The 72,089-nt window shown below is 36.4% G+C and overlaps 2 protein-coding genes across 2 annotated transcripts; both read right to left on the minus strand.

Moving 5' to 3' along the window:
* Window positions 1-12,585: 12,585 nt before the first annotated feature.
* LOC135214671 (uncharacterized) lies at window positions 12,586-39,792 on the minus strand. The gene is made up of 2 exons (XM_064249009.1): window positions 39,169-39,792; window positions 12,586-13,987 (listed from the first exon to the last, which is right to left on the minus strand). Exons 1-2 carry the CDS (start codon window positions 39,260-39,262, stop codon window positions 12,984-12,986), a joined length of 1,098 nt encoding a protein of 365 aa, XP_064105079.1. The 5' UTR covers window positions 39,263-39,792; the 3' UTR covers window positions 12,586-12,983.
* Window positions 39,793-45,151: 5,359 nt separating this feature from the next.
* Window positions 45,152-57,779, minus strand: LOC135212734 (carbohydrate sulfotransferase 3-like). The gene is made up of 2 exons (XM_064246450.1): window positions 57,404-57,779; window positions 45,152-46,382 (listed from the first exon to the last, which is right to left on the minus strand). Exons 1-2 carry the CDS (start codon window positions 57,516-57,518, stop codon window positions 45,388-45,390), a joined length of 1,110 nt encoding a protein of 369 aa, XP_064102520.1. The 5' UTR covers window positions 57,519-57,779; the 3' UTR covers window positions 45,152-45,387.
* Window positions 57,780-72,089: the final 14,310 nt, after the last annotated feature.

A 72,089-nucleotide genomic window follows, 5' to 3' on the forward strand; every position in this document is an offset into this window, starting at 1 on the left:
GCCTAAGGGGATATTGCAAGGGGACTACTGGCCTGCCTCGGGGGATAGTGCAAGGGGAGGGAACTGGTATATACCTCAGGGGGTTACTCAGACACTTCAGGGGGGTGTTCTGTTGCTTGACTGAGGGATGTTTCAATGCTCAGTGGGGGGGAGAAACTTTTTTTTCTCTGTGTGGGTGAACTCCTTCCTTTTTTTTGTTTCTTTGTCAGGCTGTTAGAAGACGAGTCTGGCCTTGACAATGAATGCTAGGACATCAGCTGATTGATTAGTTGATGAAGTGAAATGCCCGTAGAGTCCTTTTTTTTTTTTAGAAAAGAGATTTTCTTTATCTTGGATGAAGAGAAAAGGAAATAGAAAGAGAATTTTCTTTCTCGTGAATGAAGAGAAAAGAGAATTGAAATGCATTGTGTGGGTGTATATTTTCCTTATGCCTTGGAAGACACAAATATAATGGGGATACACAGATTATTATTTTTTTTATTGTGTTGGAGGGATTACTTTGAAATGCCGATGATTGTTGTTTCACCTTCTGTTGATTGTGTGGGTGTGGCAATGGTGGTATATCATGGGGGTCAGCATTACTGGTGTATGCTATTTGAATTTCACCCTTACTTGAGATCTTTGCAAGAGAATTATTGCTATGGAGAGTTATTATTATTATTAATAATTATCATTGTATGAGATGTGTCATGGGAGGGTTGCTTAAGTATAATTATCATTACTTGGGATTTGTTTTACGAGAGATTTGAGATATTTCATGGGAGATTATTTTGTAATTATTACAGATGATTATTCATGGAGAATTATTACAATGAATTAATGGGAAAAATCTTGTGTTAATTATTTGTTGAGTTTTTGTAACTGTGGAAACTATTTCAGTAATTCATGAGGGATGAGTTTTGCTGAATCTTGATGAATCTGGCTGAATTTTGGTGAATTGTGTTGAATCTTGCTGAATTTTGTGGTGAATTTTTTTGGAGAATGGACAAGCATTAACGTTAAGTGATGTTTTTTTTATACTAATACTGGTGATTTTGATGATAGCAATTTTTGGTGATTTTGCTGATAATGATATTTCTGATACTGATTTTTTGTTATACTAATACGTGGGTGCTGTAATGCTATCAAGGGTGGTGAAATCTTTTTTGAAGTTGGGAGGAACTAACAACACATTATTTTTGTTTTTTCCTTTTTTTTATGAGTTCAGCAGATAATTGCTTGACATCTAGTGAGTCAATGGAGATAGTTAACAATGCCGTTGATTTTTCTTTTCTCCTTTTTAGGAAGTTAGCCATCGCTGACACAAGTTTTTTATATCATGGGTGAATTTGAATTTATTTTTTCTCTCCAGTTGGTGTGAATATTTTTTAATATCTCAGTTCGTGACTTAGAGTCATTATTCGGGAACGTGTTTGTGTTTCAGCTATTTGATGCTGTAGAGAAATATATGGGAGAATTCTTGCACTGTTTTGAATGCATACGTAGTGGCACTACATTTTTTTTTTCTCTGGATATTTTGTGTTCCAGAAATTGTGAGTTTTCTTGCACAATACCTTTGTTGTATTTGTGACAACTTTGTGAGAGATAGGAAACTTGGTTAAGTTTTCTAGTGGCCTATGTCGTAGTGGATATGGAGAAGTCTTTGCTTAGACATAGTGAATTTGGAGATTTGTTATAATGAGCTGTGGCACATTGGTGATTTTTTCTAGAATTTTCTAGACAGTTTTTATTTGCCGAGTTTTTGCCCTTTTTTCAGCAGTTATGCTAAATGGAGAGAGTTTTATAGTTTTTTACTATAACATTGAGTTATTCCCTGGAGAATTGAGATATATTATTTGGAGTTATAATTGGAGGTATATTATTTTGGAGTTATAATTTGAGATATAATATATTGGAGGTATATTTTTGGCCATTTTGATATTTGCCACTGGTGATGAGAGCTATGTTTAGTTCAATTATTTTGCAGCCATCGTTGTTGCAAATGGAGACACATTTTTGAGGAGATTATGGGGCAATATTTGTGAGTGTGTGAGTTAAATGCTTTGAGTGCACATTTTTTTTTTGGAGATAGGATTTCATTTTTTTATATTCCTTTTTGGAGATATATTTTTTTGGAGCCTTGTTTTATTCCACATGGAGTATTGGGGAAATATAGGTAAATATTTTTTATTTGCCGAAATAGAGGTGATTATTCTTTATTCCTGAAGTGGTGTTTTTTTTTATTAACATGTGGCTATCAGAGAAATAAGAGAGAATATGGTGGTGTGGTTACTAATTAAATGGAGGAAATATTTTTATATCTGGAGTGCTCTTATTATTAATATGGTGTCACATATTTATGTATGGAGGTGGAATTAATCTTTGGCGGGTGACCCTTTTTTGGTGGTTATGGAGTTTTGTTTTCTCGAGCAAAGAGAAGATTTCTGTGGTTCTTTCTTTTTGGTTTCGTGACTATTTGGAGGCGAGTGGCATTACTGCATTGTGGTCCTATGGAGATGTGTGCATTTTTTATGTTCACAAGTATATTATTTTGGAGGCATATAATTGGGCAGTGTCATGTTGAGAGAATACGTCTTCGAGACAAACTTTTGAACACATTAGTCATATCCTGGAGTTAATTTTGTGAAATGTGCCTACTTCGTGTCAGTTAGACATTTTTCTATAGAATCATGAGTTTCCAAACTTGTGTGTCTGACTAGACATTTTTTGTGCTGCTGTTTGAGCACACGTCCGCAGGTGGATTTTTCTGCTGACAAGCGCTGTGCTGTTCCTTTTCCTCTGGTGGTGATTGATCAGAGTTTTTGCAATATCTGGAAATGTTGACAATAGCATTTCACGAAAGCGCTTGTGTGAGAGTTTGCTTTATGGCAAATTCCGTAGCTATTCATGGGGCATTTCTTGGGGAAAACGTGGGGATTATGTATGTTATGCATATGTTATGTATTTTGTGATTGGGGAAATTTACTTGTGATTATCTTCTTTATTATTTTTTTTTCTTCCTTTTCCTATGAGAGATGTAATTTATCGGGAGATGTGATTTATCAGGAGTTGTTATTTACGTAAATGGGAGTTTGACGTTAAGTCTCATTGTAATTAATTGTATGAGCAGTAAAGGGGTTTTTGCTGTTAAACATTGGAGATTTTTACTGATTTTGTGGGTTGTTCAGATATCAGAGCTTGAGAGAACATTTTTTGGGTTTGGGCTTGTTACGTGACCTTTTTTTTTTCTTGGGCTCATTATTTTTTTTTCTTTTTTTTTTTTTTTTTTTTACTTATGAGAACATTCGAGTTTGAAATGTGAGTGCAGAAGTCCGTGGATTTGCTGTGAGTTTTGGGTTGTGTGTGTGCTGATGTGTGATTTTGGAGAATTGAGTTGGAGAACTTGATATTTTTTTTTTTCCTTTGAGAGTTATGATAATGACTTATGATTTAGTAGTCATGTTAAATGGAGTTAATTGGGAGACATTCAGTTAGTATTTCTGACCTTTTTGAGATCATTGTTTGATAGAAGTAGTATGTCTGGGGTTAATTCTTTTTCGATTGACCAATGACTTGACTGACATACTAACGCACCAAAAAAGTCGTTTCCCAACGCTAGCAAGACGTCCACCAGCCGTGCAGAGAAGTTGCTGTCGTTTTGTCCGAGAATTCTACAGCGTGTCTTTTGGGGATCTGCAGAAGTCGTTAGAAGTCTTCTACAATGAGGGAGGCTTTCCGTCTTCCTACAGCCTGCTACAGAGGTGCCTCACACTGAGGGACCTGGGGCAACCCGAACGAATTGTAAGGTAAGGTAAGGTCAGTTAGCTACAGTCTGTTTTGAAAGTTGCAGACAAGCAAAGAGGGATATTCAAGAATCCTAGATGAGAGAAAATTCTAGTGTTATTTGGAGAAATGAAGCATGATAAGACTTTATTTTATAATGCCAGAGACGTGCAGTTATTACTTATATTTTATTTTAAGCCGGCCAATGTGTTTTATATTATATAAGCTGTTTTGTTTGACCATTTTGCTAGGCAGGAGCTAGCATTTATTGGGGGCCGAGACATATTACTCCTAGGGTTATAATTAATGATATATTGCCAATATGTTCGCTGTGACCTATTGGAATGTGAAGAAGCAACGACCTGAGAAAAGCTGATGAATGGTTTCTGTGGGTGGCGTGATATGAAAACTGCATAGAAAGACAAGTCAATGTACGACAGTTCATGAACTCTTTTCAAAGTACCTTTGGAAAACTGGTTGCAGCCAGTAATGTGAGGCGTTGTTGAAATGTGCATTCGTATGTGCGTGTGCACCTCTTCCTTTTAAAATGTATCATACACAAGTCTATGGGGGATTTGGCATAGAGGCGGCTTTGAGAGAAAGGCAGGATGCCGTGGAAGCTCAGCGAAAGTTTCTTTATAATTTGTGCTTGAAATATTCTGGCTGCTTGGGTGAGTCCTATAATATTTTAGCCAAAGAGCGGCTTGTTGTCTGTTTAACATTTCATCAGAATATCCAATCTTTTCCAATCTTTAATCTCTGTTGTTAAACTTATGTGTGTACTTACGAGGTGTTCTCGTGTCTTTGAAACAGACGGTTCTAGCGGAACTATGTGGGGACCGAGGGAGACATTTGGTGTGACCATTACTTTTTAGACATTTTAATGTTGGGGTTTTATCGGAATTAAGTTAGTCTGTGAGACCTGTTTGATCATTATCTTTTGTTGCCAAATAAATGTATTTTTTATAATGCAACTTTCTCATTTTGATTACCTGTTAGAGTGGAGAGAAAGAGATGGAAAGAGAGAGAGAGAGAGAGAGAGAGCGGTCGCTTGGCGAGAGAGAGAGAGAGAGAGAGCTCGTGGCGAGAGAGAGAGAGAGAAGAGTCGCGAGCCGCTGGTTGCTTGGGAGAGAGAGAGAGATTTGTGTGTTTGCCTGACGCTCGGAGTTACACGTTTACCAAATGAATAATGAGGTTCATATCCTCATTACATATATATATATATATATATATATATATATATATATATATATATATATATACATATATATATATATATATATATATATATATATATATATATATATATTATATATATATTAATTTTGACTTTTTAGCATATAAGCCAGAGGTGGTTGAGAGTCTGTGTTAATCCACCCTCCCCCTCCAGCTGAAAAGTTCACAGAAAATCAAGAAGGTAACTCATTTTTCTCGCTTTTTTTATTTCTTTATTTATTCATCTATTTTGGACAACTATGAAAAAGGGTTCATTTCAAACTTTTTCATAAGATAATTTTGAAGTGCAGCTACTAAAAGAGATATTGTTGCGTTATTGTTTAGAATACGCCCTCGACAACGTCCCCTGCCGTACCACTACCCCATCTTGCACTACCCTACCCGTATCCCACTCCTTGTGTGATCGCTCACCTCACGTCGTCGGTAATTTGTTATACCAGTCTCATCTCGCTTCCTATCTATAACACTTGTCCGTTTGGCTTTATTATTGGCTATTGACAGAATAGATTTGTACATGAATAATTGTGTTTGTACTTGTTGTACAACTACAAATGTATATGTAATGATATATGTTCTTCACTATTAATGGGTGTCTTTGTAATTTCAGTTTTATACAAGTATAATATATATATATATATATATATATATATATATATATATATATATGTATATATATACTATATATATATATATATATATATATATATATATATATATACTATATATATATATATATATATATATATATATATATATATATATATATACTATATATATATAGATATAATGAGATATATACATATATATAAAGGGTGTGTGTGTGCATTCAATCATCCATACATATATACTTACAAACTTATATATAACTGAGCATACAAATAGACAGTAATAGTGAAGAACCTTTATACACTTGTACTTACACATGTCTAGAAGCTCACACACACACATGGCGTATTAATGTGCTTGTACATGTAGTAAACAATTACAAATACATTTAATTGTAACGTGCAAAGCTGTTCTGTCAATGTCCAATAATGAAACCAAACAGAAAATTGGGATAGAAAGGAAACGAGATGAGACTAGTATCACAAATGACTGACATGAGGTGAGCAATCACGCAAGGAGTGGGAGAAGGGTAGGGTAGTACGGGCGGGGGGATGTTGTCGCGGGCGTATTCTAAACAATAATGCAACTATATCTCTTTCAGCGGTTGCAGTTCACAATTATCTTATGAAAAAATATATAAAGTAAACCCTTTTTCATTTTTATCAATAAAGAGCGAGAAACTCCACCTAATTCCTCGATATATATATATATATATATATATATATATATATATATATATATATATATATATATAATCTGTTCACCTCTTGTATTTTTCATTCCAATTCTCTGTAGATGACCGTCTGTGTGCACGTTAAAACGTAAGATATTGTGCATAAACTTATGTTCATCCACACACACACACACACACACACACACACACACACACATATATATATATATATATATATATATATATATATATATATATATTATATATATATATATATATATATATATATATATATATATATATATATATATATATAATGCAAGCGGGTTTAAAGTTAGCGGAATTGCTGGCGGGTCAAATTGTCACTGGTCACTTGTGATGTTGGGTGTTTTTGCAGTAAAGCAACATTTGCGTTAAAGGAGTATAATTGAGAGTTGATTTACCTATCCATTCACGTTTTTAGCTTTTGGTTACCTAAGACATCTTTCACTGAAATCCTGTGCTCTCTTGTACCTCACTTAAGATGAGTCACCTCTGAAACTGAACTTCCAAGTAAAAAATCTCATCATTCCTCCATCCACAGTAACCTTCATCACTTCTTGTATCTGGTTCGTAATAGAATTGATTCTTTTTTTCCAAGGACGTCGTACAATGGTCGTGGAAAATCCATGGCAGGTATCAGATAATACAAGATGTGTAATACGAATCTAATTAACCAACGGCTCCACCGCTGATTGTTATTTTTTTCATCACACTGATACTGTTGAAGGGAAGATAACAACCGAATGGTGTTCTTCCAACAAGTGTAGAAGAATTGCTAAAAACACTATACCCACATCTTGAGGTCTCCTGTTAAGTGCGAACGTAAAAAGTATAGAAGCAGCTGTTCCGGTTAGTCACGGAATCCTAAAAGAACCTGTTTGGGAATGAATTTGATGTTTAATCTAGCAGCACACTTGTTTAGGCGTGTAAAAGCCAGAATGAGTTCCCTGCGTCAAGTGAGTCATGACGGATCCCACTGCTGTTCGAGTCCCAAGTGGGTAGGAAGACTTGGGCCTTAATTCTAATGGGAAAACAAGAGGCAATAGAACAGAATAGAATGTCAAAGACCAAGTGCTGGGAGCTATGAGGTCATTCAGCACTGAAACAAAATTTTGACGGTAAAATGGTTTGAAAGGTGTAATAGAAGGAAAACCTGGCAATTGCGCTATGAGTCGATTGTTAGGAGAGGGTGGAAGGTAAGATGTTAGAAAGGGAATATGAATGGAGGTACAGTAAAAGGAGTGAAAGGGGTCGTAGGTAGCGGCCGAAGGGACGCTTCAAGTGACCTTGAGTATATTTTAGTCTTCTACTTACACAACAGTAATAAAAACAAAGCCATCAAATGTACATTCCAGAAACTACCGAATTATTCCAAAGGCTACCGAATTATTCCAGAAGCTGTCAAATTATTCCAGAAGCTACCGAATTATTCCAGAAGCTGTCGAATTATTCCAGAAGCTGTCGAATTATTCCAGAAGCTACCGAATTATTCCAGAAGCTACCGAATTATTCCAGAAGCTGTTAAAGTACTCCAGAAACTACCGAATTATTCCAGAAGTTATCGATTTATTCCAGAAGCTACCGAATTATTCTAGAAGCTTTCGAATTATTTCAGAAGCTACCGAATTATTCCAGCTGTTGAATTATTCCAGAAGCTGTCGAATTATTCCAGAAGCTACCGAATTATTCCAGAAACTATCGAATTATTCCAGAAACTATCGAATTATTCCAGAGGCTGTTGATTTATTCAAGAAGCTGTTGAATTATTCCAGGAGCTACTGAATTATTCCAGAAGCTGTTGAATTATTTTAGAAGCTGTTAAATCGTTCCAGAAGCTGTCGAATTATTTCAGAAGATACCGAATTATTCCAGCTGTTGAATTATTCCAGAAGCTGTTGAATTATTCCAGGAGCTACTGAATTATTCCAGAAGCTGCAGAATTATTTCAGTAGATACTGAATTATTCCAGAAGCTGTTGAATTATTCAAGAAGCTGTTGAATTATTCCAGAAGCTACAGAATTATTCCAGAAGCTGTTGAATTATTCAAGAAGCTGTTGAATTATTCCAGGAGCTACTGAATTATTCCAGAAGCTGTAGAATTATTTCAGTATATACTGAATTATTGCAGAAGCTGTTGAATTATTCTAGAAGCTGTTAAATCGTTCCAGAATCTGTCGAATTATTCCAGAGGCTACTGAATTATTTCAAGAAGCTGTTGAATTATTCCAGAAGGTACCGAAATATTCCAGAAATTCGTCGATTTATTCCAGAATCTGTCGAATTGTCCCAAAAGCCACATAATTATTCCAGAAGTCACCAAATTATCCCAAAGGCCACCAAATTATTCGCGATTATTTTGTCGAGCCAAGAGCCGTGTAGATGGCGGTTAAATGGAATGAATTAAGTAGAAAGAGAGGGAAGAGGGATGGTATGGACAAGGAAGAATGAAGAGAGGAAAGAACGAAATACGAAGAAAGGAAGTGAAAAGAGAGAAGGGGACGGGGGTTTGGGGGTTTACGAAAGAGGAAAGTGTCAATTGGAAGAAATAAGGGAACAAAAAGCAATGAGGAAAGGAATTCTATTTATTCATCTGCCTTTTTTTTAATCTCTTGCACGTTATATTTTTCTTTATGTGCTCCACATTTACACGCATTTTGTGGATAAGTTTATATTCTGTATCTAGCCTACGACAGACTTTTGATGGAAGAGGATTCTAGTGTATGGTCTTTTAAATTAAAATCACATTCGGAAGTAATTGCAGATAGGCTATAGGTTCCAGGAACTCACTCATTATCTGTCTCATTAAATGTGATTAATCGGGATTTGATGTACGTCAATTTGAGACCTTAACAGGAAGCGACGAATTCCTTACATTTCTGGCTAATATTGAGTTGAGTAAATGTATCAATAATGAAGTTTTGAAACAATGTAGTCATTGCTCAGGCGTCCAAAATGAATATATTACGAGTTGTAATGATCTTCAGCAACGCGTAACTCTCTCACGAAGCAAGAACTGCCATTATTTCTTAACATAACTTCTTCTTCCTCTGCATCCTTTTCCATGCTATGTGGGGGGGAGGCGGAATGTTTCTGACAACTGTTCTCCACCTGGCTCTGTCAAACACATCGTCCCCTGACAATTGTTTATCTCTCAGTTCATCTATAACTACATCCATCCACCTTCGCTTCTTCGGTTACTCTTGCTCTCCTACCACGCAGTTTCCCAACATAACGTCATCATCATGATCATCATCATTATCAGCCGTTGCTAGTCCACTGCAGGACAAAGGCCTCAGACATGTCCTTCCACTCCCCTCTGTTTATGGTCTTTCTACGCCATTGCCATTCCATGCCCGCAAATTTTCTTAGCTCGTCAGTCCACCGTCTTCCTTTCCCTGCTTCGTTTTCAATCTCTTGTTATAATTATCTGTTCAATATATTTGGTAAGGCGAGTCGAATCTATTATCAAAATGGCATGACAGGTGTAGTCGGACTCAAGGTTATGATGAAGAAAAGACTTTCTGTTTACCCTCAGTCCTGTCGCCATGCATTTTCAAAGACACGAGGAGGTAATGATTTATCTGGACATATTTATTCACAGACAAGTAAGAAATTACAAGGAATGCAGACTGTCGTGTCGACCTAAAAGAACTGACACTTTCGAAGAATATTAGAGAAGGTTCGATAAGACTCCCTTCAATTTCTAATGTTTTTAACTCACTTTTGCAATGGAAAAAAAAATGTCCTCGGTCTTTTAAGAATTTGGAAGGATAATTTGCAAAATCATGTGGTTTCGCAAAAGTTCCTGATAGATCAGAATTAACAAAGACAAGGAGATCAAGAGGATTTATTGAGGTTTAATATTATAATTATATTATATATACTATATATATATATATATAATATATATATATATATGTGTGTGTGTGTGTGTGTGTGTGTTATCCCCCTTAGAGAGGATGCAATATGTAAACTTACCTTTTCCTTGCGCTTTGGTAGCGATGGCACTATCTCTTTCTTTCTCTCTCTCTCTCAACAAACCAACCTCTCTCTCTCTCTCTCTCTCTCTCTCTCCTCTCTCTCTCTCTCTTCTCTCTCGTAAGTCACAAACCAAAACTACTAGGTGGTCAAATTAGATTCACGATTATAAAAATACATTTATTTAAGAACAAAAGGACCAACTATATCAATCAAATTCTCAGTCAAAATGATTGACTGAACAAGTCAAATTCTCGAAGAACAAAATGATTGGCTGAACAAGTCGAATCTGAAACTTTAGTTTCTAAACACAACTCAATGAAAACTCCAAACAATGCACCATTATTAAGGAGTGTTGTAATTCAAACAGGAAACCCAAGTAACCCTGGGGATCGGACCAAACCCGTCCACTCCTTTCTCTGCTGTAACTAGACATCAGTCATAAGATAGGTAATCAAAAGTCATAATGTTTCTCCCATAACACTATTACCAGTACCAGATAAGTTCCAGAGAATCTACCAGATCCGTCTGGAGAGAAAAGAGAGAGAAAAAAAATTAAATCCCAAATAAATAAATTGCAAATAAATCAAAATTACATAAATCAGTTCTCCTGGAATAAAGTCATATAAAAAAAGATAGATACAAAAAGACAAAACCACACTTGGGCTTTAAGTATGCTTACCCATTTCAGTAATAATCACACACGACAGGATAATACATTGTCGTTCCAAGATAATGGTGCCTCTAAATCCCAGTTATCTTATTCTCCCATTATTAAGGGGAACAGCCCGTATGTACTCAAGTACGAACTTTCTCACAAGACACTCCCCTTGATATGACGTCACTACTCATGACGTCATATACAGCTCATAGTCACACCCATGAATCTAACTAAATCCAGATTCGGAAGTATACCTACTTTTGCTCTCACATGAACATAGGCGCGACCTGTCTTCACCCTTGGTCAAGGCTGAGACAGCAATCCTCAACAACGCGCCACCCTAAACTGACGTGTCTGTATTTCCGGAGCCCGCTTGTCTCCGTGGGAGTCAAAATGGTGACAATAAAAAAATAAAGTCCAAAGCTACTTTAAGCATTAAATTCTGCTTCCGTCTGACACGCTCCTTAACTGACATTTTGCCATCTCTCCACAATGCAGCATAATCAAAATATGCATATGCCACATTAATGAATTATATATTCATGATGGAGCTCATGTTATGTTCTCAATACTCAATATATATATATATATATATATATATTATATATATATATATAATATATACAATATATATATATAATGTAATATATAATATATATATTATATTATTCATTATATATATATATATATATATATATATATATATATATATATATATATATATATATTTATCATATATATATATATATATATATATATATATATACATATATATTATTAAATTGGAAATTGAAGCCTTCCTTCTTTAATACACCAAACTACTGTGTGTCTGTTATTTTACTTATTGTTTTTATTAATTATCATTATTATTATTATTACTCCCTTTCTTTTTTAGTTTGGAGTTTTAAAATTCCCTTCTTTTATGTGTAATTTGTGTATAATTTTTTTTAAAGTTTTAAGTATAATTCAGTGATTTATATATGTTTGTGTGTGTCTGTTCGCGCGCTTGTATAAGTATTTATGTTTCAATTTTTGTAAGCCTGAAGTTTTTGGAATTAAAAGATGTTTATAAGAGAGAAAATTCCACAGCAGCAGTTCCAGAAAAAGAAAAAAAATAACAAATGAAACAACAAGTTACCGGTTTGGCTTCAGTTTTATTGCTGACACAGAAATTTTGAACATGGCAACAGAACATCGAAAGTTAGTTTGATCCTGGCCTAAGTAGATTTATGGAAAAGAAATGACTGAGCAAACTGCATGCATAACAATTTTATTCACTCAGCTGTTTCATCACAGAAATGGTGCAATTGTTATAGAATATATACAAATGTATAGAAAAATACATATAGAATATATAGAAAAATACACAAACAATATTCTCTCCTAAAGTATTTGCTATTATTATGGCACAGTGAACTGCACAGTAATATAACTGCGTTCAGTAACAAGTTTAAGTCTTCATCATTCATCAGTATATAAAAATATGATTTACTCAGTACATCATGACCTTCTGGCGTTTGGTACAATTAACCAAGAACTTCAAGTCGATATAAACAAAGGAATTAACTTCATATATAATATATATATATATATATATACTATATATATAGATATATATAGTATATTTATATATATATATATGTGTGTGTGTGTGTGTGTGTGTGTGTGTGTGTAAGTATATAATATATTTAGTGTATGTATACCTACTATGAAACTTACCATTTCTTTGTTAAGTAGCAAAGGTAAGACAGTCTTACAATTTCCCCTGTTATTGGCCAGGCAACGGCAGAAAAACGAAGAGAAATTGAAAAATAACTATTGCCTTCATAAGTGGAGTGGGTAATATAGTAAGAATAAAAAGAACATTTGACAAACAGGGAGAGACTCTAACAATACTAACTCAAAGTTTTTCAAGCTCCAAGATGGTAAAATGATGTCCCAAGTTTTCAATAACCTATTTATAATTATCATATTTTTTTTATCTTTTCAATGACACGAGTAACAGAAGGGAAGGAAATTTATTTTCATTTGGCGTGATTGAATAAAGGAACACCTTTGTCTCTGGCTCTTTTGAGGGAGCCGAAGACCTCGTGTCTCAGCATCTTCAGAACAGAATTACAAACCGGTTCCTTTTCCGTTTCGTTCAGCAGCTGTTCCGTGATCTCCCACCTCCATGCTTGGTACTCCTCGGAGCTGTACGCAGCCGTGTTCAAACCGAAAGAGGTGGAAACGTTGTTGAACATGTGCGTCATAACGAAGGCCATGGTTTCATCATGTATCTCAGGACTGCCGAAAAGGAAATCGAACAATTTCGGAATGGCCGTCGTCGGGTCGGCGCTCAGCTTCTCGACCTCCAATTGGTAGGCTTTGTTTGGGTAGAGTTTCGCGAGCCTTTCGAAGTCTACCAGATCTTGGTGCAATGTGGAACACTGTGCCGAGGGCGTGTTCTTCCATCCCATGTGGACGTAAGAAGCCAAGGTCGCTCTGGGGTCACGGGTCAGGTAAATGAATTTAAAGTTCAGAGAGTCATCCTTCAAGAGGCCTTCTACCCAGGCCACCCGCGACCTGATCACTTTGATAACTCTCAACACCGAGTTTCGACACTTGCCGCGTACGTCGATCATCTTGCACTTCTTTTTATTGTCCGCGTATACGAAGCAGTTGGTCACCTCGGTGTGAAAGTAACTGTAGAATAAGGTCTTTTCCTTAAACCAATCCTCGAACTCCTGCGTGTAATCGCACGCGGCGATGCTTTTCAAGTACTCGGGGATACAGGTGCCATTAACATGACACGGGAGTTTCTGTTCGGTAACCGTTTTGAACAGCGGCTCATAGAACACAACGGAATTTCCTCGAGTGCCCAGCAGCTCTGCCACGAAAGTGGAACCGCTCCGGCCGGAGGAACACAGGAGTAGGATGAACATGGGCTTCTTGCTTCTCTCGATGGCGGTCACGTCCTTCGGGTGAAACTCCTCTGATGCAGCATATAATAACTTCTGGCTATGAGATGCCAAGGATTGGCGCCATCCTGAAATTAAAGGTGGAAAAGAAACTTTTTAAAAGAAATTCTGAATGTTATTTGAGGATTTCTCTGTTCATCTGACTCATTTCGTTAATTGTACAAGACGCTTAAGGGACGTGACAGGTTTCTAAGCACTGCTGCTAAGCTAAAATGGACTGGAATATAAAATTTTATTAATCTTCCATATATATATATATATATATATATATATATATATATATATATATATATATATATATATATATATAAATATATATAGTAAGATTATAAATTGCTAAGGAGGAATGGAAAATCACATTTATAAATGATAAGTCTGAGGTAAGAAGTCAGAATAAAACTGAAATGTAATGTTTGGCATTTTGACTTTTGAAACTAGAAAAACTTGTGGTTGAAGTTTATAATTGCAAACACATGTGGCAGGAGAAAGGTCAGTAAGATGGCGCAACAGATAATGAACCATAAACTCGAAAAAGAGAGAGAGAGAGAGAGAGAAATCTCTTTGAAAAACTTCAGGTTTCCGTGGTGCACTGTAGGCACTACTCGAGGGTCTTTGCAGCTTCCCTTCGACTCCGATCTTCAACCTTTCTCATTTCTTTTATCGTACCTCCGTTCATATTATCTTTCTTCCATCTTACTTTCCATCCTCTCCTAACAATTGTTGCATAGTGCAACTGCGAGGCTTTCCCCCTGTTACACCTTCCAAACCTTTTCGCTGTTAATTTCCGTTTCAGCGCTGAATGGCTTCATACTCGTAGGTCCCAGCGCTTGGCCTATGCGCGCGCGTGTATGTGTATCAGGCTCCCCAGGAAAATCAAGTCAATATTTACTACCATGTTCATCCTTTCAATGCTACATATAAATTACACGTATGGATTGTCTATAATCAGTCACATATTTAAAGAATTTCTTTCCAAAATCTGGTAAAATATGATTCATCATTTTTTTATTCTGACACTCGTATCTTGCATCACCTTCAACTTGCCAACCTAGCAATTTTAAAGCGAATTATTTATATTTACATCGTCATCAAACGCCACGCGGAGAGAAGGTCCTCCATTTTATAGGGGTAATAAACTCTAATGCTGCGTCTTTTTTATTTAATATCGTATATTATCGCTTGCGAACACTTGTACGAGTATAAAGCGATAGAGGGAGAGAGAGAGAATTCATGGTTTTGATTGGGAATTAAGTTTGTGTAGGTAAAGGAAAAAATATTTCCACATTTACTTATATATATATATATATATATATATATATATATATATATATATATATATAAAACTAATATATATATATATATTAATAATTGTCACGTCATCGTGATTCATATAAATTATTCGAGCTACAAATGTCCTTTAATATCTAATTTGCTCTACCTCGGAAATTGATATATTTTCATATATGTTCACCGAAAGGAAATTTTGTAGTTGACGAAATTAGTTATCAATTAAAAAAACATTCCCCGTCGGTTTACATATATGAAATATATCAATTCCAAGGTAGAGCGAATTAGATATTAAAGGACATTTGTAGCTCGAATAATAGCTATATATATATATATATATATATATATATAAGATATATAATTTATATAAATTAATATTATTATAATTATATATATATATTAATATATTATATTATATATTATATTAATTATTAACGAATACCCAAAGACCCACAAAAAAATGACAGGTAGAAAGTCAGTAGCAAGCACTTTCTCCTGTTCTTTCAGGCATCGTCTGGGCACAAATGAACTACGGTTGGAAAGGAGGTTACGAGGTAAACAAAAAGATTAAGCTAAATGATTTAGTCCCTTCCCTAAAATTTACTGTAGAGGAAGAAAGTAATTATGATTTGAATTTTCTTGATGTAACATTCCGTAGAAATGATAGAAATTGTATCTTTTCAGTCTTAAGAAAATCAACTAACATTGCCTCTTCTGTTCATTATTATTCCAATCACCTTCAAAATGTTAAATTCTGTGTGTTTGTGAGTGATTTTTTTTTTCTGGGATGTTCCTAAAGGCTCTGCGTGTCTGTACCCGCAGTTTATTGACGCTGTGATTAAAACGATTTTTGATATTGACTTGAAACTTAAAGACCCATGCAAGGACTTTTGTAGCTGTGCATGAAAAAGAGCTTGGAAAACATTTTATGTAACTAACGACAAATTTGAATTTAGTAAGCATAACATGCTCAAATTGCCGTATGATGAAAGGTTTTTAGAAATTCGTAGAATTTTAAAGCTTTCAACATAAATGTTTTCAGTAATTTTTTATGTAAAGAGTTTAATCATAAAAAATTCTCCGAAAGATGTTTCTGGGTTCTTTGCCTTCAGCTTTTCCCATTTGTATATGGGGTCGCTGTTTCTAGTCAGCCTTCTCCATCTTCCTCTGTCCTGTACATATTCTTCTCCTAGACCCTTAGATGTTTCTGATTGCATATATAAAATTCCTTGTAAAAAGTGTGATAAAACATATTAGGGGCAAACTGGAAAATCACTTTTACAGCGAATCAAACAACGCCAAAATTCTGTGGAAACTGGCCAAATATCGAATGCTAATATTATTCGTACTTATGAGAGATTTAGATCATCCTATTAACTCGGAGTGAAGCAAGATCGTTAGTCCCGTGTCGCGACACAGTTGAAAGGAATATAATTGAATCTTGTTTCATCAAGTCCAGTCCTGTACCGAGGGGGTGGGAGGGGTCGAACGACCCTCCCCAAAATTTCTGTAAGGCCATATTTTCTGTGACTATCCTTTTCATTGAACTGTACTTACAAAGTAATAAATAACAATCTTGTTCTTTGGCAAGTCTTTTTTTTTTTTTTTACAGATTTTTTATTAAATATTAACATCATTCTTTAGCAGTAGAAAATACAAGAGTGACAATAGGAATATGATATAGGCCACCATATTTGTAAATGATTTTAAGTAAAATTCTGTTAACCAAAGTCAGTAGTTTGAATAACATCTAATCAGGTAAAAAAGCATATAACATTTTCAAGTATTTCATCTTGTATATACCAGTTTTGGGGGAAACGACCCCCCCCACCCCCCCACACACAAAACTCTGGAGTCAAATAACGGAAAGTTATCTAAATTTAAGTCTTGGTTTGTTTAAACTTGATACCTACATAATTTAAGTTGTTGATAAATATAAGTAACAAAATTAATATAATCAGTTTGATACATGTTTTTGGATTTTGCTATGGCGAAGCTTCCGTATCTCTAATGGTTAAATCTATGTTTTTAGTTTGTGACTGCGTGATCCCAGATTATCAAGGATTATCTATTTGATTTTTACCCTTTTTGTAACCTTCTTTCCAACTGTATCTCATCTGTGTCCGAGACGATGCCTGAATAAACAGGAGAAAGCGCTGGGTACTGACCTTTTGCCTATCATTTTCCTGTGGTATTCGCTTATATAATGAAGTCACGTGAATATTAGAAATAACAGAGTGAGTGAGAAAGATGATGTGACCGAATAACGGTATATCTGATGTATTAAAGTTCTAATTTGTTGTTAGAAGAGAGAATTTAGTAGTACCTAATGGTTATCGTGTCCTGGTGCAGTATCATAAAAGCTTCAGAAAAAAAAAGTCATATGGGAATCACAAAACATTATCAGGAATCGTTTCTCGGTCACTCGTCTCAGATATTCTTCGGAGCTCAACGCAGGTCACAAAGTCAATGAACGGTTCAAATGGCGTACCTCTCTCTCTCTCTCTCTCTCTCTCTCTCAAGCATGAGAACTCGGAATTTGCAAGTTTGCGTAATCTACTATGCGTGTTGCAATTTGAATGATTCTATGTAGAGAGCGGGGGCTGATTTCTGACAACTTCAGAAGTTTTTGAAATGTCGTGACCTTGAAAATAAGTCCGTTTCAAAACAGCCGGAGCCAAATAGTCAATGTCCTGTCTGGTGCCTTGCTGTCAAATTCCCTGAAGAGCTGATGAAATATAATAATAATAATGGACCAAGGAACCCCAGGAACCCCTGTAACGAGGATATAATAACGAGAATTAAAAGCCACAATAGTGTTAAAAAGATAATGAGAGACTTTCAGGTACTACTCTGTACCTAAATATTTTTAACACTACTGTAGCTTTTAATAATAATAATAATAATAATAATAATAATAATAATAATAATAATAAGGCAAAAATTATGAATTACCATGTTCATGTGAAAGACTAATGTTTTTACTTTTATGTCGCTCACTGTGATTACGAATGAGTCTCCGGGACAGGTCGAATAGGGCAAGAAGTGTACGGTGATCAGTGTTAAGTGTGTCAGCAGTAAAAGATGTCATTCTGAGCTGATGTAGGTATAGGAACAAGTCTCCATGACCAGAGAGGGATCCAGCGAAAGACTGTAGTACTGGGCAGCCTTAAAGTGGAGCTTAATCTCTTAGTATCTCAATGGGCGGCTGGTGCCTTGGCCAACCTATACTGCCTCATCACTGGACTGCGCGTTTTTGGATCAAGATGATCCCCATGTATTTTTCCCCTTTGAACAAATCAGATGTCTATGATTCTGCTGTTGAACGTCATTCACCCTAATCCAAGGTAGGTGAACACTTGGTTGGAACACCGTAGGTGTTGTCCTATAAATGATGATTGCTATATTCTGTTCTCGAAGGCGTCACTTACTAAAGCGCATTTTTTTAAGCCGAATCCTCGTCCCAAACCCTCCTTCCCCGTAGAAATTGATATTTTCAAGTAATTTGTCGTGAAAGGTACGTTCGAATCTGGACAATTATAGCCTTACATATTCCACAACGGGAGCGAATGTTACAATAGCCCTGATTACGGGTAATGAAAGTAAATCAATATAACATGTGGTTTTGCAGGTTGGGTGAACACTTCCTTCAGTTTATAGGAAGTAGTTTAAGCCGCCGAGCCAACGCACGTATTTTGCCTTATATTTCTTGAATTATTACTACACACTCGATTTACATGATTGTTGATTAGTCCATGTTTACTTGGTGTTTTACACACACATATATGTGTGTGTTCTTTGCAGCGTCCCTTATGCCCCGGCTGCAACCTCTTTCATTCCTTTGTTGTACCTCCGTTCATATTCTCTTTCTTCCAAATTACTTTCCACCCTCTCGTAACAATTGTTTCATAGTGCAACTGCGAGGGGTTCCTCCTGTTACACCTTTCGAACCTTTTTTTATCTGTCGATTTCCCGTTCAGCGCTGAATGACCTCATAGTTTCCAGCGCTTGGACTTTGGCCTAAGTGCTATATTCCTATTCCCACTGAAAAACCGTTTTCCCCCGCCATTCTGGGGTTTGAGTCCACCTGCCGACGAAGCGCTGATCACTCATAAATACCCCTTTGGTGTTTATTCCGGGGTTGCGTGAATTTTATATTACACGACATTTGTAGCTTAATGCTTGTAAATATAAAAGACATCCCGGTGTATGTAGCGAAGAATGTGTATATTTCTATGCATGAGCAAGCACTGTACAGTACACACTGTAATTTCGGGAATGGCATTAAATATAAGGGTAGATCTAGGTAATAACACCGCGTCCGGTATTTCTTTGGAAATTTTTAGGGGGTCGAGTGTAATTAACCCCCAGGGGTTAGTACTAAACACGGCGAAACCCCTACAAATTTTGACGTCCCAATTGCAATCCCTAGTGGCTGTCGTATTCGCAGGAGCGTTCCTTGCAGTCCGTGCGGAGTTCTTCCTTAGAATTACCAATAAAAGTTTTAAAAGGAATCGGAATGTGTTGCCGACTGGAAAACGAATCGATTCCATTAACACTGATAAATCTAATAGTTTAGTAGTTCTGGACAAAACTGACTACATATCACGCATGCATACTTTACTAGAAGATGAAATCACTTACAAAAAACTCGAAAAAATCCGTTGGACCAAGTAATAAAACTTTAATATCATTATAAAACAAATTCTTAAAGATAAAAAAGAACTTCTGTGTAAGTTAATTGTAAAGTGTCCCTCATTACCTTATTTATATGGCCTAGTCAAAACTCATAAGGAAAACAAACCTATGCGCCCAATTATTAGTACTGTAGGATCAATTGCTTATAAACTATCTAAATATCTTACTAAATTGTTATCCCCGCTACTTGGAACTGTATCAAATTCACACATCCGGAATTCTCTTGATCTTGTGGAAAAACTAAATAACATTGTACTAAACCCTAGTGATATCTTTGTCAGTTTTGATGTATGTTCCTTGTTTACAAATGTCCCAATTGACTCTGTGCTACAATATTTAAGTAATGAACTCGTATTGCATGAATTGCCTATGTCCATTATTACCAACAAATATTTGGTATGGCCATGGGTAACCTTTTATCACCTCTCCTTTCAAACTTATAAATGGAATTTTTTGAAAGACAACACCTCCCGAATATCACACTTGTCCCCTTAAAATGGTACAGATATGTAGATGACATCTTAGTAGTCTTACCTGTTGATATCAATGTAAATTATTTATTGTCTAAATTGAATAATTTAGTGCCATCCATAAAATTCACTGTTGAAATGGAAAATAACAATGTCATCCCTTTCCTAGATGTATTAATACATAGAGAATCTTTCCAATGTAAATTCAGTTTTTATAGAAAACCCACAAATAATTTAACATATGTACATTTTTATTCTGGCCACCATCTTAATATTAAAATTTCAATTTTTTCTTCTATGTTCCTACGTGCTTTGCGTGTAACGACTCCACAATATCTTGACCAAGAAATAGAATACATAAAAAAGATAGGAAACGATCTCTGCTACCCACCTCATAATTGATTTATGTTATAAAAAAGCTCACAAAAAGTTTATAGTGTTGCTAGTAATGAAAAAGAAATGCCTAAAAATGTACTTAGCTTGCCTTACTTTCGTGGATTTGAAACCATAAAATCAATATTTAAATCGTTTAATGTTAATGTAGTGTTCTCTTATAACAATACTATTAAAGATATGCTAATTAAGAATACTCCTGTAACAAATAACAACATCATTTACAAAATTCCATGCAAGGATTGCCCATCTTTTTACGTTGGACAGTCAAGTAAAAAATTATGTGTACGTATTAAGCAGCATATGTATTCAGTTAGAACAGCCCAGCCTTCTAATGCATTGTTTATCCATCTGAGTGAAAAATCTCATTGTATTAATTGGGCCGATACCTCTGTAATTGCTAGATCTAATGATTATGTTTCAAGAAATTTACTGGAATCAGCAATTATACAAATCACTAATAAAAACAACCTAAATCTTATTCTGGGATTGTACCATCTAGACCCGTATATTTGTAAATTGTTTATGAAGGACCTTAAAATAAATGAACTACTAATTAATTAGTCCCACGTGTATAAGGTTATTATTTCTCTCTCTCTCGCGCTCTCTCTTGACCGAGCTAGAGTGCGGACGTGTTTTTTTCCTGCTCCGTGAAATATTGTGTAGAGATGGCTACCAGTGGCTTAGACAACCAGGAAGCTTTGTCACAGCCTATCCAGGAAATAGAAAACCTAAGTATCCTGGAAACAATTAACCAAGACGTGTACCCACAAGTTTTTCTTAAATCTTTGAAAAAGATATTCCAGTACTCTACACACGATATCAAAGAAGTGCTTGATAAATGTCGTCAGGACTTATTAATATCCTTGAGAGACCTCCTGATCATAGAAATATGTAGTGTATTTTCAGATTATTAAAAACAAAAAACCAGTGAAACGAATAGTGAAAACATAAAAAATTGTGAGTAGATTATAACTCTTAGCACGTGCATAATTAATTCAACTAGAAATAAAGAACTAGATAAAATTTTCAATGAGCAAAGTGCACTTAACTTGGATGATAATAGTTTGATTGTGGCAGAACTAGTTCAAACAGTATCATTACTTCAAGAAAGAGTCTATAAGCTCGAACAATCACTGGCAAAATATTCAGAAATAATGTCAATGAATCGCGCCAAACTCTCCCCCAGTCTCCTTTGATAAGGAACCCTGGCTTACTTACGGAGGAGGAAACAGTGCAGGTGGACAGCCAGCCACTCACTAACCCACCACCCTCCCCACACTTCCCCCTATCCACAACACTTGTTTACACCAGGTAGAAAGTGAAGATGAGAACGAAGGCCAGGAGGAAGAAAGGGAGGAGGAGGAGGAAGCAGTCCCTACGGACCAACGCAGTGTCATACCACCGGTCAAGAAAAAGAAAAATGGAAAAACACGTCAAGAGCAAATTTCTGAAGACAACATCGTAGTACAACCCCAAAGGTCAGTAGAAATATACATCGGAGGTGTCAGCAGCAATGCATCTATTAAGAATGTGGTTGATGAGTTAATTTTCCGAGGGCTTTCACAACAAGAAGTGAAAGTACGGCACCTTGGACATTCTAACCGAGGCCAATCATTTGTAGCAGAGATACCAGAGAAAAAGCAGAATACAGTGATGGGAGGTCATCCGTGGGCTGCCGGTATAATTACTCGACCGTTCCTGCCCCACATTAGGAGAAGACAATTGGAAGCCGCCAAGAAGCCGCCGACACAAAGTTTAGGCAGACCTAAGCGGCCATTTCGGACGGGGTTTAGAGGGAATACCCACTCCTACCACTCCCATGATAATAGGACGTACCCCCAACCCCAAGGATCACCCGCGCAATACCAAACTGAGGAATACCATTGGAGACCACCCAATAGGCAGTCGGCAAATAGAGGTCACTCAGCTCAGCCTTATGACTACCATGACCTCTCCCATGACAACTACTGGTCACGAGCGTCTGCGTGGGGGAATAGACTTCCCGCCTCTTCCATCAAGAGGCAGTTATCACACAAGAAGTGCTCGTCCCGGACATTGGTACTGGGATAGCTAATCATGTGACTCCAGAAAAACGATCTTTTGTGTTGTAGAATATTTGAATGTAACAGTCCTTCTCCTTAGTAAGATATGTGAAATTGAATTAATGCTCCTAAATAGAAATATTGATATATTATGTTTAACTGAGACTTGGTTAACCCCTAATGTTGTCGATTCACTCGTTGAATTTCCTAATTATACAATATTTAGATGTGACAAAGGAAGAGGTGGAGGTTGTTGTATTTATGTGAAAATAATCTTTCTGTTAACATTTGTAATCTTAAGGTTCAAAGAGTAGATGGGGTAGAAGAGGTTTGGCTCTCTGTACAATCTCGTAAGCTACCTTCTGTTATCATTGGTTGCTTGTATAGACATCCGCATGCTTCAAATGATACTTTTAACTATATTTTGGAATGTCTGAGAGAGGTTTCTTTAAAGAATAAATCGATTTATGTAGTAGGTGATCTAAATGATGATTTGATGGTAGGTTCAGCAAAGATGCATAATATCATAAGAGTCACCAAACTAAATCAAATGATTAATAAACCTACTAGAGTTAAGCCCCATCTCATCCACACTACTAGACGTTTTAATAACTAACAAGCAGGAAAGTGTTATTAACATGGAGGTAACCCCTGTATTGTAGCTGATCATGAACACATTTCATTTATCATAGATATTAAGAAGCCAAAACGTAAACCAGTCACGGTAACCTCTAGGTGTTTAAAATATTATTCTGCAGATTTGTTGTGCAATACATTGCTAGACCAAAAACTAATTCTAGATACAATCATGCATACTGATGACACAGATATTCAAACAGGAATTTTCAATGAAGTTTATAATAGTGCTTTAGATAAATGTGCCCCAATAACCACGAGGGTAATAAGGAGACCCAGTGCGCCTTGGATAGACGATGATCTCAAAAACAGAATGATTGAAAGGGACAAAATGCAAGAAAGGCTTAAACAAAATAGACAGGATGAAAATCTAAACAATAGTATAAGGAAATGAAAAAACTCACCAATTCTAAGATGCGTACTGCCAAAGCTTATTATAACAAAGACAAGATCAAGAAAAGTAAATCTCGTAAAGAAACATGGAAAATTATGAATAATATTGTATCTACTAAATCAAATAAAAAGATTGAATACGGACAACCCAAAAGCTAGAGCAGATCAATTTAACCAATACTTTGCTAATGTAGGAAAAATAACTTATGGTAAAACGCAGGAAATGCTACAAAAGTACGAAATGAAGATGATAGAACCACTCAAACTAATATTGGTAATAATATAAGATTGTTTAGACCTCAACCAGTTACAGTAGAAACAATAATATTAACAGTTAAGAGCTTGAATAATAGTAATGCTTACGGGACGGATGTATTCCTACCAGCTTTCTAAAAGATTCCCTTATAGTTATTGCATATTATATCACAGTTATTATAAATCATCGATTGTAACTGGGAAATACCCTTCTATTTGGAAACAACCCCTCGTAAACCCTCTTCACAAGGAAGGAGACAAGGACGACCCTGGTAATTACAGACCTGTTTCTGTCCTTCCGGTGTTATCGAAGTAATGGAAAAGATTGTGTGTAATCAGTTAATGGAACATTTAGAAAAAAATAATTTGATTTCTAACACTCAACATGGATTCCGTAAAGGTTTATCAACAGAAACAACAGCTTGATGAAATTAACAGATGAAATTTATAAAAATATTGATAGAAAAAAAGTTTCCATATTAATTTTATGCGACCTATCAAAGGCATTCGATAGTGTAACCATGATGAAATGGTGTAAATCTCTTAAGGAACATCACATTGATACTTTTGGTTTCGAGATTACGTGGGAGATAGGAGTCAGGTAGTTAGATTAGGAGACGTAAATTCTTGTATTGAAAAGGTTGAATTTGGGGTCCCACAGGGATCTGTCCTAGGCCCAATTCTTTTTTTAATCTACGTTAATGATATGATTAAATACATAAGACTGCCTGCTAATTCAATATGCTGATGACACCCAAGTTCTTTTGGCTGATCAATTAGAAAATCTAGATGCCTTGATTAAAAGGACTGAACTAATATTGCTCAAAATTAAGAAATATTTCTAAGGAAGGGCTATTATTAAATGCCACCAAAACGCAGTGCATGTTTGTGGGTAGCTCACAGTATATTAGCAAAATTCCAGATGACATTGTAATAAAATGCGATGGGGATAAAGTAAAGATAAGTCAACATGTGAAAAATCTAGGTCTACACATGGACAGGTATATGACATTCAGTACTCACATTGACGAGCTGAGTAGAAAAGTCAGTGGCATTCTAATGTATCTAAGTAGAGTAAAAGATTACTTTGATGATACTACTCGAGCCTTGATTGTGGAAAGCCTGGTCCTGAGTGTAATAAACTACTGTATTAAGATATGGGGAGTAAAAAATGATATGCACATGGAAAAAGCTCAAAAAATCCAAAACTTTGCAGGTAGAGTAGCCGTTATTGGGGTGAAAAAACACGATCACATCACCCAACCCTCCAGCAATTAAAGTGGATAAAATTAAAAGAAAAGTGTAGGTACGATGTTTGTGTTTTGTTTTTAAAAGTTTGAGAAAAGAATATCCCAACTGGCTATACACATTTCCTACAGTTGGTAATTGTAGGAATGCATTAACAAGACAGAATGAAAATCTATATGTAGACAGCTATCGAACAGATTTGGGTTCACGCTCGGGGGGGGATGGCTAATAAGGGGCCCAGCTGCTGGAATCAAACTACCTCTGGAATTAAGAAAATGTATAGATGTTAGTTCTGAGTTATTCAAAAGGAAACTTAAGCAATACTTCTTAAATTTTTACTTGAATGTATATATATCCTAAAATTTTACAATCCAATTATTGTGAATTTTATGTAAATAATTTATATTGTAATGTAGCAGAATAACCATTTTTATAATGGAATAAAGGTTTTTGACTTTGACTTTGACTTTGACTCTCTCTCTCTCTCGCTCGATATATTTATATTCTTTTTTCCGTCTTTTCATTAATAATTTTTTTGGGGGAACATTTTTTTAAATTTCATGGTAATAAGTTGTATATGCCTCCTTGTTTTTTCAAAATGTATTGTTTTCTGGATGAATCATCTGTTGAACACGTGCGTGATCCTCCAAGGTGTGGCTACCTAAAAATTCGCTTATCCTGCCCTCAGGCGTTTCCTCGTTTCTGTAGAGTGAAATCGACCTTATTGCTAATCTTGTAATGTCAGTTTGGATATTAAGCCTACTTTGACTATGTTTTTCCTCTGTACCATCAGTTTTATATACTTCGTGATCAAGTTATTCATATTCACTAAAATATGCCATAAAAAGTGTTTTATTAAATAATATTTTCTTTATGTATGAACAAATTATTGATAAATTATACATAAAGCTGAAGTAAGTGTGCAGTATACACGTATATTTCATATGCGATGACTGAGTAAAAAATAAATAAATAAAACGGCCTACCCATTTAAATACCCTTAGGTTCAGCCCAGTTAAATGAGGATTTTCCGAGGATGCGTTTGAAATTCTTTGGCCGTCATTAGCGTCAGAGAAATATTATTTCAGCTGTCGATGTTCAATAGACTAAAACATACTCATCGAAGCGATAAGCTATTTTTAAATGATATGTACAGGATTTGGTGCTACGTAACTTCTTTTTGATCGGATATTGGAACCTGCGCAGATTTTCGAAGTCCATTTCCGTTTCTACCGTTTTCTCTGTATCTGTCTTGTTATATCTATATATATGTGTGCGTGTTTGTATGTATAGCATATGTACATACATACATATAAATATATGCGTATGTATACAAAAATATACACACACACACACACACACACACACACACATATATATATATATATATATATATATATATATATATATATATATATATATATATATATATATATTAACGGGCAGATGTTCGAGACTTGCTATCAGCCCCTAATGAATGACATTTATACGCACTTTATGGTTTTGTGCTCTTTTGACAATGTTATTATTTTGTAGAAACGAGTTTTTTTTTTTTTTTTTGCCAAAGTTTCACTTCTTCGGCACTGCACTGCTTGTACGTTATCGGCCGTGTTAATTCTCATGATATATACATATCTATATCTGTCGACCTATTATATATATACGTGCATACATACACACACACACACACACACACACACACACAACACTTACATATATATATATATATATATATATATATATATATATATATATATATATATATATTCACTGCTTGTAAGTTATTGGCAGTTTTAATTCTCGTGATATAAGCACATCTATATCTGCCGACCTGTATATATATATATTACTATATAATATATATAATATATATATATATATATAGATATAGATATATATATATATATAATATATATATTAGATACAGGTCGGGCAGTAATAGATGTGATTATATCACGAGAATTAAAACTGCCAATAACTTACAAGCATGAATAATATATATATATCTATATATATATATATATATATATATATATATATATATATGTATATATTATATATAATATATATATATACATATATATATATATATATATATGATTGTATACGTATATATATAATAAGTCGACATAATAGATATGTATATATCATGAGAATTAACACGGCCAATAACTTACAAGCAGTGCAGTGCAAAAAAAAAAAAAAAAAAAAAAAATCTTTCTACAAATAATAACATTGTCAAAAGAGCACAAAACCATAAAGTGCGTCTAAATGTCATTCATTCGGGGCTGATAGCAAGTATCGAACATCTGTTCGTTAAAATAACCATGGATAGTCTAGGAGCTTAAGCCCGAATTACTAAGAGTGTGTAGACCTGGAGTTATGTCAACAGCATTTGCATTTGTTTCTACTAATGCCGCCCCTAAGAGACTTCTATGGTTCCTCGTTGAACGATTCGGTTACGTCCTCGACTACCGATCTACGTGTCCGGGTTCGATTCCCCGCTCTGCCAACACGGAAACAGAGGAATTTATTTCTGGTGACCGAAATTCATTTCTCGATGTGGTTCGGACCCCACAATAAGCTGTACGTCCCGTTGCTAAGTAACCAATTGGTTCCTAGCCACGTAAAAACATCTAATACTTCGGACCAGCCCTTGGAGAGTTGTCAATCGGCTCAGTGGTCTGGTTAAACGAAGGTATACTTAACTTTTCTATGGGTAAAGTTAATATGACTACGGGGTCGATGAAAATAGACATCATCATGGTACTCAAAATAACGCTTCAGAAAAACAGAGACCAAAGTATGCACAAAGATAGAAGAAGGATGACTGAGGATGAATCTTTCAAGACATTTATACGTTCACTTGGGATGGCAGGTACTGGTGAAAGTCTTTGAAAGGCGAATCAAATAATGTGCAGGTTGAATAACATCTGGAAATCAATGCATTAAAATATACGAGTACACATAAGTCTAGTTTGATCTCAGCCTTTGGGGACGTGACTCTTGGTATGTCGGTGAAATTATCTAAATAATTTTGTCGATTTCTGAATAAATCGTTTAGAGGAATGTTAGGATTTAAATTGGAAGGATAGCTTTAGAAATATTGCCGTAAAGGAAATCAAGGATATGGAGCTGTCTTGGACATGCCCTTCCCACAATCCCAGGGAGAATAAATAAGACACGATAGCGTCTGCTGGGCTCTGTTGGCGTCCGTGAGGAGAGAGGTGGGAAAAGTTAAGTATATCTTAGCTCAACCAAGACCACTGAGTTTGATTAACAGGTCTCTTAGGACTGGCCCGAAGGATTACATTTTATTTTACATTGCGAAGAATCAACTGGCTACTTAGCAACGGGACCTACAGCTCATTGTGGGATCCGAACCACATTATATTGGGAAATGAATCTGTAATCACCAGAAATATATTCCTTTGGTTCTGCATTGACAGCAGCCAGCGCCTTAGTGGCGTGGTCGGTATGGTCTTGGCCTGCCACCTCTGTGGCCGCGAGTTCGATTCTCGGTATTCCATTAAGGGGTTAGAGATGTGTATTTCTGGTGATAGAAGTTCACTCTCGACGTGGTTCGGAAGTCACGTAAAGCCGTTGGTCCCGTTGTTGAATAACCACTGGTTCTACGCAACATAGATACACCATACAAACAAACATTGGCACAGTGGAGAGCGAACTCTGGCCACCAGATTGATAGGCGGTACGCAAACCATTCGTCCAATGAGGAATTAGGGAGGCGGGAGACGAACATAAATTTGTGTACGATCAAGACAGAAAGAAATGAATGATAATAACGGTACTTTGAACCTGCTCTAATTAAATATTTATGTTGTCTTATTCTGACAGTTGATATATCAAACTTTGTTGAAGATAGTTTCTTGGCCGGTGAAATAAGAAAAACGTATGGTGTTTTTGTGTAATAAGACAAACGTGTGTTTTTGTGTAATTCTCTTGTGTGTCCCCGTTTTACTGAAGCAGACATCCTGAAAAATGATTTGGATATCACAATTAACTAGCTTATATACTTATGCTCCGTATTACGTAACGCTGGAATTCAGGACTGAGAACAATGCACGAAGAAACAAAGAGAATACATAGTTTTTTGTATTTTGGGGGTTTATATTGATATAACATAAATTGCTTGTTGCCTTCCTGTGTATATTAAATTCGCTCCGAAAGGCTTTACGTTTAATGGCGTTGTTTTTAAAGGCAAAGCAACCTTATTTTGTTTTTAATTCTAGCCGAGTTTGGTCTGTGGGGCTTATGTATGTAAATAAATATACGTATGAAATTTTGTCGCACAAAAATGTATCCACATGCATTAACCCATAAATATTGTTTTGTGTCGACTTCGTCGTCCCGCGAGAATAACTTACACCTAAGGGGAATTATGGCTAAATATAAAATATACACACTTGTACGTGTACAATTAACAATAGGTGCAACAGGAGAAAAACCTCAAAGCATTGCACTACGCTACATTTGTTAGGAGGGGGTGGAAAGTAAGATGGAAGAAAGAGAATATGAATGGAGGTACTTTAAAAGGAACGAAAGGTGCTGCAGCTAAGGGCCGAATGAACGCTGCAAAGAACCAACCCTAAGTAATGCCTAAGTGCACCGCTTTAAGCGCACTAAGGGCACTAACCCCGCTGAATTCGTCCAATTATACACACCAGAGTGGACACCAACTCGAATCTCCGTTGACAGACAAGTGTCCAAAGTCATTGTCTGCCGTTGTTTCTCAAACAGACCATGGTACGAATCCAAGCCGATGCAGAAGCACCTGAAAGTTATAACTTCCCTTGGGTGGAAGTTATTCCCAAGGTGCAACGAATGCGATATTAAACGAAATTTGTAGCTCAACATTTGTACCATTTTATATATAGATATATATATATATATATATTATATATATAAAATAATGGACAAATGTTGAGCTACAAATATCGTTTAATATCGAATTCGTTGCACCTTGGTAATAACTTCCGCCCTCGCTGATATTAACAAAATGTACAGCAGCATCATGGGAGACTTTTGAGCTATGCTGCATATCACTTCCTTGACACTTCCACTACTGACTGGTATTATACAGTACCAAATGCAGTTTTTCCCACACTAAAACGCATTAAAAATTATTGCTGAGTTTGACCGTGAGTAATCACGGTGGCTTCGCCTAGGCATGTCGCAAGCAGATTTGTGAGCTATGTTGTTGATGCATTGTAAGATATGGGCGATCCTTGAGAAACCAATCAGCGTTTGGATAACGTGCAGCCAATAGGTGGGCGCGTACTATCGAACTTAGGCGTGTTGTTTCATTGTAAACAACACCTCTCTGTTACCGCTCGATTTTTGCGAGTGCCTTATATCTTTTCAGTGGCAAATACGAATCTTTAGACCTACGTAACTATGACAGGAGATAGAGCTAACTTTCAATGTTGTTGCTAGGCCGTCTTTTAGACACAAAGACCCTCCAAATTTTAATTCGCCGATGTTTTATGGTTGATCATCAAGCGTTTTGTGGACGACCGCGACGGCGCGAGTAACCACATGAAAGTGATTCAAACAACGATATAAGTAGAATTGAGAGGAAAGTTAGTCGTAGTGTCGATCGAGTTGATATAGTGACATTGACGAGAGGAGTTATGCAGATGATCCTGAACGTTTTTGATTGGTTTAAGCTACGAGACTTCTTCAGGGTCAATGTGTTTTCCTGGAAGTTTTGTTTTATCATTATAATACTTATTAACTTGCAGTTGATTGATTTTTTTAGCTCTTGGGGTATTTCATTTTGTTTAATATCCATATCAATTATTGTTGTTTTTTTGTTAGCCTACTGGTGTCTTTATATAAAAATCACTCTAGTTATTGTGTGAAGGGTGAGCGGCAAGGTTTGTATGGGGAGTTGAAGAAGGGGAGCTGATCTTTACCCTTGCCGATATTTAATGTTTCCCTGTTTCCCCGTGGGTGGATGAGTTGAGGTAGGACTGACTTAACCTAACCCTATGTAACCTAAATCTCTCGTTATTAATGTAAAATCTCAAAACTGCCGAAGAAACCGGTCAACAGCAAATTCACGTAAATGTTGGTGTTGAAGTTACACCATCACGTGAAGCCATTGAAGTTTCCACCTTTAAGCAGCTCCCCATTCGCCGCCCCCCCCCCCCCACTTCAAAACTGCACCAAATTGCCAGTTATAGTAGGAACACTGAATTCGCACATATCCGTTCATTTGTAACGTTACGTTATACAACGCACAATATATATATATATATATATATATATATATATATATATATATATATATATATATATATATAACTGGATTCAAAATTCTGATGCTATACATGAAGGAAATCATGGCACCGCTGTATCCAAACCACAGCCTCGTAATCTCTAGACCTAACCTAACTTTCGGGAATGGAGCAACCTTGTACCATCTGACATACCTAATAGTAGCATGCGCACGTAAACCATTATTACTATGTATGTGTTTGCGTAGAGGGTTTTTATATGTCTTAATCAACTGAGGCGTAGGTATATATACAAAGCAGGACCAGACGAGGTATTACAGATGAATCACCCGAGTCGACTGCGGAAAGTGAGCCATGGCCCATGATTTCAGGTTGTTAACCAATGACAGTTAAATATTTAATATTACTGAAAATACATATAGGTTCATTGAAGACAAATTGATTTTAACACACTGAATGCCTGGTGTAGTAGTATTCAGATTTATCGTCGTTGTAGTTTACGTCCGGATATTGTGTAAAACAATAGAATTATTGTTCTCACCCTCGTTATTTTTTCTTTTTTTTTTTTTTTTCCTAACATCAGGGAGAGCCAAACAAGCGTTATAGGCACAATTCTATTCGGACGTTTCGGCTTTAACACTCTTATGCTATTTACGACCTAAACTGGAGGGAAAATACCAAAATAAAAATGCCAACTGTAGCGCTTGCTTAGCTGTTTCTGGTGGAGGATGAGATTACCTAAAAAGCAACCTCTAGCAACTGTTTTTTTAAACAAAGTAGTGATTGGGCCCCGTTTGACGTGTTTGTCTGGCCGACCTGATTCGAGGTTATTATTATTATTATTATTATTATTATTATTATTATTATAGTAAATGCATCTTAATCCTCTGTAAATGTAGCGCAAGTGTGTAACGTTTTAACAGCTGAACTTGATCCGTTCGAGTTCCAACGAAACACCATTTTTATCGCTAACGTTAATGATCACGTCTGTTTCATTTATATAAATCTCTCTCTCTCTCTCTCTCTCTCTCTCTCTCTCTCTCTCTCTCTCTCTCTCTCTAATGCCATTACTCATTCCCTCTTTCTTCTTTCTCTCTTTATCAGTTTTTGATGCTTTGGCCAGTCTATTTTTTCATCCCCCCATCTCTCAATAAAATTGCCACCAGTTCAATTCAGCCTATCTAAAGTTAAAAAAAAAAAGAGCGAATAACTGTTTTTGTATAATTGGTATAAAATTATATCTATATATATACTATATATATGTGTGTGTGTGTTCTGTTGTGAGGTGTGTGTGTACACAAAAGTGTTTAAAATTATTCAAACGAGTTCTCGCCGAGCTTCCATGACTTATTAGCCCTGATGGGAATCAGACATACCTTTTTGAAACTGTATCTCTTTTAGTCAGTAACGATAATATCATTAATAGCAAAAGGAGATACATCTGGTGGTAGCCTGTGTCTTTCAGTATTTGTCAGGATAAAGGAACAGAGCTTTTAGTCTCAAGTTGTATTTGGCGTGTTTCGACTTTTCAAAAATTCATCATATGATGCACCAATTTGTAATAATAGTATTATTTTTGTGACGTATGTCATGTATCTCATCGTGGCCTCTTGACTAGTTCTGTCAGCTTCTGTCTTCCGTGATTATTTTTATTACTGTTCTTTACTATATAGTCTTATTTGACATAGTGTTTTAAGTAATATTAATCATAGTACTGTTCACGGTCAGAACCAGTGATAGCCTGCGGTACTAGAGCGAACATCTTCGTTCATGTCTAGGTAATGATAATTTACCCTCGAAATAAGTTTGGAAACGAACTAGGCCTTAGACCTAACCTAACTGTTCCACTACCATTTGCAAATCAACTTTGATATAGGCTACATTCACTGAATGACTGTTCAGTACGAGGGTTATATCACGTATTCTGCGCATTTTCGTAGGACGAATGAATGAATTAATACAACGTCCCCGTAGGGGGCTAGTGACGTGAGGCACTGTAGGCATTACTTGAAGGTTCTTTGCAGTGTGCCTTTGGCCCCTAGCTGCAACCCCCTTCATTCCTTTTACTGTACCTCCGTTCATAATCTCTTTCTTCCATCTTACTTTCCACCTTCTATCAATTGATTCATAATGCAACCGCGAGGTTTTCCTCCTGTTACACATTTCAAACCTTTTACTGTCAGTTTCCATTTCGGCGCTGAATGACCTCATAAGCCCTAGTGCTTGGCCTTTGACCTAGATTCTATATTCAGTTCAGTTCCGTTCAATTAATACAATGCAATTGAATGCTTGAGTGTGATTTAGGTGATTTTGATTAATCAGTATGATACGATAGAGATCGTAATAGAAGAAAATAATCCACGCTGGGACGGAGAAACATTAATCAGTAAAATTTCAAACACCAGTAATTGCGACAAAATGATGACGAATGAATCAACTGCTGATGATGAGCTCGTGTCATTAATTTGGCATTGCTTGTATTTCACTTACTGATTGACCCTAGCGCCTCAGTGGCGTGGTCGGTATGGTGTTAGCGTACCACCTCGGTGGCCGCGAGTTCCATTCCCGGGCATTCCATTGAGGTGTGAGAGATGTGTGTCTCTGATGATAGAAGTTCTCTCTCGACGTGGTTCGGAAGTCACGTAAAGCCGTTGGTCCCGTTGCTGAATAAACACTGGTTCCCATGCAACGTACAAACAGCATACATACAAACAAACAAACTTAACTGACCCTACTATAGTAGCACCGATAAGCGTACCTCTCCGGAAATCAGTAAAAAAAATACCGAAGCGGGAAGAGAATCCCAAAGTTTGCAACAGGAGTGGAATGGATATTTAATTGTGACTGATATACAGAGAGGAAATGCGGAGAGAGGTGGTCTGACGGGTGTTACGAGGGTCTAGCTGAAGTATTTAGTCCTTTTACTTCATCAGGTTGACGGTTTTACTGATTAGTAATCGGTATGAGATGACTATACGAATAGCAATGGGAAGTCTTTGTGTGCGTAGGCGTCAGTCTAGGATAGGGGTTTTCAACCTGGGGTACGCTTACTCCAGGGGGTACGCCAAGGATCTGTCACGGGGTACGCGCTCCCTATGGCAGTCGAATGAATGTTAGATGCCGACCTTCTGTGTGCTTTAGCAAAAACTGCTCTTCGCCAACTAGGATAGTTAATGAAAACAGTTTCAGCCATTTCATCAACAACCTTTGCAACTGCTGCAATAATATTGTATTTGGTTTTTGCAGCTCTGTACCATAACCTTGAACATTTATTGCGTAGCCAGAGGTTCTTAATTATAAAAAATTGTCATTACTTTTTTCTGGAATTCTTTAAGTTTTCAATATTATTGGTTATGTCAGGTGAGTTATGTACTTACCTCCCCTCTGTTTAATTTTTCTTAGGTGGTTTTGTTTTCCACGTTATACAAAGTTAAGGGGTATATTACTGACAATACAAAAACCCGAAAGGGTTGAAAACCTTCGCTCTAGGAGGTTAGAAACTATTTTATAGGTCGACTAATACCTTGAGCACCTACGTACGCACGCATCCACGATATATATAATATATATATATATATATATATATATATATATATATATATAATATATATATATATATATATATATATACTATATATATATATATATATATATATATATATATATATATATATATATGTATATATATATGTAGGGAAAGGCATCCTCATCCTTTTACAGTTTATTTCAATGCCGCCGTTTCGCCACGATTTCCAGGTCGCATTTTCAAGACTAAAAATATATAAAATTTGCGAATAATAATATCGTATTACGTTTTTAATATAAATTAAATTAATTTGAGTATTAATGTTCGCAAATTTTTTTTTATATATTTTTAGCCTTGAAAAAGCGACCCGGAAATGGTCGCGAAACGTCGGCATTGAAATAAACTGATGAAGAATGAGGATAGCTTTCCCTACTACTTCCTTCATGATATATATATATATATATATATATATATATAATATATATATATATATATATATATATATATATATAAAAGCATCCCCTCTGTGTCATTCGATTCAGATCACGGGCCTCTCTTGATTAAATTAAAGATGACAAAACCCAAACCAATTAAAAGCCAAGTGAGAGAAAGATTTATTTTAGAGAATATGAGAGAAGAGGAGTGCTTAGTTAGATATCAAAACGAAATAAGTAGAGCTAAACAAATGCAACAGGAGAGCAATGGCCCAAATGAAAAATGGAGACACTTTAAAATGGCTGTAGTGGGTGCTGCTAATAATACAGTGCAAAAGAAGAGTTCGAGGTAGGAGGAAAAAACAAACTGCTTGGTGGACCCCCACACTAAAGGCCGCTGTTGCAAACAAAATGAAACTCTTCAGAAAATGGATGAAAACTTTGAACTTGGAAGATCACAATAACTATATAGAAACCTCGAGAGAAACGGAAAGAATAAAAGCTCAAACAAAAAGAGAAACATGGGAAAGAATAGGAGAAGATCTGGGAAATGATCTCCAAGGTACCAGAAAACTCATATATAGCACCGCTCAAAAACTATAGAAAGGGAAGCCAACCACCCACTTATGTAATCAAAGACCCTATGGATGGGACAATTTTAACCGAACCCCGGGAAATTGAATTAGGATGGAAACATCACTTTGAAACTACTAAACAACGAAAACAATGACCTTGAAGAACACGTAGAATTTGATGTGGTTGGTGTTGCAGAACCTGACATAACAACACTGGAGGTAAAAAATGCTCTCAAGAGGATGAGAAATGGTAAGGCCCCTGGAGTGGATACAATACCTGCAGAGCTCCTTAAAAACATACTCTGGAATGGGCAAATGCCACCTGAAGACTGGAGAAGAGATCTAATATGCCCAATCTATAAGAAAGGTGACAAGACAAATTGCAGCAATTATAGAGGAATATCCCTAATGTCACCTGTTTTTAAAGTATATGAAAGAATACTTGAAACTAGATTGAGAGGATATGTTGAACCAAAGCTGGGTGAATGGTAAAACGGTTTTCGACCAGGAAGAGGGACAACTGATATGATTTTCTCCCTCAAGATGATATTTGAGAAGAGCTGGGAATGGGACAGGGACAGATATATTGCTTTTATAGATCTAGAAAAGGCTTTTGATAGAGTACCAAGAATGAAAATATGGGATGCCCTAAAAGACCCTTACTATGGAATCCCTGAGAAACTTATAAGTGCAATTTATAACACCTATCAAAACATCAGATCCAGAGTAAAAACAAATCAAGAGAATGAAGACTGGTTTAAAATTAAATCAGGAGTAAGACAGGGCAGCGTCCTTTCTCCACCTCTTTTTATATTGTTCCTAGATAAATGAATGAGGGAGCTAGGTGAGGATGAAGCTGCAGATATGACCATCAACCTTATGTATGCAGATGACCATGCAATGATAGCCCCCAGGGCAGAATCTCTCCAAGAAAATGTCAACAACTGGAACGCGATCTTAACAGCTAATGGAATGCGGATTAACAAGAATAAGACAGAGATCATGCACCTATCACGAACACCAAGTAACGTAGATGTAGAATTTGAAGGTTAGACATTGAAACAGTGAAGAAATTTCAAATACTTAGGAGTAGAGTTTAGTGACCAAAACGATTCAAAACTGGAAATAACTATCCGAATACAGAAATTCAGTAACAATCTGTATCTGCTCTACCCACTAATGAAAGACAGAAATATACCTCGCAAAGTGAAAACCATAATATGCCTCTCTATTTTAAGACCAATATTGACTTATGGCCATGAATCATGGACATTAACGTCACGAACTAGAAGCCAACTTCAAGCAGCTGAAATGAAAGCCCTAAGACTCATAAAAGGTGTAACAAGACTGGATAGGCTACGAAATGAAGACATTAGAAGAGAACTGGGTAGTGGAGAGGATACTAGATTTTGTGGAGAGAGGACAGCTTAGATGGTTTGGACACACCAAAAGAATGGAGGAGGAGCGATATCCTATAAGGTTTTTGGAATGGACACCGGAAGGGAGGAGACCGGTAGGAAGACCAAAAATGAGATGGCTACAAAACAGGAAGTTGATGAGATGAGGCTCTATGATGATCGCCAAGAATGGAGACAGTTCCTGAAACAGGACGACTGACAGGCCTGGAGGCCTACCTGGCTCTGGTAGAAAAGGGGAGAAATATATATATATTATATATATATATATATTATATATATATATGCGTGTATATGTGTACGTGGTTAAGAGTAGCTATTAAGAAATGACACATACGTTCTAACTGACGATGTCTGAATAAAGACGAAAGCGCTTGGATTTCTGACTATTATTTTCCCGTGGTATTCGCTTATTTATGAAGTCACGTGCATCTACTGTGATTTTTTAAGCAATACTATATATATATATATAATATATATATATACATACATACACATACAGTGTATGCGTTGCTTATCGTAGCTTTCGTTTACCTTAACGGTAAATCTTTTCAGCTTTCAACTGAAACAAAGTTAAAAGCCGGTAATGCTCATTATAATACTCTTCACGTGTTGTTTGAACACAGAGGCATCGATAGTTACATGTGAAGAGGATCAACCACCCTGCGTGAATTAACTTTCGAGAAAGTCTAGTCACGTGGTTGTTGTGATCATACAGTACGCGCACACATACACACACATATGTGTGTGTATGTGTATATATATATGTATATATATATATATATCATATAAATATATATATATATATATATAATGTGCGTTTGTGTACGGCAAATGCACACACACACACTATATATATATATATATATATATATATATATATATATATATATATATATATATATAAAGGTTTTTTTGCCACGAAGGAAAAAAATGAAAAAAACGAGTTGGCCGAGTTACTTTCGGTCCTATTCGGACCCTTTACTGAGGCATACTGTATGCCTCAGTAAAGGGTCCGAATAGGACCGAAAGTACTCGGCCAAACTCGTTTTTTCATTTTTTTCCTTCGTGGCAAAAAAACCTTTATTTATACATAGCATCACGTTTTATATACTTCGTGATCAAGTTATTCATATATATATATATATATATATTCTATATATATATATCTATATATATATATAGATATATTTATATATATATATGTTATAATAGTATATATATATGATTTTATTATATAATATATATATATTAATAAAATATATCTATTCTTCTATATATATATATATTATATTTATTATATAATGTCAATATATATATATATTATATATATAATAGATATATATATATATATATATTAGATATAAAAAATATATATATCATCTTTATTTCCAATATTCGGTAATCGCTTGATACAACATTAACCTAAGTCGTCACACCTTTATCTAGAATTGTCTATTTTTCTTTTTAATTTCGAAACTAAGCAGCATTTTCGTTCATACACATTATTATCAATTAAGCCACAAACTGCTTGCTTCAGAGAGCGAGAGCTAGAGAAAGAGAGAGAGAGAGAATTGCACACACAAAAGATGAATAACTAAGTATAACCTTTACCTGTGATGTCCGTCTGGGAAGGTAAGATGTAAATCGTGAGGTTTATTCCTAGTATTAATACCCCCACCCAGATGGCTTCTTTCGCGCGCTTCATACTCGAGGTTGTATTTTGAACAGCAAGTATTAATTAAAATTACTTTTTGTTTTATAATCGAATCGAAGTCGTTATGATCCTGGAACTGGCAAAAAGGGAACAATTGCGGTTTGAAGAACAAAAATAATCACCGAGAATACTGTACTTTGTCCGTTTCAAAACAAATCAGACCAGGAATGAATGGACGACCGCAGCGCACTAGACGATACGAATTGAAAACGAGTCAACAGATCTGTCAAGTCTACAACTAGACGATGAAAATGACGTTCGAGCGGTTTAATCAAATATGGATAACGGTCTCGAGCCGGTCCATCTCCGAGCTCTCTCTTTCTCTCCTGCCGCAGCGGACGTCGTGTTTCCGAATGGAGATCAAACAAGCTACTATTAGATTCAACAACTTCAGACCGAGACACCTGCCGGGTTTCAAGGCATGTGTTCGTTGCTCTGTTTCCGATGGCAATTAACTTTTTCCCCGATTATATTCGCTGCTCTTGGTTCTGGACAGCCGTTGTGAGCAGCATCTTGCGTGTCTCGGGCCAGATCGTTTTCACACGTGGTTTTAGAGTCGATTGATAGTATCGGGTTCCCTTGGACTGAATGGATTTATATCAGCGCTGGAGTTTAATGTCGCTCAGCATTGTTCAGTCTAATCTCGTGGACTCTACATATATACTTTTTGTGGTTTGTGGGCGTTAGCTTCCACGTTCTCCCTTATTCTATATACCTTGCTCTGGTATATTTGTCGAGAGAACAAGACTAGGTCCCACAGGGTGGTAGTGCCATCAGTACACCTCACGTGGTGAAATGTAGTCGTTTATACTCAAGGTTCTTTGCAGCGTCCCTTCGGCCCATAGCTGCAACCCCTTTCATTCCTTTTACCCAATCTCCGTTCATATTCTTTCTTCCATCTTACTTCCCGCCATTTCCTAACAATTGTTTCTTAGCGCAACTGCGAGGTTGGTTTTCCTCCTGGTACGCTTTTCAAGCCATCTTTTATTCGCATTGCCTTTCAGTGCTGAATCACCTCTTAGGTGCCATCGCTTGGCCTTTGGCCTAAATTTGATATTCCATTCCATTCCAACAAGACCAGGTTTTATCCTCGTAATGGAAATGGCATAAAAGTGCCTGAATATAGAGCAGCATTATAAGTCAGCTGAAATAAAATCCAAAGTCGAAGGAAACGATAAATACAGACAGCAGATGTCGCCATGATCGGAGTTTCCGGTGCATCTGTGGCACACTGGAGTAGCCGTAAGTCGCCCAATGCGAAGACCCTGGGTTGAGACGAGGGAATACAAGGGAAGGTTGGAAAATTCTGATTTCTGTCATAGAGGAGTTACAGAGAAAAGTTTTGAACTAGTAGAGTGTTGATTAATAAATGATTGAGAGATAATGCGGTGTTGAATTTGTGTTTTGCTCCTATTATCTGTCGCTGTTAAGAAAATTATAAAAGCACATGAAAATTGGGTTTGTCCTAATCAAGTATTTGGTTACATTGATCGGTATATCGAACTAACATATGACAGACTAATTTATAGCTCCATGATGAGTTCTGATTATTTCATCTAATTAATTTAACTGTCTTAATTTATACTTGCATGACAAATCTGTACAAGTTTATGCTAGTATGTTTGAATCATATTTTCTGTAATTTCTTATTCTATATAAGCGTAGTTAAACCGCCAGATCTGCGACATAAATATTCTATAACTTGATTTCCTGGGGACACTGCCACATAAAAATGGTTAATTTTAGTTGGTAACACCTATTCTAGAGGAGATGATTTAGTATTTAAGCTGTATATTTGTATTTCTGAACAAGTTTTTGCTTAACCAACCCCCCCCCCTTTTTTTTTTACGTATCACAATTTTATCCTCGGCAGAGCAACACTCGAACAACCAGTGATGCGGGTAATTATATCACGTAAAGGCTTTGGGTACATTGATGGCAGGTTTTCAATATCGGCACAGACATGTCAGAAAAAAATAGAATATATCCGTAAAAATTTCTGCTCGAGAATGATTTACTCGAGTAGTAATTCCTATGGATATATATTACTATTTTTATGACATAAGTCGTGCGTCGTTGTTGAAAAACATTATGACATCAATATACTCAAAGCCTTTACTTGATATCATACCCATCATATGTTGTTCTGCTGCTAGGGATTAAATTCATAGTGATTAAAGAAAAAATAGGTAGGCAAAAATTTATTCAGGGTTAGTGCCCACAGAAATCAACCCCTACGCTCAAAAGTCTTCTCGTTTTTCTTAGTTTGAATACGACGCGAGTGAACGACTCTCGGCAAACGTAATGTTTTTTTTTTCTTTCTTTTTTTGCGTTAAATTACAAACCCTTGATCCAAATCCCACTAAACCTAAGGATAACATTCTTCAGAGTTATGACTATTTTCTACTAAGAGTGTAAAAAAAAAAAAGAAAACAACGTGGAAGAATTGGTACACTTTGTAAAATGTTGTGGTTGATATCGGCGGTTATCGGTGTTCGACATTTTCAGTTTACAAATTTCTACTGCAGGTTAGTTGAACCGTCTCCTCTGTCCAATTCCAAAATAACTAGGGTACAGGACTTTACTCCTCGTAAATAGACTAGTGTGTAATCATGAATATTCCCGAGGTGTGCCAACCTTGAATGTAGTTATCTAGAAATTTGCATTGGACATATTCACCAGGAAATATAAATGATCTAGAAAATACGAACTCAGAACACTCTTACATAGGTGAACAATACTTTCCCGATGAACCTGCTCGCTTATGAAACACTTAACTTCGCCTCGTAAAATCCACTCTCAGCTGTGCGGTGGTGTATTGACGAGCTGTCAGATTTAAGTTAATCACGTGTTGGCTCAGCTGAAAGCTTCAAAGGCTTAGAAAACGAGAGGCGAGTATCCGTGGCATTTGAACAAACCCACTCGGTGTATGACGAGTGTGGACGCTTAAATGATCCATTTGAAGCGTGCATATGGCAAAAAATGATATGCAAACATGTAGTGTCTGTCTCTTTGCATATGTGTATATATTCTGTTCACTATTAAGGAAGAATAACACGACGGCTACGGGAACGCACAGGCATACACACACACACACACACACACACACACACACACACACACACACATATATATAATATATATAATATATATATATATTATATATATATATATATATATATATAAGTCATATCACATTTCCGTGATTCATGTACATATATCGAGCTACAATGTCCTTTAATATCTAATTCGCTCTAACCTCGGAATTAATATATTTTCATATATGCTTAACCGAAGGGGAATTTTTTTCTCGATAATAGACTTGCCTGGACCAGGGCGCGAACCCATGGATCCTTTCAAATCCAGGAACGTCAGTGAAGCTTTTACCTACTACACCACCGCAAGAGGCGGTGGTGTAGTAGGTAAAAGCTTCACTGACGTTCCTGAATTTGAAAGGATCCATGGGTTCGCGCCCAGGTCCAGGCAAGTCTATTATCGAGAAAAAAAATTCCCCTTCGGTTAAGCATATATAAAAATATATTAATTCTGAGGTAGAGCGAATTAGATATTAAAGGACATTGTAGCTCGATATATATATATATATATATATATATATATATATATATATATATATATATATATATATATATATATATATATATAGATATATATATATAATATATACATATGTGTGTGTGTGTGTGTGTAGAATCTACTGGTGGTAATTTTTTACCAGATACAAATGCAATTGTAATAATCACAATGCCCTCGAGACATTGTGATTTACAATTACACACACACACGCGCGCGCGCATATATATATATATATATATATATATATATATATATATATATATATATACTTTAACGACTGGTTCGTGGATAAACCCCTTGTACAGTAAAGCTTCCATGATATAAGTCACTTCGTTGCCTACGCAGAAAAATTCTAAGAATATTCGTTACTCTTGGCAAGAGTGGAATTATCGCAATGACCGTTATTACTGTGATAATTAGGCACTAAAGTTATTTGCTGGGTGATTAAAGTACGGGTAATTTAATGCCCATGAGGAAATTGTATACAGGGTGTAACACGAGTCTATGCAAATATTTCGGTAAATGAAAGAAAACGTTCTATAAACACATGCATTTTAAGGCTTATTTATCAGTGAGGCGAATTTTTAAAATAAGTTTTTTTTAATGCTGCTCTCGGCCAATATGGCGTCCACGATGTCTGTATAATCAGGGATGGGGGGGGGCGGGGGGGGGGGGGGGAGGTTGATGAAGTGCATTAGACAACTGGATAGCTGATCTTTTAATTATGATTTTTTTTTCTCAAAGGTTTCTGAAAAATGTAACAGTCCCTTCAATTAGTAAATCGCCTGTAAACAGACTTCACTGTAATCTAATTGTAATGATTAGCTTTACGTATCAAGAAAGTAGTGTAAATGTCACGGGATTGTTGAGTCTGGAGTCAGGACTAGGCCTATGCTGAATGAGTGATCATGAAAGTATGTAATCATGATGACAAGGGGATGCAGGTTGGGAGGAAACTGCACTTTGAACATCGCCAGCTTTTGTTACCTCTTCCGATTACTGCATGATTATACCACCTTTTTCTGGAAAGAATGAAGAAAGTGAATTTTCCATAATACTCCCATTCTTTCTCTTTCCTCCGACAGACACGAAGATATTTTCTTAGGTGTGTTTTTTCCTTCAACTGGTGTATGATGGCTACTTTTGATGGAGGAGGAGAGACTTTTGAAAATACGTTTTAAATCTTTGATCAGTGTGTAATGAATAGGCATATCTTTGATGGAGGGGAAATTCTTTACCTTGTCGGAGTCCAGTGAATACCAGTGACGGAGAGGGAGAAGGTGTCAATGACACTTGCATTTTTCCCCTTTGTTCAGTATCTAAAGAATACATTTGATTTGGAAGTATTTTATTCAAATCAGCCTAATCGCCGATTCCCTTATATATATATATATATAGATAATAAATTATATATATAATAATATATATATATATGATATATATATATATATATATATATATATAACGGTGGAGTTCATTGTTGTAAAACTCATAAATAGACATCATATCTGCATATTCCACATTAGGGATTGTCTACAGTTTCTTGCTCATAAAATGAATAAGGAATCGGACACTTGTAACCCGAACACGCTCTTGGCGGAAAAGCTTGGTTTTTTAGAATAACAAGTGTTGTGGTCAGCTCCATCCCCCTCCCCGACGTCCTGTACGCGCCATCTTACTTGACCATTTAATGATTTAAGCTTATTTTAAAAATCCACCTCACCGACAAATGAAGGCTTAAAATGCATGTTTATATAACAATTTCTGCTCAGAATGACATTTTCTTTCACTTCCCATAATATTTGCATAAACTCGGGTTACATATATATATATATATATATATATATATATATATATATATGTGTGTGTGTGTGTGTGTGTATGTAAATGCATACACATATTGTATATATTTATATTTATGTATGTCTGTCTAATGGGTAGGCACGAGTATGTGTTTGAAAGTTCATATTAATTATTATTTACTTTACATTTATCAATGCGCTGAAAGTGCTATGATAATAAAGAGGGAAAATGAAAAAGAAAATAAAAGGAAATTAACTTTCAGTGTCCAAGTGTTACAAGAAAAGACACCTACATCCTCGCCTCAGAATTATTGGGGGTCGCTGTTTTGATTATTTGTGCTGTTGAACACGAAACTAGCACGCTGATTTGTTTAAAAAGAAGGAAACATTTTCTTTCTGAGCAATGCAGAAGCTGTTTCTTGCTTTATGGAAGCACTTTTGTAATCAATAAATATATGTTAAAAAATTTAGGAAAATGATGTAGTCTATCGACATTTTTTACTTTTTACGTATTTACAAATATAGTTATCACAATTACTCTTGTATTCGTACTTCGAAACCATAAATACATTTTCCCCGTATTTCCTTTCTTATAAATAAAAAAAAAATTCAATTGCTACATAGCGACTGACGTCACGCCTCCTTGCATTTAACAGTACGTAACTTTCGGTCGATGGGTTGTTATCACTTCGTCTTTATTATAATCTTTTTCATATTCGTTCATCCCACTTCAGTCTTTCTTAAACTTACACTGCCATTCCGTGCATTTTCGTACGAACCAAAGATCACGTGACCTAATGCACGAATGGCAGATTGACACGTAGGTTCTTTTTCAATGTCTGATAACTTTTGCTCGGAGATTTCCCACCTCCACGCCTGAAACTCCTCCGAACTGTTTTTCACCGTGTCCATGGCACCTGAATTGGACTTGGCAGCGCGCATGTGCTGTTCCACGAACCCCTGCGCTCTCTCTGATAACGTAGGATCGTCAAAGAGGAACCGGAACAATTCAGTCACAGTTTCTTGAGGCTGGATGCACATCTTTTCCAGCTGGACCCTGAGGAGCTTCTCAGGGTACAACTTGACCATCCTGTTGAAGTCCTTCAGGTCGGTGTCTAGGAGAGAACACTGCTTAGCGGGTGAGCTGTTCCATCCTAGCTTCTGCATGGAAGCTATTGATCCCCTAGGATCTCGTACAAGGTAAATGGCCTTCATATTAAGGGAGTTATCCTTCAGCAGACCCTCTATCCATGAAAGTCTAGACCTGATCACTTTGACAACGCGGATGTGAGACTTATGGCACAACCCTCGGAGGTCTAGATTCCTCCGGCATCTACCGTTACCTTCTTTGGGATCCTTGAAACACCTCAAGGCTTCTGGATGGTAGTACCGCAAGAATATGCCTTTCCCTCTCATCCATTCTGCAAATTCATCCTTGAAATTGCAGACAGCCAGGCTGGAGAGAAACCCTGGTACACACGATCCGTTGCGGAAGCAAGGTTCATTTTTTTTCAACCAGATAGGCTCGAAAAATACGACTGTATTTTCCAGAGTTCCGAGGAGTTCGGACATCATCGTAGAGCCGCTACGACCAGATGAGCTGACCAAGAGGATAAAGAGCGGCTTGTTTGCTTGGGTTGCCCTGCCACCGTCTCTTATGTCATCTGCACCGTTTGAAGCGACAAAACTTACTCCCCTGAAGTCTGTCTGCACACCTGAAAGAAGGCAAAAGTTAATTATTTGATTTTGGAAAGAACATATATTGTACTCTCATAGCTTATCCTTAATCTAACAAAAGCATCCTTTTGGGTCTCTTTCATATGAATGTGTTAACATTCTGAATGATGATAACAATAGACATCTTCATGGTCATTAGTATAAAATTTTACATAGCCTACATCCATACATATAAAGTGTTACCATTCTCTTAATTAGTAAGTGTAGCTGGACTGAGGTTGGTAACAGTTTCCTGCAAAATCCATTGCGTCCCTGTTAAACTTATCAGTGAATCATACAACATGGTGTTTGTGCTTTTCAAAGGCCAGTTACATCATCACACTCAACACCAGCAGATAATCCAGCTGTGAATGGGTACCAGCGTTAACTGGGCATCGCAATAAGGGTAGTGGACGTGGCCTACCAACATCAGCACTGAATTCTTCTGATAACAGGGAGGTGCTATCCTTCTATCACCAACAAGCCAGATGAGAGAAGATGGTACATAGTGCACAAAATAGAGATGTGAATAGATATATGTATAACTTCAAGCTAAAGCTGGTTTCTGTAATAAGGTGTAACTCCATTTATAATTTAACTGCTGAATTGTTGATGGACTCTGTGCATAAAACTTCCACGTCATTAGCTGTTGTATAAAACTACAGCACCCACCCTCCCGTTAGTGCACCTCACACGGTGCTCTGTAGACATTATGGAATCTTTGCAGCGGTCCTTCAGCCCCTAGCTGCAACCCTTCGTTCGTATTCTTTCTTCAGTGTAACTGTGAGGTTTTCCTCCTGTCACACCTTTAATACCTTTTTACTCTCAGTTTCCCTTCAGGTGCTGAATGACCTCATCATAGGGCCCAACGCTTGGCCTTTAGCTTACATTCTCTTCCGTTCCTACAGCAGAGGGCAACAACAATGCTTTGAAACCCTGTATACACACACCACATCGTTCATATCTCTCCTGCATTTTTACGTCAAATATATGCTTCTCTTTCCTGACAAAATCTTTTTGTTGCTCTCAGCGTCTTGTCTTCTATACCATGAATTCTCAACACCATATGTATGCCATGTGTATCTTTGTACTGTTACTTTCAATCTTCCTTCTTAGCTATTCCATAACAAGCATTTGATAAGCGCATCCTCTGTGCTGTCTAAACCTCCTGTGTTCTTCCTCAATCATACACCTTTCCAACGACACTAAGTAACGTTATATCCCTGTAATTCTTAAATTATCCTCAATCACCTTTATCTTTTTACTCTTCTCTTTGGCATCTTTTCTTCTTCTTGATATACTTTACACACACTGGTCAGCCACTCATTCACGCTTTTGCATTGGTGTCTTTTATTCTTCAACCTCTTGATTACTGTCCTCGATTATGTGTATTATATGACTATAGTAGATTCACATCAACCGTGCATTTGATGTCTAGCCCAGTCTCTTACGACGTTCCTAATTGGCTGTTGATAAGCCAATCACAGGGCTGGAAACTCTCAGTCTCTCTCGAGAGTTCACATAGGCAGGACGTATGTTCCACCTCTCCTGAGGGATACTTTTGAAAGATGTATCCCTCAGGAGAGGTGGTGGAACATAGATCCTACCCATGTGAACTCTCTCGAGAGACTAAGAGTTTTTAGTCCTGCGATTGGCTTATCAAAAGCCAGTCAGGAGCGTCGTAAGGGACTGGCCTAAACATCAGATCCACGGTTGATGCGAATCTACTCTATTGTCATGCACTGGGATTTCATCTTTTATTCAGAAGTGACGCGTTCTCAATACCGTTAGCCAAACACAGAAATCTTAGCAGTGTTGGCCCTGATCAGGACTTGAATGTAGACCAGACCTTACACTGAATCCCTTATCATTCAATAAAATTTAATGCGTTTACATTCTGCCTCATACTGCTTCATAGCGCTCTGACTTTTATAACCAGATCTTTTGGCATTGACGGGAAAAATTTACTTCAGTCACGGGGACACTAATAATTATACTGCCTTATAATCACCCTGTTTTCATGTTTTATCTGGCGAGATCACGCAAACCGGTGTATTCAGACACGTGTACCTTCATGTTTTGCCACAGGTGCTGGACTTGATATCAGTGCTCTTACAAAATAATCATAGGAGAAAATTCATTTATGTATGATGGCAGAGTCGAAGTGGACGTTCGGCCAGTGACTCATTGGGTCCGTTTGGATAAACATTTTGGGTCCGTTTGGATAAACATTACATATATAAAATAAAAAGACCGATGCCCAATAAATACGTTGAAACGACCTCTATGTATACTTTTCCTAGGGATGAAATAGGCGGCTTATGTTCGAATAATGTGATGTTATGATAAAATCATGTAAATAAGCAGCCTTGGGAATGACATTTGAAGACTGATATTTCTTGGGGGTCATGATCTTGATGATATTTACTGTCATCTGTTTGTTTTTACGGTCAGAATGTTCTAATGACGGACGGTAAAGAGAGGTTCCTGAACAGGGGTCCCCCTCCCCCTAAGTCCACCAAAACCCCACTAAATCAACGAGGACCCCCCTGTTAAGGGGTGTATGAAGCCACTCAAGGCTGACTGACGTAATTGTGGCTTTCATGAGATGAAACGGTTTAATTTGCGTCCTATTAATATATGTTATAAAATTCAGATTTCTGACGTCCAGGTGAACCTCTCGTATAGTGGTTGATTATATGAATTAATGAATGAGTTGGTTATGAATGCATAGATAATGAATAAGCCAAGAAGGCATGTGATCTGCTAAGCATGATGCTATTCAGAATAAACCGCATCAGTGGCGTGGTCGGTATGGTGGCCGCGAGTTGATTCTCGGGCATTCCACTGAGGGGTTAGAGGTGTGCATTCCTGGTGATAGAAGTTCACTCTCGACGTGGTTCGGAAGTCACGTAAAGCCGTTGGTCCCGTTGCTGAATAACCACTGGTCCCATGCATCGTCAAAACACCTTACAAACAAACAAACAAATAAACCTATAGAGAACAGGGTGCCCCTATGTGGGAAAGACAATGCGCCAAAGAAAACTAAAGTATATTATAAGTAAAACATAAGTAAGCTTGGAAACTGTTCATTTAAAAAGATTAGCGCATTTATATGTTACACACACACACACACACACACACATATATATATATACTATATATATATATATATATATATATATATATATATATATATATATATATATATATATATATTATTCAAACATCTGTGGCACGACTATAAAGACATTACAAAATTCTGGTCTTAAAGGGCAGATGGTTAAACGGCGCAATTTTGATTACGGCCTGAATGTCAATTTAACACATGTTAAATAATGGTATTCAGAGTGATGGATTAAATTATTTATATCATTTTAAAAATAGTTCAACCGGATGTTTAAAAGGATGTGTTGTTTATACACACTTTAAAAATACCAGTAAGATTCAGTTTTTTTTTTAAATTTACCTGTGGGCACGTTACCCTTGGAAAACCATACTTGGCCTTGTCGTTTATGAGAAATCCTTGTACTGCTGCATATATGTGCTTTTGAAATAAAGTATTTGGCTGTCTACTCTGAGAAAAAGTACCTATCCATTTTTCCCTTCAAGTGTGCCTCTATATTTTATTATAACATAAAAAAGAACTTATCTGAATATTTACCTACGAACTGAGATTTTTTATTTGTATTTGATTATGTAAAAGAAACTTCTCTATATATTTGTCGTACAAACAGGGGAAATTTTATCCATATCAGTATATACGCAGAAAATTTAATAGTACCAAAAAATGAAAAGGATTTGAAATATTTCAACGCTTATTAGACGGACCATCAAATGTTGGCAGGTAACACGTAATTAAGAAAATTTACATAATGTTGTCCCGACACTACACTCACGCTATTTATTAGCATTTGAAGGACATTCAGCTGCTATTTGATGACACCCCATTTCGAGTCAAACACGCCATTCGTTTCTAGAGACTTGCTCTCATGCTATTTATGTCATTAAAATATACATTTTTAAGACATGTTTGCACTATTGCCAAGATTTTATCCTGTAGTGTGGTATAGCTGGTTCACTTAAGGTAGATTCTTTGGTGAACCCTATGGCTACCATACGGCTCATCCAAGAATCTACCTTAATTGAACCAGCTATAGTGCACCTCACACGCGGTGTACTGTAGGCATTACTTAAGGTTATTTGCAGTTTCCATTCGGCCCCTAGCTGCAACCTCTTTCATTCCTTTTACTGTACCTCCAGTCACATTTCTTCCGTCTTACTTTCCGCCCTCTTCTTGCAATTGTTTTAAAGTGCAGCTGCGATGTTTTCCTCCTGTTACACCTTTGTAATGCTTTACACTTAATATTCCTTTCAGCGCTAAATGACCTCATAATAGGTCCCAGGACTTGGTCTTCGGCCTAGATTGTATATTCTGTATAGTCTATTCCATAATTTTTAAACATTCTTGAATAATTTTATGCTATCATTCTTTCTTTCTTTTTTTAACTAATATAATGGCGTTCTTTAGGATATAACTCCGTCATTTAGTACAATATTTCCATTCGTTTTAAGACATTAATGGCTTCAGATCTCAAACTATAGGAGTTATCAACGTGACGTCATCAACGTTTTTCTAAACAATAACACTGCATGTGGGCCTTTCCGTTTCACGACTGTATCTGACGGAACGTAGTCCATTCAAATTAATCTGCAACTTATTTCTAAGCAATGGTTCTATCGTGTGTTGTTGTAGGATGCAGGAATAAGTGGGGAAAGGGAAACCTAGTATCCTGGAATCGTATTCCCAGCGAAAGTGACTGGGAGAGGAGAAATAAGTGGCTGGCAGCCACTAAACTAACTGTCCAACTCATGCAAGGCGTAAAGAGAATAAATATGAAACTGAAAGAGCAGTGGGACATAGCATTTTGTAACCTGGCCTAAATGGCTCAGTAAATGATTAATATTATTGTAAGTTCAACAGACCCACGCAATAGCACTGCCATGTCTACAATACCATTAAAAGCTCGTCTGCCTGCAGCCAACCATTGCCTGCATCTACCAACACATGGATAGAAGTTATCATCTATACGTATCTAATTCGTCTTATCTTTCAATTGGACGTGGATCTTCATGAAACAACATAATCTTATGCAAAATATTAGAGCATAAAAGCATTTTTCTATTAAAACATTCAGATTTACATATTTTCGTTGACAACGTTTCGGAAGACTGCTAACAATGCACGCGATTTCACTACATAGAAAATGTAAAACTTTATAACTCCACCACATTCCTATAAAACAATTTATTTCAACACATATGCCAACAGTAAATACATGAAATTATATTTCCATGTTTTTAGAGTAAACAATAACCGATAGACTACACAGGAGCAACAGCTGAGATTAACAGAATTTTTTTTTATCTTTTATTTTTATTATTAAACCAAACAAAAACTTTCAGTTTTCTTCTGAAGATTGAAATAGGAACCCACAAAATTACTGTGTATAACGTGTTTACTTATTAGTATTTACATTTTATTTTACTCAACACTCGAGTACTTTCAGGCCCTATCTGTAGCCCATTTTCAAGAGATATGTAGGTTATCAGCCTTGAACTAGGCTGACAACCTACACATCTCTTGAAAAAAAGGCCACAGATAGGGCCTGGAAGTACTCGAGTGTTAAGTAAAATAATATGTAAATACTTATAAGTAAACACGTTATACACAGTAATATTGTGGGCTTCTTTTTCAATCATATTATTATTATTATTAACTGAAAATGGATCGAGATAAAGGACCAGTGAATTTCAGACCATGCCACACTATTAAGAGTGTAATGACACAGACATCTTGCCCTCATGTGAAAGTTGTTTGAAACTACTGGATTCTAAACCTTATGGAAAGCAAAATAATATTCATTTGATTCTCTCATGGTAGGTGAAGTTAACGGACTGAAAAACTTAAAACATCATCAACTTTGAGGATAAATTTTGGTTTTACTTCACATTTTGAGGAATTAATACAGCAATACACGAGATTACGTATACAATATAATAAGCAATATAGAAGCATTACCCTGACATACACGTAACACTTGACAAAGTTAAATTAGGTGAGAGCGTCGTGTGCAATGTTCGCTTTTGCCCACCAGCGTACTGCGCATGCGCCTGATATGCTTCACTTGTTTATATACATAATCTCTCCTATTAGATAGTCTCATTACCATTCCAAGAGATCGTAATCCAATTCTTTAGGACCTCATTCCCCCTTCTTCAAGATGATGGCGGTGACTAAAATCATAAGAATGACAGTGATAATGGTTGTAACCGTAGTATTGAGCATTAATTGATAACTACTGGCCGTTATGGTTACAAGAAAGGAGATGCGAGAGAAAACGGAATCCTGCAGAAGTTACAAAAAAGAAAACGCCCTTTGGGAGGCACGAAAAAAAATGGGCCGTAAGAAATGCGAAAGAAAACGAAGTCTGTACAAGCTTTCCATTGACTAATTTTTCCGTTCGTTTATCTCAGTTATTCTTCTGTCTGCCTCCTGCATATCCTGAATAGATAACACGAAGAAGAGCCCTCAAGCAAAGGAGAAAGTTGGGATTAAAGACGAGAAAGGAAGCTCCGATATGCGCCTGATATGCTTCACTTGTTTATATACATAATCTCTCCTATTAGATAGTCTCATTACCATTAGATAGTCTCATTACCATTCCAAGAGATCGTAATCCAATTCTTTAGGACCTCATTCCCCCTTCTTCAAGATGATGGCGGTGACTAAAATCATAAGAATGACAGTGATAATGGTTGTAACCGTAGTATTGAGCATTAATTGATAACTACTGGCCGTTATGGTTACAAGAAAGGAGATGCGAGAGAAAACGGAATCCTGCAGAAGTTACAAAAAAGAAAACGCCCTTTGGGAGGCACGAAAAAAAATGGGCCGTAAGAAATGCGAAAGAAAACGAAGTCTGTACAAGCTTTCCATTGACTAATTTTTCCGTTCGTTTATCTCAGTTATTCTTCTGTCTGCCTCCTGCATATCCTGAATAGATAACACGAAGAAGAGCCCTCAAGCAAAGGAGAAAGTTGGGATTAAAGACGAGAAAGGAAGCTCCGTCACGACTACTGGAAAGAAATAATAAGATCACGCAACCAGCCAGCTCTGTCACGGCCCTGCTGAAAAATCATTCCGGGCCTGGAGAAGGAAGTGTTCCGGGTCGCTGGAAATGAATTTGAACCGCAAGATTCGCGCTGATGAACAAAGTCATTGCTGGAAATGGGATTTTCGATATATATATATATAGATATATATATATATATATATATATGCTTAAAAAATCACAGTAGATGCACGTGACTTCATTAAATGACCAAGCGCTTTCGTCTTTACTAAGACATTGTCTAGGAGCTAATGAAATACAATTGGAGAGAAAGGTCTCAGGTACACAACAAGATCAAGAATACCAGATGGTTAGTTGTCAAAAGGGTAAAAATTAAAAAAGATAATCCAGGATTATCGGATATCACACGGTCACAAACCTAAACAGATTCGACCCTAACCGAAATTACAAAGTTTCTTTACAGTCCAAAACATGTAAAAAACTGAATATATTAATTTTGTTGCTTATATTTATCTACAACTTTTTTCATTAAGAAAGCATCAAGTTTAAATAAACCAAGACTTAAATTTAGAACATTTCTCTTATTTGACTTGATGAAACAAGATTCAATGATATTCCTTTTAACTGTGTCATTACATGGGATTAAGGCTCTTGCTTGACTCCAGTTAATAGGATGATCTAAATCTCTCATATGTACGAATAATGCATTCGATATTTGCCCAGTTCTCACAGAATATTGGTGTTGTTTGAGACGTTGTGAAGGAGATTTACTGGTCTGTCCGTAATAGACATTATCACACTTTTTGCAAGGAATTTCATATATGCAGCCTGGAAGATCTTTAGGAGAATTTTTTATTACTAAACTCTTGACATTGATATTACTGAAAACATTTATGTAAAAAAAAACTTTAAAATTCTAGGAATATCTAAAAACTTTTCATCATAGGGTAATTTTAGAATGTTGTGCTTACTAAATTCAAGTTTGTCATTAGTTGAATAAAATGTTTTTCTAGCTCTTTTCCATACCACATCTGCAAAAGTCCTTGGATATTTGAGTTTCAATGCAATATCATAAATTGTTTTAATTTTAGCATCAATAAACTGCGGGCTACAGACACGTAAGGAACATCCCAAAAAAACAGAGAACTTAACATTTTGATGGTGATTGGAGTAGTCATGAACAAAAGAGGCAATGTTAGTTGATTTTCGAAAGACTGAAAAGGTGAAATTTCTATAATTTCTATGGACAGTATATATTGTGTGCATTAGTGGCAATTCATAGATACCTTACACTCACACACATATATATATATATATATATATGTATATATATAGTGGGTATTTATATAGATACCTTCTCGATATTTGGAAGTGTTATCAGTACCTACAATATGTATAGACGATTTATACATATCCATAAATACCCCACAGATATTTAAAGGTATCTTTAAAGCAACCATGAAGTTTATTTAGGTATAGATATACGAACACAAGAACTCTGCGTTTCAATGTCGAAAAATGTTACATCGTATTTTAACCTTCGATACATTTTATTTCGATAATTTTTTCTTTTATCTACGAAAAACAATCATACTTTCGTGCTGACTTCGTGGATGAAGGTTGGCAAGTTAGATTGGGGAATTCGATGACATTGTTTTTATGTAGCCTTTGTATCACACCATCTTTGCTATCAATTAAGGTTTTCTGTCTTTCTCAACGAGCATACATGCCTACATAAACAGAAACGCTTACACTATATATGTATAAACACACACACACACATATATATATAATCTACTGGTCATTTTTACCAGATACACATGGAATTGTAATAGCCACAATTTATGGCCTCTTTCTTAACTCCTCTAATTCTTTGCTCTTTTATTGGATACGCTTGTCACTACAAAGCCTGAAGATCCAAGTTCAAAGAATTTTTTTTCTTTTTTTGGAAGAAATTCTGATGTCCGGTACCGGGAAACGAAGCCAGGTCCCATAATCACAAAGGTGGTCAGGTCGGCAACGTGACCTCTTTGTGATTATGGGACCTGGGTTAACCGTTTCCCGGTACCGGACATCACAATTTCTTCCCCCAAAAATTTCTTTGAACCTGGATCCTCAGACTTTGTAGTGACAAGCGTATCCAAAAAAGAGCAAAGAATTCGAGAAGTTAAGTGGGCATTGTGGGTATTAGAATTCCATATATAGATACCTATATATATATATTATATATATAGATATATATATATATATATATATATATATATCATATATATATATATATTTGTGTGCCTGCTTTTAAGTATGAGAGAGAAAGTCAATCACTCTAATCATCAAATATCGTGGGAAAAAAATGAAACGTCATTATACCATTATCTTCGGTGAAGCAACACTTCTATGTTTTCGGGTGTGTTTGTCTGTCTGTGTTCATCAGCGTGTCGAATACAGGAGTTCTCAAGAATCGATTAACGGGTTTCGATTAAAAAGGCTCCCACGCACTTTTCCTTGCCTTTTACCTTTTATTTGTGTTTTTTTTTCTTTCTCCGTGCGTGTGTGGCATCCTTATTATATTGGCAATTTTCCATACCAATTTCTTGATCGTTTTAGATCACCAGTTTTGACCAAGAAAATAAAAAAAAGTAAAAAAAAAGTCAAGAACAAATTTAAGTTACTTCACACGGTGCACTGTGAGCATTACTTAAGGTTTTTTGCAGCGTTCCTACGGCTCCTAGTTGCAACCCTCACATTCCTTTTACTGTACCTCCGGTAATTCTCTCCTTCCATCTTGGTTTCCAACCACTCCCAACTACTGCTTGAACTTTATTCTCAACGCTGAATGAACCCATAGGTTCCAGCGCTTGGCCTTTGACCTAAGTTTTCTGTTCGAGTATTCCATTGTTAAGGTTAGAAGCCAATTAAGGCTGTTATTAATGAATAGTATCTGTTTAAGGTGAAGGCTGTTGTGCTCATCAGTAGGCCATGCTCTATATTGAATGCTGTTGGGAGAAACTTCATTTTCTGCAGTTAATTAAGTGCTGTAATCCTTGTAGGGGTGCATTTTGGAGTGCTTGTTTAGAATTAAATATATGTATATATTATGCACATGGTTGTGTACAAACATAGTTTTTTTTTTTTATAGCACCTGACTGAAGATGAACCTAGTACAAGGTTCGAAAGCTTTTAATATCCATTAAAGACCATAAACTCCCACGCTATATTATTGTGGACCTGCAACCATATAGTTTTTTTTTGTAAGCATAAACTTAATCATTACTTGCATATTAATATGCAAAACGAACACGGTGCGACGGAAAATTTCTGTATTTACTAAAGATTAAAAAATATATGTATTTTCTTAAAATAGGTCTTTCTGATTTCTGATTTGGTATTAATTGTCGTTTATCTATAGTAGTAACAGTAGCTGTAGTAGCCGTTTTCAAAACCAAATAGTGTATCAGTTGTATATTAAATGAATAACTGAATCAATCCCATAAGGAGGGTAGTACCGTCAATGCACTTCATGCGGCGCACTGTAGGCATTACTTAAGGTTCTTTGCTGCGTGCCTTCGACCCCTAGCTGCAACCACTTTCGCCCCTTTCACTGTACCTCCTTTCATATTCTCTTTCTTACATCTTACTTGCCGCCCTCTCCTGGCAACTGATTCTAAGTGCAACTGCGAAGTTTTCCTCCTGTTACACCTATCAACCCTTTTACTGTCAATTTCCGTTTCAGCGCTGAATGATCGCATAGGTCCCAGTGCTTGGCCGTTTGCCTAAATTCTGTATTCAGTTCTGTTCAATAACTGAATCAAAAATCAATTGAATGTGTTATCATTCAAGAACTCATTTGTATTCGTTAGATCAAAACCACGTGGGAATGAACTCACCTCCAACGTCCTCCGAAGGGGAGAGAACGTTCATCCTCAGGTACAATCCGCACAGGAAAAACGCCGCCATAGAAACGTTCAGGAAAACGGTCCTTCCGTTGTGAACGCACCTCATCGTGAAAACGCCAAGTGAAGGCCTTTCCTGACCTGAGGAATTTTGCAAGGATCTGCCGGGCGAGGAGAATGTTGGCAAAGGAGGGAGGAGGAGGAGGAGTTTTGCAAGCGCATCCCAGGAGGAAGAAGATCAGGCAGGAACTGGAGACGGACGGCGTCAGGATCTGCAAGATTCTCGCTCCGTTCGTTTCCGTCATCACCAGACACGCTCTCAGGGCAGGTAACCAGCCAACGGTGCCAGATGCGCCGTGCTGCTGGTGCTTATGACTTCGCACACCCCTTTTCCGCCTTCTCTCTCTTTTCACACACACGCACTCACACGCACATACACACACATACACACATGAGCTACGCAGAATTACGGTATATTCCGGTGGCCAATCATGCTTCGCTTTCGGCTCCATTAGAGAGGCTTCCGTGATTTTGCCGAATAGTCGCCCTGTGAGCTTCTTCTTCTACTTTTATTAAATGGAAGTTTGAACATTGTCAACGCCTTACATTGTCGTTTTAGAAGCCCTGCCAATTTGCAATTTTTAATGGAAACTTCTCATTTTTTACTTTGGATTTCGGTAATGCTGGACTTATTGGCAACTGGTTCTCTGCCTCCATTATCAAGCTTAGGAAGGATCTCCCTTCCTGTTTTGACAAGAGTGTGCCGTGACGTCATTAACTATGACGTCACTGTGACGTCGTAGAATTCTCAGCCTTACTCACCTGATACACAGGTATTTGGGTGACCTCTCTTCGGCTAAATTTACACCGAGGTAAAAGGTTGCTATTGAAACCTGAAAACACGCTGGGAAGCTGTACAAACACTGGACAACTAGCACTAAATTGCTGGGCAAATTCACTCGGCATTACCAGTGCTATAACCACCGAGCAAATTACTCATTCCAATGGCTTACCCAATTGAAAGGACTAAGTATTCAGTGAAATTAACGTCCTTATTGGCGGCGGTGTATTTACACCTTAACTGACTTCGTTACTCGTTTCGATATGTATATTTTCCTCAGCAGAATCACTAGTTTTATTTTGTAACGTCACTCTATCCGCTTGTGTCCAAGCAAGAAGTCGTTCTTTACTATATATATATATATATATATATATATATATATATATATATATATATATATATATATATATATATATATATATATATATTTGTCGCGAAATATCTTGTATTCAAAATTATTTTGTCAGTTTGGTCACAGTTTACTTGTTTCTCTCTCTCTCTCTCTCTCTCTCTCTCTCTCTCTCTCTCTCTCTCTCTCTCTCTCTCGCTCTCTCTCTCTCTCTCTCTCTCTCTCTCTCTCTCTCTTTGTTACTTCATTTTACTCAATTCCAATTAGGTTATTATTTCAAAATAAAAAAAAGTGAAACGAGACGAAGGGGATAATGGAATACAGATGCAAATAGTGAACGAAGGAAGACGAAACAAACAAGTAAATGTCTGCGTGCAGAAACCGAAGTACTTTAACTACAGAATGGCTCCGTCGAGCCCAAATGCGCAGCTTCTTCGTCACCCTAAATTACTTTCCTTCTGCTGAACCAACGCCCTCCACAATGATCTCAGGCTCAAGGATAGAGAACGAGGTCGTGCGTGAAAATGAAAATTGTTTATTCGACAACAACAATGGTTGTAGTTTGTTTTTTTCCATGTTGCTCTCTTGTTTTGAGATCATCACTTATTATTATTATTATTAACAGTGGCTGTTGTTTTTCGAATTGCTTTCTTGTTATTTTTAGATCTTTATTATTATTATTATTATTTTTTTTTTTTTTTTTTGCTCTATCACAGTCCTCCAATTCGACTGGGTGGTATTTATAGTGTGGGGTTCCGGGTTGCATCCTGCCTCCTTAGGAGTCCATCACTTTTCTTACTATGTGTGCCGTTTCTAGGATCACACTCTTCTGCATGAGACCTGGAGCTACTTCAGCCTCTAGTTTTTCTAGATTCCTTTTCAGGGATCTTGGGATCGTGCCTAGTGCTCCTATGATTATGGGTACGATTTCCACTGGCATATCCCATATCCTTCTTATTTCTATTTTCAGATCTTGATACTTATCCATTTTTTCCCTCTCTTTCTCTTCAACTCTGGTGTCCCATGGTATTGCGACATCAATGAGTGATACTTTCTTCTTGACCTTGTCAATCAACGTCACGTCTGGTCTGTTTGCACGTATCACCCTATCCGTTCTGATACCATAGTCCCAGAGGATCTTTACCTGATCGTTTTCTATCACTCCCTCAGGTTGGTGCTCGTACCACTTATTACTGCAAGGTAGCTGATGTTTCTTGCACAGGCTCCAGTGGAGGGCTTTTGCCACTGAATCATGCCTCTTTTTGTACTGGTTCTGTGCAAGTGCCGGGCATTCACTTGCTATGTGGTTTATGGTTTCATTTTTCGTATTGCACTTCCTACATATGGGAGAGATGTTATTTCCGTCTATCGTACTTTGAACATATCTGGTTCTTAGGGCCTGATCTTGTGCCGCTGTTATCATTCCTTCAGTTTCCTTCTTTAGCTCTCCCCTCTGTAGCCATTGCCAATTTTCATCGCTGGCTAGTTCTTTAGTCTGTCTCATGTATTGTCCGTGCATTGGTTTGTTGTGCCAGTCCTCTGTTCTTTCTGTCTTTCTCCTGTCTCTGTATATTTCTGGGTCTTCGTCTACTTTTATTAGTCCTTCTTCCCATGCACTCTTTAGCCACTCGTCTTCACTGGTTTTCAGATATTGCCCCAGTGCTCTGTTTTCAATGTTGACGCAGTCCTCTATACTTAGTAGTCCTCTCCCTCCTTCCTTTCGTGTTATGTATAGTCTGTCCGTATTTGCTCTTGGGTGTAGTGCTTTGTGTATTGTCATTTGTTTTCTGGTTTTCTGATCTATGGTGCGGAGTTCTGCCTTCGTCCATTCCACTATTCCTGCGCTGTATCTGATTACTGGCACTGCCCATGTGTTTATGGCTTTTATCATATTTCCGGCGTTGAGTTTTGACTTGAGTATCGCCTTGAGTCTCTGCATATATTCTTTCCTGATCGTGTCCTTCATCTCTTGGTGTTTTATATCTCCTCCTTCCATTATTCCCAGGTATTTGTATCCTGTCTCATCTATGTGTTTGATGTTGCTCCCATCTGGTAGCTTTATCCCTTCAGTTCTCGTTACTTTGCCTTTTTGTATGTTGACTAAGGCGCATTTTTCTATTCCAAACTCCATTCTGATGTCCCCAGATACAATCCTTACAGTCTGGATTAGGGTATCTATTTCCTTGATGCTCTTACCATACAGCTTGATGTCGTCCATGAACATCAGATGGTTGATTTTGTTGCCTCTTTTCTTGAGTTGGTACCCGGCATCCATCTTCTGTAGTATTTTTGTCATGGGAATCATGGCTACTACGAAGAGTAGTGGGGACAGTGAGTCGCCCTGGAAGATCCCTCTCCTGATATTAACCTCTGCTAGTCTTATTCCAGAGCTTGTAAGTATTGTATTCCAGTTGTGCATTGTATTTTTGAGGAAGCTGATGGTATTTTCCTCTGCCCCATATATTTTCAGGCATTCTATTAGCCATGTGTGTGGTATCATGTCGAAGGCTTTCTTATAGTCTATCCATGCCATGCTTAGGTTGGTTTTCCTTCTCCTACTGTTCTTCATTACCATTTTGTCTATCAGGAGCTGGTCTTTTGTGCCCCTACACTTCCTTCTGCAGCCTTTCTGTTGGTAGGGATTTTTATTATTATTATTATTATTATTATTATTATTATTATTATTATTATTATTATTATTATTATTATTATTATTATAACAGTGGCTGCTGTTATTACCAGATTGCTCTCTTGCTGCTTTGAGATCACAAATTATTATTATTATTATTATTATTATTATTATTATTATTATTATTAGTTTTATTATTACGAAGGGTGGCTGATGTTTTTTTAATTGATTTCTTGCTTTTGTATTATTATTATTATTATTATTATTATTATTGTTTATTATTATTATTATTATTATTATTATTATTATTATTGTACTTAGGAAGCAGACCCTCTCTCAAGCATACTTTATTAAAAGTAATGGCTACTTCAGCAGCGTTACACTTGTAGAGATTCTTCTCTATTTTACGAATAGCGGCTTTTTCCGTGCTACTTAAGGCATAGTTATTTGTAAAATTCAAATATATACACCCAGTTTGACACTGCATTTGATCATGACCTCTATAGGCGCTTTACTAGCCTGTTTAAGTAGCACTGAAAAAGCCGCTATTCGTAAAATAGAGAAGAATCTCTGCAAGTGTAACTGCTGAAGTAGCCATTACTTTTAATAAAGTATATTATTAGTTATTATTATTTTTATTATGATTATTATTATTAGATAATTAGTATATTATTATTATTATTATTAGTATAGTATTTTATTATTATTATTATATTAACAACAGCGGCTTCAACATCAGTGGCTGTTGTTTTTCGAATTGATTTCTTGTTTTTAGATTATTATATTATTATTATTATTATTATTATTATTATTATTATTATTATTATTATTATTATTATTATTATTTATAGAACGAGCCTAAAATCCCATTAACACGTAAAGCAAACTTTCACAGAAATGAAAATGCAAAAAACAGCAAAAAGTACAAAATCCAAATACAAATCAATTAACATGGTACACGTGTCCTCATCAAGTCAACTCAGGCACTGGTCTGTCCGCCAACGTGGCACCCCCACAGGGGCGAGTGGTCTTTGAGGTCGTTGGTTTTGCAATTGGATACCCTCTTGGCACTTGTCTGAAAATCAGTGTCCTCTTGGTCGCTCCTTTCTGTTTGGGCACTAGGTAACCTCTCCTGTCCACATAGCAAGTTGTAGAAAATGATCAAAACCTAGATTTTTAAATTTATTTTTATTGATTGATTTATTAATTCATTTTTCATTTATTATTACCCTTTTTAAGCCCAGTTAGTGTAGTTGATGTCCGTACATACCAATGCACGGCAACTTTATTGCCATCGGTCAAGTCGTAGAAATTGTAGAAAACTGGAACTTTTTATTCATATATTTATTTTTAAATTATTTTCGTATATTATTTTATAGTTAGTTCTTTTCCTGTCATAGTTGACGGCCGTACATTCTAATGCACGGCACCTCTCTTTTCCATACACCGAGTTGTAGAAATTATATAAAACTAGAACTTTTTATTTATATGTTCTTTATTTTTTTTCTTTTGCTCTGTAGCCCCGTCAGTGATAGTTGATGGTCGTACATACTAATGCACATCACTTGTTTCAGATGTTAGGTCAAGAGCTGCAGGTGTGGTGGGCCACCAGCGACTAACGGACGTTTGGTCAAACCACCGGAACAGCCTTGGCGAGAATATAAAACAAACACAAAGAATTTTCCAATGGAACATTGACACGTGTACCAACTGGGAATTTTATTTCTCTCTTTTTCTTTGTCGTGGAAAGTTTGAATATACACTGAACTCAATTGTAGCAGAATATTTTCGCTTGTCAAGGTATCGAGATGGGCTGGTTATCTGAGAAATTTTCGTGTAGTCCATCCACGTCATCGGGCTTAGTTTAACATTGTCAAACAATTTATCTTTCATGAAGATTAAATGAAGGCGTTGTAAAACCAGTCAGTTCGAAGCGATAAATGTTGCGCAGATGTGGGAAATGTTAAATGTTAAGACTGAATTTCAAATGTTTTCGGATACCGTCATTATGGCACAGGTGAAAGGAAGATAAGATTACATGAGGTTTCCATTTCTGATGTCACCCTGGACATGTAGGATTATAAATCTTATCTGCAGGTAGGAGGAATCGATTAGTCCACGAAGTTGTGTAAAGTTAATATTTCCGAAACTAGACACTATGGTCTGTATCACGATATGTATTATTATTATTTTTTTTTCCATTGCGTTATACATCGCAAATGGAGGCGGACTGGCGGACGTCACTCAAACCTTCCGATTTCCCAGACTGGGAGTTTGCAGAGATTTGCTTCTGAAAGCAGTCGGTAAGTTAGGCTTCGCTGAAGACTTGATCAGATCAATTTCATGAGTAGACCAGTTATTATGAAACCTCTCGGATAAACTGTCAAAAAGACCAGATTGGCCGATGCTTATGACCGCGTGTCATTTTCCAAGAACCATTGCATGGAGCAATGGAGAAGAATGAAATCCTATCTCTTGCGACATTTCCTAATACTTTGAAGGTTCTATTATTGTTTGATTTACAGATGATAAGTCAGTAATTGCGTCCAACGTATATGACGGGATTGCTGAGATAGAGAGCGTCATAAAATAGAAATTGTTTGAGCTGGCAACAGATGTTCAGCGGAGTCGATATATGACCTGTATAAAAAAAAAAAAGCTATGATGTGCGTTGGAGCTGGGAAGAATAGCATTGCATGGCCGTTCAACTGTTCGGAGTAAATGAATGAAGCTACACTACTATATACTAGAACTGTTCGGAGTAAATGAATGAAGATACACTACGGGGTACATATTTTTGCAAGGGCTATCAAAGATGCTGCTCAAAAAAAACTGGGAAAACGTTGCTGGTCAGATAGATATGAAAATGTATATATCCTCTAGCGGAAAGCATCAGTCATCAGTACTGTGCTTCTAGGCGAAGAAGACGAATTGTTTAAAGCATCTCTGGAATGGAGAGCACCAACCCAAATAATAAGGAATTGGTGTAATTAATGTATATTATGAGACACAAGTTGATTATGGTTTGGTTAGGAATGAAGACAAGAGAAACATTATGGATTGAAAGGTTATTCCAAATGAAACTTGTAGCTCAGCATAAACTGGTAGTGGCAGATTTTAGGTTGAAAAGCCCCAGCCAGGAAGAGGAGGATTAAAACCTGGAAGCTGAAGGGGGAGAAGGCAAGAGAGTTCAGAAGTCAAGTGGAAAGAGCCAGAGGAGAGAGATATGTCAGAATCACCAGAGGAGATAAAATTATATGATGATACGAAAGAGATTGTGGTACTTACCAGCAGGAGCAGAGAAGTGTTTGGGAGGGCGATTGCCAAGCAGCAACAGGGAAAAGGAACATGATGGTGGAATCAAGAGGTTCAGAGCGCCTCAGTGGCTTGGTCAGTATGGTTTTGGCCTGGCACCTCGGTGGCCGCGAGTGCGATTCTCGGGCATTCCATTGAGGGGTAAGAGATGTGTATTTCTGGTGATAGAAGTTCACTTTCGACGTGGTTCAGAAGTCACGTAAAGCCGTTGGTCTCGTTGCTGAATAACCACTGGTTCCATGCAACGTAAAAACACCAAGCAAACAAACAAATCTAGGCAAAGAGTGGGAACTACAGAGGGATAAAGCTTTTGGGGCATTGTATTCAAGATACTAAAAAGAATAGTAAAAGGGAGGCTAAGAGAATTGATAGACATACACGAGTAGCAGTAGTTTGGTTTATGAAAGGAAAGAGGACAGTGGAGGACCTGAATTTGTTGGTTCGATGCTTCGCGTCCGGGAGCCGACGAATTTCTTATCGACTAAAAAAAATCCCATTCGGTTAACATATATGAAAATATATTAATTCCGAGGTAGAGGGAATTAGATACTAAAGGACAATTGTAGCTCGATGTATGTAGTACATGAATCACGGTAATGTGATATGATTGATATATATATATATATATATATATATATATATATATATATATATATATATATATATATATTACATTCATTACATAATTATTAGGATGTTACAAAATTAAATATACATACAATATTTACAAATTACTTAACAACCATAAAAAATTAGTTGTAGTACTTAGGTTCTCTGTCTCTCTCTATCGTCTCTCTCTCCTCTCTTCTATATATAGTATAGATTATATATATATGTATATATGGTATAGATATAAAACTATAATATAAATATGTATGCATGTATATATGTAATGTATATATTATATAATGTGTGTCTGTGTGTGAAGATAAAAAGCCCCATAAAAACCTACTTTCCATTCACCCGGATCAACGTCCACTACGTTAAATCAACCTCGTATGACCACACCTGCAGGTACCTCTTGTCACATACTATACTCTGTTTTTTTTCATCTCTCCATCCGCCTGTGGTGTTTTTGTATGGTAATACTGCTTCCCGGGCTTTAGATAGTTACGCTATTTGTAAGTTTTAGGTAAATAAAAGGATACCTGGGTGTACATTTGCAACTGAAAAGTGTTTTAATAATTTACTATATGCGAATTACACCGTTAATATTCAAAATAGTATATTATTATAATCGTTGAATGTAAGCTGAATGTAACTATCTAAAGCCCGGGCCGCAGTGTTACCATACAGAAACACCACAGGCGGATGGACAGATGAAAAAAAACAGAGTATAGTTGTCCAGATTTCACCAGTGAAGAGGGATACAGAAGTGTCTGAAATATATGGTATCAATGTGTATATAGTGTTTTTATGAACCTTTGTATCTTAATAGTGAACTGTTGAAATACAGTAAATGATATTTTATAACTCTCTCTCTCTCTCTCTCTCTCTCTCTCTCTCTCTCTCTCTCTCTCTATATAATATATATATATATATAGATATATATATATATATATATTATAATATATATATATAATATATATATATATATAGGTATATGTTTATTATATATAATAATATAAATATATATATATATATATATATATATCGCCTCCAACGACATGGGTGCATGCACCACGTATTTATTTGCTAATTTGTGAGCGTAACGCTGCACATGTGAATAAAGTACGTGTGATTCGTATCAATGTCTACCGGATACGACTTGTACCTAACTCCGTACTGTTAACTGGGGTTTCGGCTCTAACTTGTTATTAGTAAATTCAATGATTCTTTGAATTTCAAAAATGCAGCCCCTTCATTTATTCCACAGGCATCTTATATCGACTAAACGTTTAAGAATGATCAAATTAGACCTCAAAGAAACACACGAAAGAAATTCACTCTCGAACTGAACCATGGTTCCCCGGAAGTGAAGCGTGCAACGGAAATAAGGGAGTTGCCGAGTGGTACAGTTCCTCAGAAGTTCCAGTTAACCGTTACAAATCAAATGGCAGACTTGATCGAAACTCTGAACTCTAGCTGCGCGTAGCGGACACTAATAAAAAGACGCATTAACAATGTTTACGAAACGAGTAGGCGATACTGAAGATGTGTACGATATCGAATATCTAGAGACTATAAGAATTCACATCAACCGTGCATTTGATGCCCAGGCCAGTCCCTTACGGTGCTCCTGATTGGCTGTTGATAAGCCAATCACAGGGCTGGAAACTCTGTCTCTCGAGAGAGTTCACACAGGTAGGATGTATGTTCCATCTCTCCTGGGGTATACATCTTTCATTAGAGGTGGAATGCACATCCTGCCTATGTGAACTCTCGAGAGAGACTGAGAGTTTCCAGCCCTCTGATTGGCTTATCAATAGCCAATTAGGAGCGTCGTAAGGGACTGACCTAGACGTCAAATGCACGGTTGATGCGAATCTACTATAGTACCAGAGTTGAAAATATCGGCCTTGATCTAAATGTTAAAAATCCGGTTTTCATATTTCGTTATATTTATAAAATTTAATTGTTTTTTATGATTTTGTCTTAATTGCTAAATTTGTCTTTAAATATTATCTCTGTTTTTTTATGCTGTTTCCGAGTATAATTATGATAGTTGCGAGAGTCACGCTCTTAGTATACCTAGCTAGACCAGAGGTTCTCAAAGTGGTCGTTATCGACCCCCAGGGGTCAATAGGATCATCCAAGGGGGGCTATGAATAGTCAGGGGGTCAAAAGGGGGTCGATGAATAACTAACGTGTCTGAGAATTAAGTTACATATATTCGTACATCTAAAGTTCCAAACATATTTTCTTACTAGGTGTTACTTTTTTTTATTATTCTGAATGTCAAGCACTAAACTAATACTAGGTACTCTAATTGATTCTGACTTTCTTTTTTTTGAAATACCAACTAAATGCTAGTCTAGGGGGTCGATAGCGATAGAAAATTTGAAACTTCATAACGGGGTCGAGGGGTTAAAAGGTTTGAGAACCCTTGACCTAGACCGTGGCGAGAAAGATGGGGAACATGATACTGCGTAGTTTTTGGCATAAAAAAAAAAAAAATCTGTGATAATCGCCATGAATTTTTGGTTTTCTGTCGAATGCTGGTAGAAGAGCAACGCTTCTTGTTCTTTGTCAGTATCAGTACTGTTTGAAAATATGAAATTAAAACATGATAAATAGATTTAATTGTATTCCAAACGTATACCAATTTACATATGTAGTAAAACCAAATGATACGTAACAACAAAAGCAGCGTCGCATTATGATTATCAACTGTTTGACGTTTTAACTAATGTGTGTGTGTTTATAATGTACCTGAGGAGAAAATTAAACTGGTTTTAAAGTTGAATAGTTTCGCCTTTATATTTCTAAGTCATCTTAAAATGGACTGGTATAGGTACATAGCATTTTACAATATATGAGAGTGGCAGTATAATTGAGCCCTCAGCCCGGTAGAACAGATATTCCTGCCTGATACGTGGAACAAAACTGTACCGTAACCATATCACCAAGTGAGTCTATTACTCCATTAACAAATCTTACTCATCTGTACAGGTGGACTCACACCATTGCTCTAGCCCCAGGGTAGAACTCTCTCGCGTAAAACCTGTGCACTTTGCTTATTTTTTATTGAATAAATGGATCGAGCTTATGCATTCCCTGAGTGATGTACGTACTTACGTTTTCGTTCCCTGGCCAGAAGTATGTCATTAACACATTTAAACTATATTAAATTTTGCTTATGAATGTTTTTGTTAAATACGCTTTTTTCAATGAATTTTGTATACCAAATGCCTGATTACATTTTTATTATAGACAGGTACCTGGATATTCGTCGTGGAATGTATAAACTCGACCCATTTATTTCGAAAGAAATATGTCAAATGTATAGATTTTAGGGAGGCCATTTCATCTTTGCCCGAACAAATGCATCCCGTGTTGGGGGCGGGGGTGGTTGTTTAGTGCCGTCAGTGCACCGCATGCGGTGCAATGTAAGCACTACTTGAGGTTGTTTCAGAGCCCCTTCGGCCTCTATCTCCTATCTGCAACTTCATTCATTCCTTTTACTGTACCTCCCTTAATAATCTCTTTCTTCCATCTCGCTATCCACTCCCCTCCCTTTCAGCGCTGAATGACCTCATAAGTCCCTGCGCTTGGCCTTTGGTCTAAATTCTGCAGTTTTTTCCAGCCGACTGCGTGATCGTTTGTGGTATCGCTCAAACTTAGATGCTGGAAATTTATGAAACGATGTATTAGTCCTCTTGGAAATGTCTTCGGAATACTAAAGGCGCCACCGGTCAGGATTTAACAGCAGCTTATAATTTTTCTGTTTGGTAGATCTGCTTAAATACATTACTTACTGTGGTGATTTCAAGCATATCTATATATATATATATATATAATATATATATATATATATATATATATATATATAAAGGTTTTTTGCCACGAAGGGGCAAAAAAACCTTTATTTATACATAGCATCACGTTTTATATACTTCGTGATCAAGTTATTCATATATATATATATATATATATATATATATATATATATATATATATATATATATATATATATATATATATATATATGTACATATATACGTATGCATGTATGTACAGTGATGCTCAAATCTCATGCGACATGACTCCATAGGATTTCGTTCAAAATTCACTAACTGACAACCTAGCATGCTTCATATTTATCCTTTATTTCAATGCGAAAACGCGAGTATCGCATACGCTAAGGCCATAATATGTTTCATAAGAGTGAAATCTGTCATATATTTGAAAATTGTAAGAAAATGTCACGTGAACCAAATTTCAGAAAAAACCCTTATGAAACATTTTCAAAACTTTCGTTCACTCATTGCTGAAGCATTTGACCAAAACGAAGTCGCCATCAAACCTCAGTTCAAATGTTAAATAAATAAATAAAAAAAAATTGTAACATTAATAATACTTCCAAAGCAAACATAAAATTTGAAATAGTCCTATTTGATTGTTTTTACCCTCAACGCTGAGAAAATGTAAATATGTATATACAAAAGTAGAATGCGCCCACCGATATCAACGTGTGAGGGGAGCATGTGTGACGTATCAGTGATGGTGCAACAACAACCACCTGGTATATAAGTAGGTCTACAATGAGTAGCGACCATTAAATTATCTTGAAAACATTTACTTTATGTGTTTAAGGAATATTTGGATTTTCATACGTAATTATTTGTTATCTTTCTTAATATTTCAAAACTGATAGCATACTAGCAAATATTCGCTTATTTGTCAAAGCCAAGATATTATTCCTAGGCTTAGGTGCTAGATTTCTTTACTTTACGCTTAACATTCACATCTCTATATTAACAATTTCTGGCTAGAATGCAAAAGAGGTTATCTACACATTCTTGCACTTCAAGTTACCTTATGAAAGAATAAATTATACATCAAAAGCGAGCAGAAGGACTTTTAAGAAAATAATATTGTAAACCAGTGTTCCATATGCCTTGATATTAATACTTATGATATTTCGATTATAGCCATCTTCTCCATATAACCAAAATCATCATCATCTTTTATTCTTCAAAGAACAGGTAATCTCTACAAATAAAAACATTAGTAAAGATTACATCTCAGAAAGCTTAGATTATTTTTCTAGGCCTATAAATCATTTTGCAACATACAGGCAGCTTAAACACAGCCTGAACTCAACATTCAAAGAAAACTGGTTGTAATTCATATTCCTCAAAGAACAGGTGATCTCTACAAATAAATTAATGAGTAACATTACATCTCAGATGGCTTAGATTTTGTAGGCCTATAAAACGTTTTCCAACATACAGGCAGCATAAACGCAGCCGAAATCTTCAACATTCAAATAAAACTTGTTTTAATTCATATTCCTACATTGAAATTGTTGTTATGACTGTTGAGCTTATTAGGTCTACTGTCATAATGCTGCAGACATGGTTATGTTGACCAGTCGAGGAGCATGTTAAGTGTGCTTTCATTGCTGGCACCGCTAACCTTATCACAGCACACTAGAACTGAGCAACGTAAAGATAAAAATCAATTCAAATCACACAAATTAAGAATTATACCAATGTATAAAAGGGATCATATCTATTTAATCATAAGGAAGATAAGGCTAGCTGTGAATTCACAAACTTTTCGACATGAATGACATTACAAATGAAAAAAAAAAATAGCACTACTTGGCAACATCACGTTGAGTCTGAGAATATGGACGATACAAAAAGAATCATGTCGCATGAGATTTGAGCCCCACTGTACATATAAACATAGATATTTACTATATGTATATATATATATATATATATATATATATATATATATATATATATATATATACATAGTATATATATATATATATATATATACACACACACATATATATATATATATATATATATATATATATATATATGTGTGTATGTGTGCGTGTGTGTGGCTGTGCACGAGAGAGAGAAAGAGAAAGAGTGCTACACGTAATTCAAAAAAGTAATTGGACTCGCATTGTTATTTCTCTTTCTTTATTTCTGTTAACATCAATGATAGTTTTTCGTGGAACATTTGCCCAATCAGAGTAAAAGCCGCACGAGACCTAGTTCATTAATTTTATTTTATTTTATTTTTTTTACAAGTGATCACAAATTGTCAGTTCTTTTAATTCCCATTGTAGGTTTTATTTATTTATCCATACACCTGCTTCAGAGAGACGGGGCTAGATATAAATAGATGAACAGCAGTTGTAATGTAGACAGGATATGCTACAAGGGACGAAATGGCAGAGGAGGAGAAAGGCATGAAAGACTACTTAGGAACGGTAATATGTGATACAGGATCTCTGGAATTGGAATATAGTGAAAGACTAAAAATAATAATAATAAAAAAAAGGCAAATCAAGCAATGGCATGGCACATCAAGGTTTGGAAGTTCAACTGATTGAAATTGTATGCAAAAAGAAGATAGCCCAATAGTCTAGTCCGATCTGTATAGCTGAATTTCTATTATTATCATTCAGAAGATGAACACTATTCATATGGAACAAGCCCACCAAAGGGACCGCTGACTTAAAATTCAAGCTTCCAGAGATGATGGTGTTCGAAAGAAGTAACGGCAGGTAATAGGAAATGGAGAAAGTGATTAATGATTTGGTAAGAAAACATAATTTAAGAAATTAGTAAACAAATAGATAAGATTGTAAGTGTTTATGGTTAGTAAGAAAACATAATTTAAGAAATTAGTAAACAAATAGATAAGATTGTAAGTGTTTATAGTTCCAATGCATTGCGTATCTGTTGAACTTTAGAGGTTCCAATTGCACAACAGCTTTAAGAAGAATATAAGGAGTTAGATGGGAAATGATACCAAAAGGGAAATTATGGAAGTTCCTTATGTGGAGAATGATGAGATGGGGCTCAATGGCTTGGGCACATCCTTCTTCACGCCTCCCGAGGGATGAGAATAG

Source organism: Macrobrachium nipponense, chromosome 19 (assembly GCF_015104395.2).
Source record: "Macrobrachium nipponense isolate FS-2020 chromosome 19, ASM1510439v2, whole genome shotgun sequence".
Taxonomy (NCBI): Eukaryota; Metazoa; Arthropoda; class Malacostraca; order Decapoda; family Palaemonidae; genus Macrobrachium; species Macrobrachium nipponense.

Coding starts and splice junctions, on each gene's coding strand:
- LOC135214671 (XM_064249009.1), bottom strand. CDS start 39,262: ATGAAGCGCGCGAAAGAAGCCATCTGGGTGGGGGTATTAATACTAGGA. Junction 13,988..39,168: donor TTCCCAGACGGACATCACAG/GTAAAGGTTATA, acceptor CTTTAATTTCAG/GATGGCGCCAATCCTTGGCA.
- LOC135212734 (XM_064246450.1), bottom strand. CDS start 57,518: ATGAGGTGCGTTCACAACGGAAGGACCGTTTTCCTGAACGTTTCTATG. Junction 46,383..57,403: donor CCCTTCGGAGGACGTTGGAG/GTGAGTTCATTC, acceptor GCCTTCTTTCAG/GTGTGCAGACAGACTTCAGG.